The sequence below is a fragment of the Hemicordylus capensis genome, chromosome 1, assembly GCF_027244095.1.
Source record: "Hemicordylus capensis ecotype Gifberg chromosome 1, rHemCap1.1.pri, whole genome shotgun sequence".
Taxonomy (NCBI): Eukaryota; Metazoa; Chordata; class Lepidosauria; order Squamata; family Cordylidae; genus Hemicordylus; species Hemicordylus capensis.
Genome location: NC_069657.1, coordinates 279,168,538 through 279,240,361, shown reverse-complemented (window position 1 = coordinate 279,240,361; position 71,824 = coordinate 279,168,538). Strand labels below are relative to the sequence as shown.

At 44.7% G+C, this 71,824-nt stretch overlaps 1 protein-coding gene and 1 long non-coding RNA gene across 4 annotated transcripts; one reads left to right on the top strand and one right to left on the bottom strand.

The window, feature by feature from the left end:
- Positions 1-16,815: 16,815 nt before the first annotated feature.
- On the top strand, positions 16,816-48,691 carry TRIB2 (tribbles pseudokinase 2). Of its 3 annotated transcripts, XM_053285596.1 has the most exons (4): positions 16,823-16,950; positions 17,907-18,450; positions 24,275-24,567; positions 46,177-48,691. In XM_053285596.1, the coding sequence occupies exons 2-4, from the start codon at positions 18,181-18,183 to the stop codon at positions 46,643-46,645; spliced, it is 1,032 nt and encodes a 343-aa protein (XP_053141571.1). In that variant the 5' UTR covers positions 16,823-16,950; positions 17,907-18,180; the 3' UTR covers positions 46,646-48,691. The 3 variants fall into 3 exon arrangements, with proteins under 3 accessions (XP_053141572.1, XP_053141571.1, XP_053141570.1); XM_053285597.1 differs by lacking the exon at positions 17,907-18,450 and having other exon boundaries at positions 16,816-16,950; XM_053285595.1 differs by having other exon boundaries at positions 16,829-18,450.
- LOC128340474 (uncharacterized) lies at positions 38,874-41,461 on the bottom strand. The gene is made up of 3 exons (XR_008313736.1): positions 41,319-41,461; positions 39,833-40,163; positions 38,874-39,236 (listed from the first exon to the last, which is right to left on the bottom strand). It is a non-coding gene; the product is annotated as an uncharacterized LOC128340474 (long non-coding RNA).
- Positions 48,692-71,824: the final 23,133 nt, after the last annotated feature.

The window sequence follows — 71,824 nt, the reverse complement described above, 5'->3', positions numbered from 1 at the left end:
CTGGCCTCTCCCGCGTCCTCTGCCTGGTGGCAACCTAGAACAAGCCCTGCCCGCCACACGGCACTCAGACATTCTTATCTAGGAGGAGGGAGGGAGACTTTAAGAGTAAGGCCAGGAAGGGGCAAAAAAATAATTTGGAGGGGGAAAGGGGAAAAAAAACCACAATTGATTCCGAGCTGGCGGAGGGGGGGGGCTGTTTTGAAAAAGTAAGCCAATTAGGGGGGGGAAGGATGGAAGACTTTTTGATGGGGGGGAAGCCAATTGAATTGAGGGGGAGAGGGTGACCTTTTAAAATTTGGGAGTCAAGCCAATTGGGGATATGGGTCTGGGAGGTTTTTTAAAAAATTGGGGATTAAAGGGTGGACCACGGGTAGTTGGGTGGAGTAGTTGTGGTGTGGGTGGCAAGTTTTTTTTGGGGGGGGAGTGGATGGGGGGAGGGCACAGCACCTACGGGGGGGAGGGACGCAGTCAAAGCTTGGGCACCTGCAGATCAAAGGAGGAAACCCTTATTTAGTGAACTGAAACACACAGTGTGGAATGGTTCTGGGGGGTGGTTTTCAAGTAATGCTCCTGTGGGGGGAGCATCAACCTCAATGCAGCCTATTTAGTGACTTTAAATTGCACACAACCAAAACCATAACCCAGTCGCACCTGCACAGAAGTTGAACCCACCCACACTGTGACTCTGCCCGCCATGGCAAGCAAGCAGCAGCAAACACTTGATGGCAGCATGGATGGAACATCATCATCATATATGTGTATTGCCACAGTATATAGTAGCAGCAAGCATCAGATCAGAACCCATGACCCCACTCTGCCCCACCCAGAGGCCAGGAAACACTCTGGCATGGCATTGCCACAGCATGTAGTAGCAGCAAGCATCAGATCAGAACCCATGACCCCACTATGCCCCACCCAGAGGCCAGGAAACACTCTGGCATGGCATTGCCACAGCATGTAGTAGCAGCAAGCATCAGATCAGAACCCATGACCCCACTCTGCCCCACCCAGAGGCCAGGAAACACTCTGGAAGGCACCTGTTCAAAAACCAACTGCAAGACGCATGCAATGCAATGCAGCACACAGCAGCAATTTCTTCATTGAGCAAGAAGACACAAGTTACAACAGTACATCTCCTCTCCAAGGGTCCCTCCCTCCTCCCCACACCCAAATGCATTTCAAAATAGGGGTGTCCCTATTTAAAACCGCCAACTAGGGAGGGAAAGGGGGCAACAAAAGGTGCACAATTGCACACGCACTAACCCCTCTTCTTCCGGTCCTTCTCCTGCCGCTCACTGCTGGTCACGGATGCGCCGCCGCCAGCCAGCCACCCTGGGTTGAGACACAGGCAGGGCGGCCGCATGAGGCACAGGCAACTGGGGTAGGTCAACGATGGAGGGGGGCAGAAGTGAGGAGATAACACTATTTGTGTCGCTCAACTCACCCCCAAGCAGAGACAAATCAACCAAAAACTTTCAAAAGAAAAAAAAACCTGATGGCAGCCGCCAGGTGGGTAGGCTACTGTGTGCGGCTGCAGCTGTGGGAGGAGGTGGAAAGTGAAGGGGAGCAGAGAGAGAAAAGTCAAAGAGAGAGAGAAAAGAGAGGGGGGCAGGGACAAAGAGAAAGAGAGAAAAGAGAGAGAGCAGAGAAAGAGAGAGAGAGAAAAGAGGGGGCAGGGACAAAGAGAAAGAGAGGAGAGAGAGAAGAGAGGAGGAGCGCAGCGCGGCAGGGAGGGGGGATTCAGGTGTGGGGGAGGACAGCAGTAGCAGCGGTCCCAAGAGGTGGGGGGAGCCGAGGGTGTGTGGGTTGGGGGGCTAGTGTGTGGCAGGGGGCCTGGGGTAAGTAGAGGGAGTCAGGGGCAAGAAGAAGGAGAGGTGGGGGGAGCCGAGGGTGTGTGGGTTGGGGGGCTAGTGTGTGTGGCAGGGGGTCTGGGGTAAGTAGAGGGAGTCAGGGGCAAGAAGAAGGAGAGGTGGGGGGAGCAGAGGGTGTGTGGGTTTGGGGGCTAGTGTGTGGCAGGGGGCCTGGGGTAAGTAGAGGGAGTCAGGGGCAAGAAGAAGGAGAGGTGGGGGGAGCCGAGGGTGTGTGGGTTGGGGGGCTAGTGTGTGGCAGGGGGCCTGGGGTAAGTAGAGGGGGCAACAAAAAAGGAGAAACTAGAACAACTTGGGCGGGTAGCAGCAGCAATTAGGCTGGATGGGGTGGGAGGAGGAGCTGGGCTAGGGTCTTGGAGGAGGAAGGGTGGGGGGGGCAGGCAGGGGGGAGGAGGAGGAGGGGAGCAAAATATATAAAGCAAAATATTATCAAGAACACAAGCAAGTTTCAAAAAACACAATGAGAAGAAAGACTGGCTCTTTAAACCAAAACCACTGCAGAAAGAAACTCATGGGTGGGGGTGTGGGGAGGGGGAGGGGAACCAAACACTGACTCGGGGGGGCACTAATTAAACAGAGACAATGAAACAACAATTGCTGCAAATAATAGCAAATACATAAGTGGGACTCACTGCAAGCAAAAAAAAAAACCGGACTCTGTTGGGCAGCAGCAATTGGGAGAAGGCTGGATGGGGTGGGATGGGGGTGGCGTGTGTTTGGTTTGGACTTGGAGGGGCAAGTTAGGAGCAGGGGGGCCACCACACAGAACAAGGAGCAACTTAAAAAGCTGAACACACAGAACCAATATTATCAAATCAAGGCAATGGAGGAGCACACAACCAACAAGAGAACCAAAACTGATTATATGGGACAGGGACAACAAAAAACAACATCAGAATCCTCTGGGGGGCGGGGGAAGGGGACCAACTCAAAGGGCAGCAGCAGAAACAAACAAAATGCTACTACAATTTAAGCAAAACCAGCAAGCAATATATAAATGAAAAACCAATGGAATGTGAAAATCAAAAAGTTGAACAAAAACAAGGCAGGACACAAAGAGCAATAATAAATAGAAGAACTTTTAAAGCAATGAGAATGCAGTGGGTGGGAGTGGGGGAGGGTAGGCCCAAGGGATGAGAAGGGAAAGGGGGGGAGGGGGGGGAGAAAAGCAGACAGACAAAGAAACAGGGAAATTTGGGGAAAATTAAGAAGAAAGTTAAGTAAAGTAACAGTACAGACAAGAGACAGACAGAGACACACAGAGAGTCACAAGGGGCAGGTGGACAAAGGATTAGAGCACACACACAGAGAGACACAGGACACAGTCAGGGACAGGACTCACAGAGACACCAGCAGCCAGCAAAGGGCAAGTAGCAGGTCTCAGAGATGATCCCACAACTGCAGCCAAGAGAAGTTTCCAAACAAGAGGCTTGGGTTTATATAGGTTTTGAAATTCCCTCCTTTGGGAGCCCCCACCTTTGCACTCCCCCCACAGCCAACAGGGTGCCAGCTCTCAACAGTACAACAGCCAAGCAGCCTACCAGACCAAAGGACTCATTCTGGCCAATCAAAGGATCAATAGCGCAGCCAATGCAATGCCTGAAAATAGCCTCACAAAATGGATGCCAGGAGCAAAAGTTTCAGGAATGAGCCACAAAATGGAGGACACACTTCTAACTTACAAGAGACACTGAAGACACTCAATAGAAGCCTCTGGGACATCCGAACCGGTTCGGAAAATCCGAACCGGTTCGGATCTGAACCGGCCCGGATTCGGTCTGGGATCAAGCCGCCGAATCCGAACTGAACCGCACATCCCTATGAGTAACTCAGCTTCTAAAGGATCTGTTTTCCAAAGAAAAGACACAAAAAGTAGAACATTTTAAAATGTTCACAACATGGCACAGTAGGGAGGCAGGATTTGTCACTTGATGTTGCAGGCACTATCCAATAGGCGCCTGCAACACTTGTGCAGCCACTTGCCAAATAAGTCCCACTACTGCAATAGACAGGTTTGTGTGTGCGGAGGGAGAAATCACATTTTCCCAGGGAAGCAATATTGTTATTCGAATGCTAAAAAATGTGGTTTTTCCTCAGTGAATATGCTAGCTAAAGGAAAGATATTTGAATCTTTGTTTACCCAACAATTGAATAAACAAACAAACATTGACATTTATTGCACCATAGAAGCATCTCCTGAAAAGGTTCTTAGTTAAGCCGGCCCTTCTCCCAGGTGAGCACTGAAAACCGTTTTGGATTTTCCAGAGTGCAGTGAATTTTCTCTCCAGCAAGGCAAGCCATTCTAAACCTATATCAGTGTTCCACATGGAATAGATGTTGGCTCCGAAATGCACTTCAGCGCATGGCTACACTACATAAAGCCATATATTGTCTGGCATTCCACTAGCACAGCATTTACTTCTCTAGCTATTTTAATCTGCATTATATTCTGCTAGGTCACTGTTGATGTCAGCTCCTGGAGTTAAAATCCTTGAGCTGGTAGCAGGTCATTCTTGGAATCTTTGCCATTCTGGAATCTACCTGTTTTGGAAACTGGCCAGTGTCACAGCTTGGCAAGCTTCAGAGTGCAGAGTTAACTATTCTGACATGGTCTTTTTTCTGGCTTAAAAAATCCCCCAAATTAACTGTTGCATCATTCTGGCAGCAGCACATTAAATATAAGACCTCTTTCATTTTACAAAGGATGTATTTATGGCACATACATTTAAAACAAACAGTTGAATATTTGGCACTTATTCCGCACCGATATCTCCATCGCCACAGGTATTAGGAACGAAATCGCACAGTAAATAGTGGATCAGCTTTCGAACAAATAAAAATAAATAATGTTACAGTATTTACTTACAACTTACCATATCCAAGTCACATAGCCTGGGCTTGATCATCATATTTTACTGCCCCCCTGAGACATAGTTCTATAAGTAAACAGGTTTTTATGAGGGGAAAGAAGGAAGAGCACATCCACACATTCCCTTCCCTGCACAAGGCACTCTGAGACAAGACTGCAGCTAGTTTGCTCACTCTGCCCTTGTAAGGGTATGTAATATGTCAGCCATTACTATTATTAAAATTAAGCCACTGCTTCCAATTGTGCTTTGTGTATAGAATCATCAGGGCCAAGTAACAGTCAAGTGGTTAAAATGCTACACTTTATTTTATCTTAGCACAGACAATTCTAAAGGAGATTTATTTTTCTAATGATAATGTTTATTTTCAAATATATTGTGTTGCTTTCAGAGGCGCTCTTATCCCTGGACTTCCAGGCCAAAGTCCAGGGCCTCCACAGCCCCTGAATGCCCCCAAATCCTTCTTAGTTTGTCCTGGGTGGTGTGGTCACCTGGCTGAGCAGGGGAGTGGGGAGGGGCAGGCTCCAAAGGTCCAGGTTCCCCAATTACCTAGGTGCACCTTTGGTTGCTTTGCTTTATTTTAGTTGCTTTTCAGGGGACTTGCCTTTCCTTCTTGGAATGATGTAGGGACACTCAGCATGAAGTTTAGGAAGGATTGTGGCCTTATCAAGTACAGTTTGATAAGGCTACATTCCTTCCTAAGGATTACTAATTACTAAAGGAAGTAAATGTTCCTTCAGTAACTACAAGGGAGTATGAGATGGTCATTCTCAACTTGGACATGAAAATATGATAAAAACAAGATAATTGCGATTGGTATTTGAGATTTGGATCCTACAGGAGAAAACCTAGCAAACCCCACAATCAAACAGCAGCAGAGACACTGGGGCATAATATCAGTGTCTTTGGATGTCTATACATTATGTACAGAGAATGGAAAATAAACTAGACAAATGTGAACTCAACTCCTAGTACGGGAAGGTAAACATAACTTAACGGAGACTTAGCAGAGTCACTCCCAGAACTGAAATGTAGCAATGGAAGGCTATAATAACTTGTTCAAAAAATAAAACATACAACAGAAAAGGAGAGGATAGCAGTTATGTATCAAAAATGTGTACACCTGCCCTTAAATCCACGAGAATTAACACAGTAGTCACAGCAGAGCATATAGATGAACATAAATGGAAGGAAAAACAACATTGTACTTGAAGAATACAGAACACCATACAAGGAAAGGATAAGGATGATGCTTTTCTGAAACAAATTACAGATGTTTCAAAGATGCAAAAGTTAGTTATAATGGTAGATTCCATCTACCATGTTGGAAAATCAGCTCTGTTCAGCATCAAATCTCTAACAAATTCCTGACATGCCTTGCTGACAACTTCCTCTTTCAGAAGGTGGAGAAAGGAACAAGAGGATCAGGAATCCTGAACTCGATCCTATCAGCTGGGGAATGGTTGGTCAATGAGGTAAAAATAGTGGGAATTGTGGGGAAAGTGACTACATAATGATTATGGGAAGACGAAGGGAGAGTAATCAAACATGTTCCTTGGATTTCAGGAAAGCTGATTTTAATGAGCCTAGAGAAGTGCTAGGTACAATTCCATGGCTAGATAAACTAACAGGGAAAGGAGCCAAAGATGGGTGGGAATTACTATTGAAGGAGGAGTTACCAAAGGCACAGTCACAAACCATTTCAAGGAGAAAGAAAAATGGGAAACATTTAAAAAGGCTAGTGTGGCTGCGCCAAAAGATTAGTGATGCTCTGAAAAGAAAAGAAGAAGAAAAGAACAGGTGTAAGAAATGGAATGAAGTTCAGGTCACCAAGTATGAATACAGAAGAATAATCCAGACTTGCAGAGACAGCTTTAAGAAAGCAAAAACTCAGAATGAGCTAGGGCTGCCAAACGATGCTAAAAGCCACAAAAAGGGGCTTTCCCCCAGGTGTGTTCAAAGTAAGAGGAAGGAAATGGTAGGTCCTCTGCTCAGTAAGGTCCGTGGAATGTTAACCAAGATACATGTGGCCAAGATCAAGTAAAACTGCTCCATTCCTGTTTTGCATTCATCTTCTCAGAAAAGGGAACCTGTGTGCAACCCCACAAAAGCAGAGTGGATAGTCAGAACTGCCATTCAGAACTGGTCCAAAAACATCTGTCTACCTTAAACGAGTTCATATGTTCAAAGCCATATGAATTGCACCCCTGAGTGGCATGCAGTTTTGACCTCTGTATGTTTTACATCCACATTGCAAACCTGGCTGAAGCAAGAGCCTTTCTAAACCCCTTGTCCCAATACAGTTATCCTACTGGAGATGGGGGGACAGTGCCCACTTGAGGTCAGATTCTGGCTGGTTGCCTTGAAACCTGAAGGTTTATATCTCTAGGACAGTTGTTGGGTGATTGTCCCTTCTCCCTGCTGATGGCCACAAGAGCTTTTAGGAGGTTCTGATTGTCCAAAGAGCCATATTGGGTTGGCACCTGCTTTCCTTCTTCAATTCAGGTGTAATTCTGTAGTAGCTCTAATAAAGCAAAGCCTCTGGGATGGGATATATCTTTTCAAGATCTTTCTGCTCTTGCTTGCATATCCTGACTGTTCACTTTGACATTCCATATGAAAACACATTTCAGTCGACTGCTTACCTTAGCAGTATCTATGTAGTCAAGTATCAAAGTGCCTTTACTTGGGTAAGGTTGAATGTCCACCCCTCACAGGTGCTGCAGGAAAGATATTATAAGACACGCCCCCCCCAGCCCCCAGTCTTTGAGGGTTTGTCCATGTAGTGGTCAGGAAGAAGGGTCAGTGGAGCATGTTTATACTTGTTCTGCAATTGCTATAATGGAGCCCGCCAGTAATTGATTACTCCTATATACGAATATGATGAATATTTATATACCGCTTTTCCACAAAAGTTCCCAAAGCAGTTTATATAGATATAATAAATAAATAAAATGGCTCCCTGTCCCCAAAGGGCTCACAATATTGACAGCACTGCCAGGTAGACAGTCCTCCCAATTCAATATTAAGTATCTATTGTTAGATAAAGTTCCTAGGATTACTTTACTACGACGACGACGAATATATATATACCGCTCTTCAACAAAATTCTCAAAGCAGTTTACATAGAAAAATACAGAAATAAGATGGTCCCCTGTCCCCAAAGGGCTCACAATCTAAAAACTTTAGTTGTTGCTTGTTTTGTATTTATTTATTATTTCTCTATGTAAACTGCTTTGGAAACTTTTGTTGAAAAGCAGTATATAAATATTTGTTGTTGCTGTTGCTAAATTTCTTTCAGTTGCTATAAGAATGAGGAAGCAACTTGGGTACTAATGTAAACAGAAGAACTGTTTTGTGGGGTGGGGGTTGTTTTGAGTCACTTGCTTTGTATTTATGAATTTCATTGTTGGAATTTTAATTTTCATATTTGGTGCTGCACACATGATTGTTGCTTATCTCTGCTTCTGGTTTATTGACCACAATAAACTGAACTGAACTTCTAAAGCCCCTGTGTAAAAAGAAAATATATACTCTTACTCTTAATGACAGCAGGTAGTTTATCTATCACAAAATAAGATATTTGCAGGCTGCTGTTGACTATCAACACACAGTGGGAAGAGTAAGTTTGGCTTGGTGACTGACAGAATACCAACCTTGTCCACTGAAAATAACTATGCTAGATAAATCATTGGCAAAAACAGCCCCCTGCTATTTCAGCACATCACTTTCTCTCTATAGCTGCCATACAACATAAACAGACAGGATTTTGCAAAATGCTAGGCTTGCTCTTTACACCACATTTCACTGCCTCAGTACTTAAACTGCTTTGTGTGCATTTGCTTCAGTGTGCAGTTGCAAACTTTTGCACTTCTGTTCTCTGATTTTGTTCTTAGAAGCAGAGCAGTGATCAAGATTTTCATTCCTAGCAACTCTATTCTGTGCTATATGGATGTATGTGCAGTATAGGTTGTGTTGACCTGTTTAAGGTTGTTACCTTTTTTCCACGGCAGGGTCCTCTACCATTAACAGCCGCATCACTGACATAAATTCAAAGTATGTATTTTTCTCAGCATGGGGATGCAGTGATAGAAAGCTTCACCTTTTGAGTTTCCTGTCATCTAACTTTTAAATACACAGGAGCCCCACCAAGAAAAAGGGGGTTGACTCTAGACAAAATATGCACTGTTTCATCAAACAATATAAAATGGCTACTATTTTATCACCTGTTTGCTTACTGTCTTCCTCCAACCTCAGTCATAAACTCTTCAAGCACAGGGATTTTTGTCTATGCAATCCTGCTATTACCCAACCTACTTCTGTTATATTACCAATCACAGGATATCTGTCTAATCGGCTAAATAATTTTGGGCAAGTAAGCATTCTGATGTACTGTGATCAACCACTATATCCATCATCTTACTTCACCAGAGATAATCATATTTTTAATAGAATCTTAGAAGAATGTTTAAATATTCTGAGCATTTCTTTTTGAAAAGTTTTATATACATTCCCTGGAAGCTCACTGCATCTTGTTTAAAAGCATCATTTGCGCCAGATAGATTTTGGATTTTGTTCAGGTATGTTGGCAGACCTTGTCACCCGTGGAACCTTTTAATATTATTGACCCACCATGTATGTTTACTGTGTTTTCAAAGGGATTCCAACCTATACTTCCTATTTGGAAGAAAATCACTTTCGCACTTTGTAAAACCAATCAAACATTCAGTTTTCCACTCATCTAGCTGTGAATTCTATTGGTTTGCGGGACACATCCCTCCCCCAGCCCAATAAAGAAGTAATAATAGACAGCTCTTCAAAAGATGGTTCATTTTATGAATATTTTTTGTTTGATATTTACTATTTTTTCCTTCTAGAGTGTGCTAGGATTTATTTATTTATTATTTACTACATTTGACCTCATGACAAGGTCATGTGAGGGGGCTCTGCTCCAGGTGCTGACAATGAGGCAGACTTGGCTGTTGTGTACGCGGGACAGGGCCTTCTCTGTTGCTGCCCCCAGCTCCATCACAGCTTTTAGAAAGCACATGAAATCGTGGCTCTTTACCTAGGCTTTTATATGATTGTCTCTACTGCTGCTTCTTTGTATTTTGTATGGTGTATTTTGCTTGTTATGCTTGTATTTTAAATATTTTTTAATCAGATTTATGTTTTATATTTTAGCTTAATATTATAATTGTGTAATTTTTATAGTCTTGTTTTAATTTTTGTGTGAACCACCTTGGGATTGTTTTAATGAAAGGCAGTATATACATTTAACAATAAATAAATAAAATAAAATAAAATTTATTACATCTCTAGACTGCGCCATTGAAAGGCTCTGGGCGGTGTACAACAAATTTTAAAAAACATAAAAACATCCTTTAAAAATAAACTGCTTAATAAAACAATTATAAAAACAATTTAAAAACAATTCTGAGCCTTTTAAAACCAATTAAAATACTTAAAAACAATTTTAAAACCTTGGAAGGCCAGGCCAAACAAGTAAGTTTTAGGGCTCTCTTAAAGGCCAACAACGAGCCTAAATTATGGATGTCTCCTAGGAGTGCATTTCATAGGCCAGGAGCAGCTACAGAGAAGGCCCATCTCTGAGTCGCCAGCAGATGTACCGGTGGTAACTGGAGACTGACCTCTCCCGATGACCTCAACTTGCGATGGGGAACATACAGAAGAAGGCGCTCTCAAAAGTAGCCCAGACCCAAGCCCAGGAGCTTAGGGAGGGTGGCAGCAGCCCATGTGCATCTGCTGCCATGGCCCCCTGGCCCCCCTGTGTCTGATGTCGGGGGGGGGGTGACTAGCCACACCCTGCATCTGACATCAGATGCGGGGGCATGGTCTCACTCCCAAATGGGGGCCGCGTGGCCCCTTTTGGAAGGTAGATCAGCCCACGCTGCATTGGGCAGCGCAGGCTGGAGTAACTCTCCCTGCCTTAAAGGCAGGGAGAACTGTTCCGGCCGCTCTGCCAATGCAGCACGGGGTGATCTCCCTCCTAAACGGGGCCACGCGGCCCTGCATGGGGGTGGGAGATCGATTGGCCCTCCTGCATTGGCAGTGAAACCAGGAGCGGCTTTCCCTGCCTTTAAAGCAGGAAGAGTCACTTCAGCCCTGCTGTCAACGCAGCATAGGCTGATTTCAGTTCCAAACGGGGCTGCATGGTCCCATTTGGGACCGAAATAACACCTTCCGCATCTGATGTCAGATGTGGAGGGCGTCTAGGGCTGCACTCGCAGCCCCTGATTGGTGGCGGCCCGGATTCTTTGAACCTGTTCGCCCAATGATGGCTCCACCCCTGCCCAAGCTGTTCAGAGCTTTAAAGGTAATAATCAGCACTTTGTATTTTGCCCAGAAACATATCAGCAGCCAGTGCAACTGTTTTAAAACAGGCATAATATCGTCTCTCTGGGTTACCCCAGAGACAGTCTGGCTGCTGCATTTTGAACGAATGGAAGTTTCTGAACTACGTACAAAGGCAGCCCAATGTAGGGCACATTGCAATAATCGAGCCTAGAGGTTACCAGCTGATACACCGATGTTTTGAGATCTTTTCAAGGAATAGATGCAGCTGTCAAATCAACCGATGTTGATGGAAAGCGCTCCTAGCCATAGCCTCCACCTGAGATACCAGGCAGGGATGTGCACGGAACCGGGCGGGGGAGGCTCGAAGGCGGGCGGGGGGGAGGTTCTGCTTTAAGGAACACCTTAGGCGCATCTGATACTTCTGCCTACTTCCGGTAAAGGTGGCAACAGGGCAGCAGGGAGGCACGCTGCTGCCATGGTGGACTTTTAAAACTCAGAGCACTTACAGGGGGAAAGCGGAGGGAGGAGTAAGTGCACCCTCCCCCACCCTTAAAGCAGAATCCCCCCTGCCTTTGAGCCGGTGGAACCTCCCGCTGTTTGAACCAGTTCAGGGGCCCATAAAGAGCCTCTGAACTGGTTCTGTGCATATCGCTAATACCAGGGTGAGGCCTGGATCCTAGAGCACTTCCAAGCTGTGTACCTGTTCCTTCTGAGGGAGTGTAACCCTATCCAGTACAGGAAGCTCTAATTCATCCCTCAAATTCCGATTCCCCACAATGAGCACCTCCATCTTGCTTGGATTCAGCTTCAATTTGTTATTCCTCATCCAGCCCATTACTGCCCGTAGGCAGGCATTTAGGGAGTGAATGCCATTTCCTGATGATGATGATGATGATGATAAGGAGAAATAGATTTCACATTTTTACTGGCCCTTCTTTAATGGCAGCCTGACACATAATCATTAAACAGGTGACGCCTTTGTAGGCATGAGATAAATAGCAGGGAAATCTTTCACTTGCTTAACTTTAGTGTTATCAGGCTGCAGATAAAGACACAGAGGCAAGGCCATATAAAAGGAAGCAAGACCGCAGGATTCAAGGTTAACTCTTCTCCTGAAGTTTCATAGGGAAACTTTGTCCCTGCAGAATTATTTGAATCCCTGAAGGTCATGGAGCTCTACACACAGATTTGTTTTTTTAAAAAATTATAGCCTAACAATTATTACAATCTTAAGCCTATTGATTCAGGAGTAAATCCCATTGATTTCAGTTACTTACTACTTTTCAAGTAAGTACAATATGTTGATGATTAAAGTCAAATCCCACCCACTTGCTCTAGAGTAATCTTACTGAGTTTAGTAGAGCTATACTAGTCTTCATAGTCTATACTAGTACTTAATAGTTTTTATTATCCTTATGTCTTTTGTGGATGAAGAATGAAGGCTGGTTGTTCCCATGGCCACCAGGTAAGTGTACCTCCCCGCCACCATCAATTATCCTAAGATAGCACCTCCTGAACTTCCTTCAATTTCTGATTTGTTTAGACATTCAAGGGTTGAGAATGGGTTGAAAGACCATTCACATAAGTGCATATTGTGCCACTTAGTGGCTATGCCTTTATCCCAACTTACTTATTTCTACACCATTATTTGCAGTAGACCGAAGCATCCCAGACAGGGAAAAGATTAGGTCTTACTCCTGTATTTTTGACATGGACAAAACTCCAGCTTTGAAATGACCATAGGCTTTCTTGTGCCCTGCCCCACAATGTGTTGGTGGGCTTCCCCCATGTGGCTGAGCCCTGGTGAGCTTACTGGGTAGTGGGGGTGGGCATGACATTTATTTAATTTATTTATTATTTATTTATTAAAACAGTTTTATACCACCCAAAACTTAGGTCTCTGGTGAGAATAAAAACAAAAGAATAAAACAGAATAAAAACAAAGTAAAACATTTGTTAAGACAAAAATGGGGGGGGGGACATTACAGCAATTTTAAAAATTTAAAATAATTTTTAAAGCACCAGGTAAGATATTTAAAATTTTAAATATCTTTAAAATATTATTTTAAGAATTTTATTTTTAAAATAATATTTTAAAACACCAGGTAAGATATTTTAAAACACCAAGTAAATATTATTATTTTTTAAATAATATTTTAAAACAGCATTAAAACCATTAAAATAACATTAATTAAAAGCCTGGGTGAAGAGATGTGTTTTTAAAGACTTTTAAAAAGCTGTCAGAGATGGGGAGGTTCTTATTTCACTAGGGAGCGCATTCCAAAGCCTCGGGGCAGTGGTGGAGAAGGCCCATCACTAAGTGGCCACCAGACGAGCCGGTGGCAGCTGCAGATGGACCTCTCCAGCAGATCTCAGTGGGCGGTGGCGTTCATAACAAAGAAGGTGTTCTCTTAAATACCCAGGGCCCAAACTGTTTAGGGCTTTATAGGTTATAACCAGCACCTTGTATTTTGCCCGGAAACATATCGGCAGCCAGTGTAGCTCCTTCAATGCAGGAGTTATATGGTCTCTCTGAGATGATCCAGAGACCAGCCTGGCTGCCGCATTCTGGACCAACTGTAGTTTCCGGACTATGTACAAGGGCAGCCCCACATAGAGTGCATTACAGTAATCCAGTCTGGAGGTTACCAGCAGATGTACCACTGTTTTGAGGTCATCTCTCAAGTTCCGACTCCGCACAATGAGTACCTCCATCTTACCAGATTCATTCTCAGTTTGTTATCCCTCATCCAGTCCATCACCAACTCCAGGCAGGCATTTAGGGAGGTTATGCCCTCTCCCGATGATGCTGACATGGAGAAATAGATTTGGGTGTCATCAGCATACTGATAACACCCTGCACCAAATCTCCTGATGATCTCTCCCAGAGGTTTAATGTAGATGTTAAACAACACTGGGGACAATATGGAGCCCTGGGGCACACCATACAAGAGTTCAGATTTTGAAGAACAGCAGTCTCTAAGGGACACCATCTGGAACCTGTCCGAGAGGTAGGAGTGGAACCACTACAAAGCAGTGCCTCCAACTCCCAACCCCCTCAGACGCTCCAGAAGGATACTATGGTCGATAGCATCGAAAGCCGCCGAGAGGTCCAGAAGGACCAACAGAGTCACACTTCCTCTGTCAATTGCCAATTGGAGATCCTCCATCAGGCCGACCAAGGCAGTCTCCACCCCATAGCCAGCCCAAAAGCCAGTTTGAAATGGGTCAAGATAATCAGTTTCATCCAAGACTATCTGGAGCTGAGAGGCCACCACTCTCTCAATTACCTTGCCCAGCCATGGAAGTTTGGAGACAGGCCTGTAGTTGTTCAAGTACAAAGGATCCAGGGTAGGCTTCTTCAGAAGTGGTCTAATAATTTCACAGCACTATAATTTGGGCCACTGCTTGCTTATTGGGTAGTGGTGGGGAACAACAGCAGTAGTGCTCCTCTCAGTGTTGTGGATGGGCCTCATTGGGCCCCAATGAGTTTACCAGATGGCAAGCAATGGCTATAGAAGCAGGAGGCAACCACACCAGTACTCTCCCCAATGTCAGTTCAACTGGAGTTGCTAGTTTAATCCCCATTGCAATGCTCCTAACACAGCAGCCCTCTTCAGATGTTATTCATAAGGTGCTCATGGTTACAACACTGAAAGCGGGAAGGAAGTCCGAGACCGGGGCTGTCACTCACCATCACCCCAGACTTCACCACTCATGATTACAGTGGTGTTTATGTGAAAGGAGACATGCTGCAAGGCTGTCACTTGAGTGAATAATATCTGAAGAGGGCTGGAGCCATGTTACACTGGGGTCTTGAAGGGTAATTAAAATGGCATCTCAGGGTCACTCTAGTATTAAGAAGTACAGAAAAGGAGGGAAATAACTGAAAAGGTTCTCAATGGAAGTGTGTTCGTGTTGGTGGTAATGGGCCCTCAGCATTTGCTGAAGAATGCTGTATGCTGATGGCATAGTGCATGATTTGTCTCAGTAAGCAATGTGGTCCCTTGACTAGGTGAATGTGCTTTACAGTGACATTGTGCATGCAACACAACCATGGTCTATGTCCATATCCACAAACAGTTTGCCCAGGAACCAGTTTGGTCCTATTTACAATTTGGGGCTAAGGATGCTAGTTTAAGTAGGCTGTAAATTGTGCTGGAAATCTAAAATGAAGGCTTGGAGAGTTCTTACTGCATAAAAGAATGGTAATAATGCTAGGGTGAGCATGTGAACACTAGGGTTTTAAATGTTAAAAAAAGGTTTTTTTTAAAGGAACTGTAGAATACCAAAGTTCCACAGAGATCCATTCATGACATGCTGTATGCTGTGCTGCTTTAGATAATGTGATAAAGCACTTTGCAAGTATTTCCCCATGTTCAACAACAAAAAATCAAAGCAAATCTGAGCATTTGCTCAAAGCAAATGAGCATTAAAAAAAATAAATCTGTGAAATCAGGGCCATGAAAGCTTGCTGTTTCCCTCTCTCCTGCAGAGTAGTTGGTCAGTGATGCAGGGCTGGGTGATAGGCCAAGCGAGTCAGTGGAAAGGGACCCATACTTCTGCCTTCTTCCCTTTCTAACTGGCAGAACAGCTGGTCAGTGGTCACTAACGGAGCCCAAGTGTGGGGGAGCAGGCGGCAGCTGGCCAACAGAGAGAGGATGCTCTTTAACAAAATGGTATAGAGGAACTGCCACAGATTAAGCCCATGTGGCCTAGAAAAAGCCCAGTTTTTAATCTGCAGCAGCCAGCAGGGAGCTGCAAGGCCTTTGCTGACATTCTAATATCTGTCTATCTGTTGTTGCTTGGCAGGGCTACTGTGCCATTAACTGCTGCTGCATAAAGAACGTGAGCAGGTGAACACCACCACTGAGCTGCACTATTGGGAAAAGGTTCACGGGTGTGTGTGTGTGTGTCTCCTACATGACTGAGCCATTAGTGTTGGTTTATATTTGGAGGGGTGTTCTCCTGACACATCTCTGCTGCTCTGGCTGCCCCTGGAGAATTTTCCCTTTGTGTTTTGGAAAAATATATAGAAGCCCTGTATGCCCAAATAATAATTTGGCAACCGTATTTTAGCATTTTGGGGGAGGTGATTATATTTTACTGACTTTTAAGAAAATACATTTCTGTGTTCATAATAAGTTTAAGACAACAGGCAGTATACAAACCGTGACTATGTTCCATTAGGGACTGAAGTTCGTAATGACTAACTTGCTTCATTGATTTCAGTAGTGTTTCCTCATGACTAACATATTCTGGACGGACGTCCGGGGGAGGGGCAAGAGGGGGCAGCCCCTCCCCATTGAATTCAATGGGATATGCTCCCATCAGGGAGGGGGGGAGCTTGGCCCCCCCCTCCGGAAAAAGTCCTGCGGACGCCCTTGCAAAACGATTGAATTCCTAAAACAAGGGAAATGCCGCTAGGCATCCATGCAGCTCAGACTCGTGCAAACCAATACCAGAAAGAACTCAGGCCAGCCAGAAATTAGAGGTCAGCGAAACACCAGAACTGTCACTGTATTATAGTAGTAGTAGTAGTAGCAGCAGAAGCAGCAGCTCGAAACTGCTCACAAAGCTTCTATTTCACAGCTTGGGCTGCGGAAGGATATTTTACCTTGTTTACCCTGCAACCGGCTCATTGAGTGAGTGGAAAAGGACGGGGGGGGGGGAGGTGGGCTGGCAGGCGGCTCGCGTGATTGATGCTTCCTTGGCTCAATGAGGAGGCAGCTCAGCGTGGGGCGGGCCTTCTCCTCTGAGCCAGTCTGCTATGCGGCGGCGAGGACGGGGCAGTCAGCCCTTGCACTGAGGCTCGGTGTGAGTGTGGCAGAGTCGCTGCCGCCGCTCCTGACATTGAGTAGTGAGACACAGCAAGCGAGAGAGAGAATCCCAGCCACGTAAGTAGCTATTAATACATGGTAGGGAGATGATGTCTTGCTGAAAGGGATTGGCCCGGCCATCCCTTTCCTCCCCCTTCTTCTACCTCTAGGAATAAAGATCAGCGCCTGAAATCATCATCATCTTTTAAAAGTGGTTGCATTCTCTTCTCCACTCCTGTTCTTCGCATCTCTGGACTCGGGGGGACAAAGAGGAGGCCGTCACGGAGAGGGGCTCCTGCCTGCAGCATTTTCTTTTTTATTATTTTGTCGCTAATGGTTTTTGCTTGCATGTGCATTGCACTACAAGATCGGGTGAACACCGAAGGAAGGAAAGAGCAAATTAACTCTACGCAATGGAAAGCTGAGAGCATTGATCTGCTCTTGTCCTTGGTTGCACTTTTTGTCTGATCAAAAGAAAAAGAGGGGGGGAAATCACCGTTGCAGCGCGTGGATCTTTGTGCACCTCTCTTCCTGGTGGTGACGGTGCCTTTCATATTAAGAACGTCTTTTCTCTCCATCAAAACCGGAATTTGGCTGAAAATCTATGACCAAATAGCACACATTCGCCCGCCCCCCCTTTTTTTGTTTCCTTTTGGTCGGCGAAGCTTCTTAATGACCCTCTGAAGTTAAATGCTCCCTCGTTATTTTTTGTTGAATTTCTGGGTAGCCTTTGCTATCAGGAAAAAGGTTCAGACGCCATCTACAGTTAAAACGTAGGCAATTTTCTTTTCTTTTCTTGAAAGAGCAGCAGGAAAACCCACACGTCTATTACAGCACGTTACCTAACCCCATTCTTTAAATCGTGAGAGTATTTTGACGGAGTCATTAAGAAATTAAATACTGATAACGAATCTCTTTCTTCACCCCTTTTTAATTTTTCTCTGTTGGCTTAAAAATACGTACATACTGTTTCCTGAGAGGCTGCATTTCGTGAACGTGCAAAATTTTCATTTTGAATTACTTTGCTGCTCCAGGGGAAAAGATACACAACGAATCGAAGGCGCCGGGTTCGCTGGGAAGAACCCTTTCGATTGATTGCACGCTCCCCGCTCCAACCTCCCACACCGCCTCGCTTTATACTTTGGACTGTAATCCCAAATAAACCTGCCCTCTAAGCACCCTTTCAGCAGCAGCAGCACAAAGGCATTGTTGCGGCTGGCCTGTGATAAACGGCTGATCTTCAGATAACCCAAAGGGTGTGTGGGGGTGATTTGGGGGCTTCTCGGAGGGTTTGATCTCTCCTTCCCCATGAACATACAAAGGTCAACCCCAATCACAATAGCACGATATGGAAGACCTCGGAATAAAACCCAGGATTTTGAAGAGCTCTCGTCTATAAGGCCAACTGAGTCCAGCCAGAGTTTTAGCCCCAACCTAGGCTCGCCAAGCCCGCCAGAGACTCCCAACTTGTCGCATTGCGTTTCTTGCATCGGGAAATACTTACTGTTGGAACCTTTGGAAGGAGACCACATTTTTCGAGCCGTTCATCTGCACAGCGAGGAGGAGCTGGTTTGCAAGGTAACAACTTTCCTCCTCCCCCCCCCCCATAACACACACAAACACATTTTCTGTCTAGCACGTTTATTTTTAGAGGGGACTGGCGGAAGGGAGGGAGCCCTCGATTAATTTAACCCACTGGGTGAAATTAAACAAAACAAAAGCTTTGCATAATTGAACACCTCTCAGCAACTTTCCAGACAATGGCCACGTTATAACGGTGGCCTACAGCCAAAACCGGGCAGGCGGGTGGGAGAACTGTAGTGGGGGAGAGAGAGAGAGTTGTGTTTAAAGGCTAGATGGTTGCATATGCAATCTAATTTTCCTCCTCTCTACATTACACTTTCAAAAATGAGGATTCCTTTATAATTGTAGGTTGTTGTAACAGGATAACTCTGTGTGTGTGTGTGTGTGTGTGTGTGTGTGTGTGTGTGTGTGTAAAACAGTCTGTGCAATCTGGCGACTGCAGACTGGCATCTTTGTCTTAAGACCATAATCCTGTACACTCTTACTTGGGAGTGAGCCCTGTAGAACAGTGGGGGACTTTTTAACCAAGTGAATGTGTATAGGATGGGACTGCAAAGGTGATTTTTCATCCACTTGAGTCCCAAAGCCCCTTTATGTGGATGGATTGTTTGCAAACACTGCCCCCAGCATTCCAGCAAGGACCAAGAGATTCTTGCACACACGCACATTTTGTTTGCTTGTTTTTATTAGGCAAAGGGAGAAAATCATATGGCTCACACTTGGTAGATAAGTGTGTAGTTTACCCTTTTCAACCTCTGGCCTCTTCGGCTGGCAGTTGAAGGTGAGGGGTGGGAAAAGGAAGTCCACATGCTCGCTTATCAAGGGAAGCGGCTTCCATTCACTCAGAGGCAATACGGTTTCCTTTGTTCCTAAACTGCTGCAGTTACTCTTCCAGAGTGACTGGTGCGCCAGACTTCTGTTCCATCCCTTTGAACTATTTCTTCAGGAACAGTTTGTGTGATGACTGTGCGGAAAAATTGCTGCTCTTCACCACCACCTTCTAAATCCTTGCATTGTTCCCCCAAATGTTTAATTTCCGGCTTCAACAACAAAAAAATAATTGTTGCAAATGCTGGTGAGCTGTGAAACCCATAGTAGACACAGTGACATCCTTAAATAGTTGCTTATGGTTTTGCAGGCAAATAGATGTTTTTTCTCTAGATTCACATATAATAGGAAAATTAAGTTGCCACCCCCACCCCCAGCAAGTTAATCATAAAGGTTTGCTTTGCAGGGCAGTATAAATGCGCTGGCCACCTGTGAGTCGTGAATCCAGGATCTCAACAAAGATTTAGTACTCCATAGTTTATACCTGATTATGTCAGATAGTCTCTTGATCGTGTAGGGCTTCCAGTGTAAGGTGCTGGAGACTGGAATAATGGTGCATATTGCTTAAAATGCATACATTACTTTGTAAAAATAGATGCAAATCAAACTATTCATGGCACCCTGTTGTGGGAAGACCAGTTGAGAGCCAAGCAATATATTGACATGTGAAAATGCAGAAGTCTTGCAAAGCTGCTTAATTTTTAGATTGCTAGGAGTCTGCTTCCTCCTCTCCCCAAACTTTAGTCATGTATGTGGTTAGGAGATAATACCATGCAACAAAAATGTAGCGCGCATAAGAGTGAGCATCTTTCCTCCATTGTCATGAAACTGTAAAAATAAATTCCTGCTGCTTGATAGTATTAGAAGCGTCCTTCATAGCACCATCCTAAAAACTATTGGAACTTGATCTCTTGTAAAGCTGCATAGATTGAGGGCCTCAAAACATTCTGAAAACAGTTTTGTGGGTTCCTCCTCCTCAAGTGTGAGGATCAGATAACAAAGGCATGCTGATGAGTCTTCACTTAAATGGGCCCTATCTATCTATCTATCTATCTATCTATCTATCTATCTATCTATCTATCTATCTATCTATCATAGTGTATTTATATACTGCCAGATCTCTCTCTTGTATAAAAATTTAAAATAATTAAAACACTTTCACAGAATAAAAACAATCCAAAACAATTCACAGAATATAACAATTAAACAGTTTAAAATATGTTTTAATTAAAAGCTTCAGAAAACATGTGTGCCTTAAGGGTCTTCTTGAAAGCAACCAGAGATGGAGAATCTCTTATTTTGTCAGGGAGTGCATTCTAAAACCCTGGGGCAGCCACAGAGAAGGCCCAGCAGTTTATGTCATCCTAAGGCCCTAGTGTGTTTTAAGATTCCCAAGAATCCCACTGATTTCTGTTTACTTCTCATTGCTAGGTATAACTAAGTTGTGCTCTGCTTGCTGGATATTTTGTAGATGTGAGAGTGTTTGAGGTACTGTGTAAGTAGATAGATAGAGAGATGCTGAAAAAGCATGCCTGAACAATGACACTAGCAGTCCTTCCATACTTTTCAAGTCAAGTGGCCTGCTTCTCCATTAGAGGAATACACAGCTCAACAAAGAGAAACCTTTGAGAATTCAATCAAATGACCCTTTTGAAAATAGCTTGTATACATTTAAAAGTGCTTGGAAGATTGTTTTCCAAGGAGGCCTGTTGGAATGTAGAGGGGTAGGTATCTGTTCTTCACTTACTCCAACAGCTTCTGTTATAGTTGTAGATGTGATCATGTGGAAAAAGTTGAGTTACTTCCCTGGTGTAGGTTGTGCATGTCTACTCTACCCTTTCCTTTCAATAGGCCAGCTGGCCTCTTAACCCACACAAGGGAAAAAGCTCCTCGCTCATTTTCCAAATTCTTGAGGAACAGCAGGAAGGACTGTGGTGAAGCTGTCTGTGGAATGCTGAAGCTTGCACTTGTTTCTCAAACTCTTGCTAAAGTGCTTCTGAAATTTCTTAAAGATGAGGGCTGCAGTACTATGCAGGCGTAAGACCCATTCAACTTAGTGGGACTTATTTCTGAATAAACATTCAGATGGTCAGGCTGCAAAGTGCTGTCAAGCCGGGTGGCCGGCTTGAAGTCCCCCAGCTGTCCTTGGACTACAGTTACAACCCCCCCCCCTCCAGATACATCTTATTGTGACTAAGGGTGATGGGAGTTGTAGTCCATCAATATCTCAAGAACCTCAGGTTGGCTGCTCCTGTGCTATTCCATCTTGGAAAAGAATAAGGATGACCCTTGTTTCCTTCTATATTGTGTTTCAGTGATAACAAGGAAACGCTAGGTCAATTGTTCTCCTAGCTTGTAACACTTATCCTTTGCATTGTGCAATATGGTTACCCTGCGTTCTTCAGTCATAGCATTAATCTGGTTTTGTAACTTCCTGACCTTCATTATTGAAGTACAAAGACATTTGAATGGCACAGAATTTGCCCATAATGGAAACCTTTGTCTTGCATTAATGATGTTTTCTTACTGCAGTGCACCCTTTATTTTCAGTGATATTGTCCTCTTGCCCCAGATTTGTGTGACTCTTCTAAATGTCTCAAGTACTGATTCATTCATCATTGTTGGATTAGTGTGCCATTTTTTATATTAGAATTTCCCAGCATGCTTTATGGTTTCTTACAATTCATTCACAGATGGTGTGTCTGCTGTTAAAGAGACACTCGGCTATTTAAAGCAGAGTTTCACAACTTCAGCCCTCCTGCTGTCTTTAGACATCTCCCATCATTCCCTGCTACAGGGGTCAGTGGGGATGATGGGAGTTGTAGTCCGACAGCTAGAGGGCTGAAGTTGTGTAGCCCTGGTTTAAACTTGGCTTAAAAAAAAAAAAAAAGACATGTAGGAACATTTCCTAAGACTTGAGATAGACAATTGTGACTGTTTCAGGGAGAAGAGGTTTCCACCTGTCCACCAGCATATTCATTCATAGCAGCTTCCCATTAGGTACCTTGCCTTCTTTTCTTCCATGTGTGCCAAGTGATAAGACATGGGGCTTTCTAATCACCTCACCCCATCTCCTGCTCTGGGCTTTAAAAAATAGAAGCTACGTACTTCCATAGCAAAGCAACAAAAGCTTTAGCCCGGTCTTTTCGTTCATCTCTTAGGCACTTGCTGTGAGAGACAGACCAGGGCCTCTTTCCCCTCTTATCTGGACAGCAAGAGCGCCTGGGTAGAGTCTTCTTCATACACCTCCACTGCTAACTCCAAGGCTAGCCAGATGGAGCATGGAGAGCTGTGGTGCCTAAGGAGAAAACTCTGCCAAGGCCTCTTTTTCTATCCACATGAGGAAGGAAGAAGGGGTTGATGAGGCTTCTGCTTCCTGAGGTGGTAGAATGGCTCCTACCTCTTCAGATCACAGGTGGGAATCCATTTTTAAATGCTCTCCATGATTTGCTTTTAAACAAACAAAAACTACCACCACCACACCTCCCTGCAAGTAGACATGGACAGGCCTTTCTCCCTGAGGTTAAATTGGTGGCTCTGAAACTTCTAAATAAGTTGCACGTGTGCTTTTTAATGTGATGGAGCCATTTCCCCCTCTAAATGACACCCCTGCAGGCTGAAGTGCTAAATGTCTCAAGCAACACCACCTCCTGCTGCTGTAGACTAGGCCTTAAAGAGTGAGTGGCTGAGGTGCATAATCCGCTGTGGCAGAGCACTTCCCTTCTGTTGCTATGTAACAGAGGCACACTGGATAGGATGAGGTTCCAGAGCCCTTAGGCTGAAATATGAATGAAGGTGGAGCCAGTAGGTGGAGCCAGTATTGCTGGCCCACCAGCCCTTGCTCAGTTCAAAATATTATCCCTGCTTTAAAAAGAAATACATTTCAAACTATGGCCTTAGATTGTTTGGTCTGCTCGCAGTCTGAAAGTGAAATTGGCTTCTTTTTATTTGCAGAGACGGTGGGATGCAGAAATGATAACCAGTCATAAGCTCAAACGGTAGCACAACATAGATCACAGTAAAATATGTTAAGTGCCTTTTAGGAAGCATAGTGTGTTCTGCTTGTCCTGTAAGGCCTAGGCTGGAATTTCATCCAAAAGAAGGGAGTACCTCTCAGTCTTTTTAGGCTTACATTTCTTGGGCTGTTTTTATAATACCCCGACCAGCCCTTTTAAATGCATGGGGCAGGAGTGTGGGCACACAACTCTTCCCCTACTTGGCACACTGTCATCTAATTTTTGTGGGGATGATGTAGACAAAAGGTCTCTCAGCAAACAGTTACAATACTACTTCAGTGTATTTGAACCGCACGTTGGGGGCAGTTTGTACACACACACCCCTGCACGTGCTCCCTCTAACAGGGATTACCAGATGTTATTGACTACAACTCCCATAATCCCCAAGCAAAGGCTACTGCAGCTGGGGATGCTGGGAGTTGTAGTCAACAACATCTGGGAATCTCTGTTAGAGGGAACACTGGGGTGGGAGGTGATATACAGATTCACGCTCCTCTCCCATGTTGGTCAGAGTATTGTCCGAACTGGTCCCTCCTTACTTAATACAAAAGCATTGGCCATTCAATCAAATCTTAACTGATATCAACATCAGAATTTAAGTAGAGAGTGTGAACTGTTGCTTTTAATGATCTTGCTTTTAGAGAGCTGTATTGGTTTTACACCTCATGATGGTTTTATCTCTTGCATGAGATAGGAAATTAGTTCATCCCTTCCCTTAGCTAATATAAATTTCCTAGCCTAGGGGGGTGGGTGTGTGTGTGTGTGTGTGTGTGTGTGTGTGGTGGGGAATTGGCGTGTGTAAAGAAGAAAGTATTTCCAGGCTGCACAATGCAACCAGTCGTTCAATAAAAGTGCCTATTATAACTCTAATGTCTGCTATATTGTGAGCTTTCTTAGTAAATAAAGTCATGTGCCTGCAACTGTTTCTCTCTCTCTCACACACCCTCTTTTAATTGCCCATTGCATCTCTCTAGGTGTTTGATGTTGGCTGCTACCAAGAATTACTTGCGCCATGTTTTTGTCTGCCTCCTCATGACAACATCAACCAAATTACTGAAATCATTCTTGGGGAGACAAAAGCGTATGTGTTCTTTGAAAGGAGCTATGGGGACATGCATTCCTTTGTTCGAACCTGCAAGAAGTTGAAGGAGGAGGAGGCAGCCAAATTGTTCTATCAGATAGTGTCGGCTGTAGCACACTGTCATGATGGTGGACTGGTACTGCGGGATCTCAAGCTGCGGAAATTCATATTCAAGGATGAAGAAAGGTAAGGAGCTGCCTCGTCTCCCCCTCCTCGCATAAATGTATTGGGACTGTGATGTGGGTTGTTTTTTAACGATTAAGGTTTATTGTGCACTCTTATTGTTAATGCCTCCACCACATGGAAGTGGAGTGCCTGTACAGCATAGTGCAGCCTCTCTTGTTTGTAGAGAGCAGGTTTGTTCTTGGCACTGGAGTGCGTATTAGTCCTGCACACAAATATACCTTTTGAGTTGTGGAATTCTCTCCCCACCCAACCCCTTTAATGTGGTTTATGGAGAAGAGAAGGGTGCTTAATTTTGAGTCATGATGTCAGATCCATCCTACCACAGCAGCTGGCTTCTAAAAACGTATTCCTTTCTTTCCACCCAGTGAAAATGGTTCTTATGTAGGGATGTGCGCAGAACCACGGAGGCGCGGTCCGGCACTGGGGGTGTGTGTGTCTGGCTTTAAGGGCGGGGGGGGTAGTACTTACCCCTCCTGCCGCTTTTTCCCCTTCCGGCACTCCACTTCGGTGCAAAGTTTTTGGGGCGGCAGAGTTCCTCCTTGCCGCCCCTGCCCCCATCGGTGTCCGGGAAAGGGGGAAGTTGCCGCCACGCATGCGCCCATCGCAGCGCGCGCTAGCTGCTGCCACACGCATGCGCAGCACACATCACATGTTGCGTTTGCGTCTGTGACGTCCCACACGCAACATGTGGCATGTGTGGCACGTGCGGACATGGCGGTGGCGGGCACATGCGTGGCGGCAACTTCCTCTTTTTCCGGACAACGATGGGGGCAGGGGCGGCAGGGAGGAATTCTGCCGCCCACAAAACCTTGCACCGAAGTGGAGTGCCGGAAGGGGAAAAGCGGCGGGAGGGGTAAGTACTACCCCCCACCCTTAAAGCCAGACACCCACCCACCCCGCCGGCCCGGCCCAATTCCGAACCGATTTGGAGGCCTCTTACATGGCCCCGGACCGATTCTGTGCACACTCCTATTCTTATGCACAAATTCTTTTCCAAGTTACTAAATGATAGAATGATGGCTGCTGTTCTTCGTCTTAGGTGTATGCTTTTGATGGGTTTCATTCTATTGTAGGGTTTGCATGTTTGTAAGTCACTTTGAGAGTTTGCTGTTAATAGAGAAGTGACTTGTAAGTTTATAAAACAACAAGGAGGGGAGATGAGCAGAAGTAATTTTTAGCATAGATTTCCAAAAATCTGATGGTTTGTATTCTGTGTTGACCCAATGTGGCCTTAATGCTTCTGAGTCATAAATCTTGTCTACCCAAAAGTTTGGCATGGGACTTACTAATGCCTTTCAGGAACCTGCCATCGAATGGGTCAACAGGCTTCTGGCATTTGTTATGGGAGGGAATATGAAATCTCCGTGTAAAGGGAGTGCCTTCTGACTCAAGGAATCAGTGGGCCTCGAGGAAAGAAATTAAAAGGCTTGAATCATGCAGATCTGCAAAGCTTTGGCATATGTTACTGCTTCTTTTCTAAGTGGGGCTGCCACCTGGTGATGTAAATTGAACCAGTATTAGAAGATCAGTATTCTCATAGTTGTTGCATTTGGGTCCTCCATGGCTACCTCAAAATAGCCATCTGAGTGAATGATGTCCAGCTTGTTTTAGATGGGGTTGCATTTTCCTTAAAGACCAGGTTCATAGTCTGGCGGTGTTCACTGATCCAGCACTGTCACTAAAGGCTCAAGTGACTTCTGTGACTCGGAGCGCCTTTATCAGCTTCAGCTGATACGCTGGCTGTGACCTTAGGTGGACGGAGATAGCTTGGCCACAGTTACCCATTCTTAACCTATTGTTTAGATTACTGCAGTGTGTTATATGTGGGGCTGCCTTTGAAAATAGTTGGTCCAAAATAGGGCTGCAAGATTATTAACTGAGGCTGGGCATTTTGATAATATTCCTGCAGTGGCAACTGCACTGGCTCTCAGTCTGTTTCCAGGCTTGATTCAGAGTGCTGGTTTTAACCTTTAAAGCCCTAAGCAGCTTGGGGCCAGGCTACCTGAGAGAGCACCTTCTTCCCTATGTCCCTAACCAGACCTTGATCTTCTTCAGAAGCCCTGCTCCAAGTGCCCCCACCCAAATGAGGCTACTAGGGAGAGGGCCTTTTCAGTGGTGGCACCCTGTTTAGAGAATAGCCTCCCCAGTGAGACTCACCTGGCATCATCACTTTCTGTTCACTCTGGCTTTTTAAAACAGGTTTTTAAAAAATGTTTTAATATTGTATTTTGTTTCCTATTGTAATCTTTTTTGTTTTATACATTTTAGTTGTATGTTTTTTTTAATGGTGTGAGCCACCCAGAGAACAATTTATGGGATGGTTAACAGATAAAGTTGTTGTTGTTCGAGAAACTGACTTTGCTTGGACACTTGCGTTTCGGAGCTAGGACCTGGCATGAAGAGGTTCTGAACACTCACGGGTTTACACTACATTACACTGGACTTGAAGGAGCCTTTTGTAATTCTTGGTTAATGTAATGAATTAGCACATGTTAAGCTGGATTCTTAAGCATTGCTAATAATACCTGTTTAGCAAGAATGGTAGAGGTGGCAGTCAAATGGAAGGACACAGTTTGTTTTTCCTGTGTAATGTCCAATAAGAACAGCAGATGAAAATCCTGAGATGTTCAGGCTACTCAGATAAGGCAATAAGTGTTTAGGCAATTATTGTCCTTTTTATACTTGCGGCCTAAGCAGGCAAGTCAGTATCACGGAGTAGCTTTTTCTAATCTGTATGATTTGGGGTCTTGGTACTTCTAATATATTCCTTCATTATGTTCAGCAGTTACTAGGGGCATCATGTGCCTTGCTACAGACTGCAGACACAACATTGTATTGTACTAGAAAACAAAATACTGTAAACTCTTTAGGTGGCATACAAGGATCTTAAAAAAGAGAACCAGAAAATACCTTCACCACCTCGCCTCCCTAAGCGTTTTGCACAATGTCCTCTTCAAATGCTAGAATTGCATCAGTACTGTATACTGTGTTTACCCCAATAATTTATATCCACAAGCTTAAAATTGGTCAGTGAGAGGACATGTTTGGCATGTTGGTAGAATGCTGAGTGCATTATATTTCCTCATTTGACCATTAGTGGGCCAACCCTAAAATTTCTTCCATGAGCCTTTGATGGCTTCCTACCAGGAAGGCTTCAAGGGTGATCTGCTTCTTTTCTTTCCCCAGTGTATTGATTATTTTAATTGTAGACAGGCTGACTTTTTCTTTACTTTTTCCATGTACCTTTGCAATTGTGCTGAGTTGAGTTCTCCTTCTTTGCTTACAATTTTCCAAATACTTTAAGTAATAAGTTTATTGTTGTGACCACAAGTCCTAACATAGAAGCAAAAATACAACATACTGAAGTTACATCAGATAGGGTGAACTAAAACCTATGCTATACCATATATAATAAATTTATTAAAATACTGGGAAAATCACAAGTATCTGGCTGTGCACATAGTGTGGCAGAGTGAAATTGACAGTGCTGGGAGGAAGAATGATAATGCCTTTAATCACTTTGAATGAGGCTTCTCACACATGTGGTCACAGAGCAGGACCTACTATATCCTGTCTCCTTCCTATGCCCTGAAGATATTATGATGAAACCTAGTGGCACTGTAAACTGATTCAACTCAGAAGTTCCTCTTGACTATTTTTCTTTTTAAATACCAGCTAGGTAGAGGGAATATCTTGTGCTCGTCTTACCTGCCAGGCAGTAGTTCTCATTTTCAGGTGCTGTAATTGAGCCTTGTTACTGAACCTTGACTCTGGGAGGATGCCCTGCTTACAACATGCACATTCCCCAGGTCTTCAGCAAAGTCACTAGTGCTGGTGCATCCTAAAAGGTTGCATCTGTCAACAGTGGTAGCTTAGCTAGACTGCTTAGCGTTATGAATGTTGTAAGAACATGTGTGAATGTTGTAGGATTATGCATTCCTCTGGAAAGAATTAAGAAGGCATCTAGATCTCCTGCTGTTCACACAGTTAAGTGAGGGATACAAAAATGGCGAAGTGTCTTGTCCTTGCACACTCTTACAGCTACAGTGTTGGGACTCCTGGTAGGTTATTGTGTCCAAAAGGCTTGGAGGTTTGTTCTCAATCCAGACATTTTCTCTTTCTTTCCTACAATTTGATTGGTTTTGTGTGTGTCTATAAGAGATTGCTCCCCTTTGTGCTTCTACATTGCGAATTTCTCTCCTACTATCAGTGTTTTTGTATGTTTGTTGTTGGCAGTTACTGTCTACACCCCCTCACATTGTATGGTGTGGAAGCAGAGTGCTGTGGTTTTGTGTGCGGTGTATCTTGGTGTGCATGTGCTTCATTCTGACGCTGCTTGTATGCATTCATGGCTGTGATGTCATTAACTGTGGTGCTAGTACAGCCTTATTCTGGAACAAGGGCGCCCCAACCTGGGGCTGGTGTATAATTTGTTGCCCTTCTGTTCTGCTGTTCATAGTGGCTGACATACCATGCAGTCTCCTGCACATGTTTAGTGCACCATGGGCACTGCGGCATTTTCCTAATGGCAGTTGAGAAAGCAAACACTTGCGGAAATGCTGAAATTGCACAGGGGAGTTGTATGATAGCAGGTGTATGATTGCGCCATCCCCTCATACAATTTCAGTAGTTCTGTAAATGTTTGCAACTGCCATTAGGAAGATGCAGCAGTGCCCATGGTGCACTAAGCATGCATACGAGGCTGTGTAGTATGTCAGCCAGTGCTTTGATTACTTGATGTGTCCTGGGGGTTTCTGTGTGCTGCAGGGCTGCCTCTTGTATAGGTGTTTGTGATTTATGTTTGCTTTAATGTGTGTAACTAAGATTTGTAACTGTTTTGTCATATGGAGTGTCATTTGACTATCTCCTATCTATATAATACACTAAGGTCATACGTGGCAAGCCCCACCCACACAGTCCTTTATCAGTTGGAAGTAACAGAACAGAAGCACCATGGTGATTGGGCAGTGGGGATTCCATATGCAGATAAGGAAGAGGAGCAGGTAGGGGGTGAGTGAGCGAGCGAGTGGCAGGGATGGGGTGAGCAAGCATGGGCAGGGAGGGGACAAATGAGCGTGAGTGAGCGGTGGGGAGGGGGTGAGTGAGTAAGCGGCGGGGAGGGGACGAGTGAGAGTGGGTGGCTGACACTGAGCAATAAAGTAGGGGCTGTGGCGGGGGCAAGGAGAGCAACAAAGTCCTAGCACACAGATGATCTTTGCGAGTACATCTAGTAATATTAATTTTAATACTTTTGCCTTTGGCATGCTGCATTACACAAATGGAAGGAGGCAGGGAGAGTGGTCCTGAACTTGACTATGTGAATAGGACAGTGAGTCCTTCGTCCCTCCTGTGCCATGTCCCTTCTGCGCCCTTGTGGCGCTGCAGCATCAGAGTTATGCTGTAGCCATTCAAGGTGGCAACTAATTCTGTGCCAATGCAAAGGCACTAAGGTGTAATCTCATCTAACTTGTGTGTCTCTTGATAGATGATGAGATCAAACTATTTGTTTTATGTGAAATAGGGACATGAAAGGGAGGAAAATTTATTTTATGAAAGAGTTTAGAATTAAATAACACTATTGGTACAGAGCATGCACTGAGTAATAGCTTTTTCCCTATTGCAAGTATTTTTCCTGCCAGGGAGTTATTAATGCTTGAAGAGTATTTTTAAGATTTCAATTATATTGAAATATTAGCTGTCACAATATTTGATGCTGAAAGCTCATGCTTGTTAATTAGTCTTGCTAACAAGAAGGTGAGATTAAAAAAACAACAACCACCCTCTATTGTGACTTAAGGTCTCTTGTCATTCTCAGTTCTGCTGATTCTCTCTCTCTCTCTTGTATATAAGAAATTTGCCTGTAGCTGGGTGTTGAGAATGAGTGCAACTTGTCCATGTGTGTTTAAATAAGGAAACAAGAAGTACAATTCTGTACTTTAGAAAGCATTTGCTAATGTATGGTGGCGCTTGTATGGTTTATGAATATTAGGGCTGTACATGGAGGCTATTTAAGTTTGAAATGTCTGTTTATCTGGCACTAACTGTTATCTTGATTGGGATTTGCATTAAAATCAAATTGTTGTGGTGATAGGGATCTTGAGCTTGGAAGCTCAAGGCTTCCAGTTAAGGCCTGATTCATGCATTAGACCACAAAAAACAAAACTGAAAGCATCCACTGGAATGTCAGCAAAAAAAGAGACTACGTCTCAAGATGCTCCTTATATATTAGGTCCTTTTATTTCTGGTAGATGCAATATGCCCAACACGTTTCAGCAGTAAGGGGGAGTTGTAACCTTACAAGAGATCTCTGTTAAAAATTTGCAGTTTGTTAATGGATTGAAGTTAACACACAGCAAACTTCTAACAGAAAATAAAAAGGATCTCCTAGCATCTTGAGATGTGGTCTCTTATTTGGTGTGGTGTGTGTTTGTTTTTTTGGTGGGTTTTTGGGTTTTTTTGCAGATTCATACATTTCTAATAGCAAAAGAGCTAGTTACCTGTGGTTTAGCCATGTCTAGATGGAAGACCTACATGAAGTGATTGCTTCCTAGGAGCAAGACCAGGAGAGCTGGTATTGTGGTAGCAAGCATGACGTCTTCTTCTTCTTCTTCATATTATTATTATTATTATTAATAATAATAACAACAACAACATCATTTATATCCCGCTCTTCCTCCAAGGAGCCCAGAGCAGTGTACTACATACTTAGGTTTCTCCTCACAACAACCCTGTGAAGTAGGTTAGGCTGAGAGAGAAGTGACTGGCCCAGAGTCACCCAGCTAGTATTATGGGGATTTGAACTCGGGTCTCCCCGGTACTAGTCCGGCACTCTAACCACTACACCACGCTGGCTCTATAAGAAACCTTGTCCCCTTAGCTAAGCAGGGTCCACCCTGGTTGTATATGTGAGCACTGTAAGATATTCCCCTCGGGATGGAGCCACTCTGGGAAGAGCAGAAGGTTCCAGGTTCCCTCCCTGGCTTTTCCAAGATAGGGCTGAGAGAGATTCCTGCCTGCAACCTTGGAGAAGCTGCTGCCAGTCTGTGAAGACAATACTGAGCTAGATAGAGCATGGTCTGACTCAATATATGGCAATTTCCTATGTTGCGATGTTCCCATGCAAATGGAACCAGTGGATGAAAAGGGAGCATGCCATTTGCCATGCCTAACTGGGTTCTTGGATACACGATAGGGTCACAGGAAAGTTCTGTCCATGCTACTGTGGTACCCTGTGAATTGGGTTAATAAATGGGCCACGTGTGGCCTTACTGCATTCATGTATTGCATTATGTATCTTCTAGCAGTTGCTTGGATAAATCTAAGATTAGTCTCTTTTGTTCTTTTGAAAATTCAGTGAAAGGAAACTCAGTCCACAAAAATGTGACTGGCAATGCAAGCTGTTACATTCTTCCTGGTTGCCAAGTGGTGGATTTCTCATAGCAGTTACTTTTGTCTTTATCCACCTGTCACACTTTATTGCAGTCAGCTGATTTATGGTTGGCGTTAGTAACCTTTTAGCAATGCTTTGGGAAAGAGCAAAGTGATGGGGTCTTTCTAGGAATTAGGGTAGGTCTTATAGGGCCATTTTGAAATGTATTCCAAGACTGAGATATTGACTCTTTATTCCAGAAGAGTTGTTACACAGACTGTTTAACTTCTATGGTAATTTTTAGTTGCCAAATGCTTTGCAGTTCTTCTGTCATTCCTCCTCCCAGCAGCCTGTAAGGTAGGTTGCTATTGTCTCTGTTCTTGCGGCTTAGGAACTGAAGCTAGCATTGACTTGCCTAAGGTCACCCAGGGAATTTGTGACTGAACAGACACTTGATCCTGATTTGTTCCTTGATGTTAACATTAAATTGTAGCTTTCATTATTTTTAGATGCCATCCAGATGCCACAAGATTGAACATATATTGTAAATTCCTAGCTTCAGTGTTGGGTTTCTAGCCACTAGGGCATCCTGGCATCTTAAATAGTCTTATGTAGCCTAACATACCTGGGACATCTTGTAAAGTAATGGTTCTCTGACTACCTCTTGTGAGTCTCTGCACATTGGAATAAAGCTTTTTGAGCTTCTGTTGCTGTACTTGGCAGTGGCAACGCAGTTCAGAGCATATTTTATGTTCAAGCTGATCTAAATGGCCAGTAAAACTGCGCAGTGCAGCTTTCTAGAAAGTTGTACCTTTTTAGACATTGGGGGAGGGGGTCCTCATGTGTCTGAATGATCCCTCAACTGTGTGAAGGGAGAATGTATAGAAAAGTTGCATGTCAAGAAGAGAACTGTACTAGAACCCTTCCCCTTGCTGTCTTCGTGTTTGGGAGCTGAGTTCTCCCTCGCCCTGCCCAATGCTCTGAGATGATAGAGTCCCACTAGGGATGCATGACATGCATTGACTCATTGTGTGGACCAGTGCTGAGTGGAATTTAACTCCTAAATCTATGAGTTTAGGATTGCAGTGTAAGCTCGTGGTCTAGACAGCAGCTCCACTATGGCTGGCTGGTTTCCCACCATAATGGAGAACAGGAAGGCAGGGATGGAGGAGATTTTGTCATGAGCTGTGCCACCCATGCTGGTCTTGCGGTAGCAAGCATGCATCTTTCCCTTTGCTGAGCAGGGTCTGCCCTGGTTTGCATTTGAATGGGAGACTTGATGTGTGAACACTGCCACTCTGGGAAGAGCACTTGCCTGCAGAAGGTTCCAAGTTCCCTCGCTAGCATCTCCAAGATAGGACTGAGAGAGGCTCCTGCCTGCAGCCTTGGAGAAGCCACTATCAGCCTGCATAGACAGTACTGAGCTGGATGGACCAATAGTCTGACTTGGTATATGGCAGCTTCCTATGTTTATACTGATTCTGCTAATCCTTGGTTGGGACTAGAAGGATCAGCATGTTTTATGGACTTGGCCCAGTCAGTGTATCCGGCTCCAAGAAGCTCTCCATTTGGAAGACAAACTAAAGCATTCATGTCTTTGTTATGCGTCAACACATATAGGCAATGTTTTTGAAAGATCCCTTTACTTAAGGTTTGGTGTTGCAGATACCAGACTACTAAGTGGTAATCTCAATGTGTGTTTCCTGAATGGCTTTCTGGTTCCTTTCTCTTTTGCCCTGTCTTCTCCCCTCTGTCACATTTCTTTGCTTGGTCCATATTATGTCTGTGCTGGGGCCATACAATTTATCCTTGCCTCCTTAAGGAGCCACAGGCACATGCTGAGGGCCGTGATTGCAGATAGTGGAGTTGAGTAGTCCTTGTTAATGTGGAACTGAGAGCAGTTATAAGTTCAAATTTAATAAGCTTCTTAGCTCTGGAAAGTGAAAACAGATATCGGATTTCATCCCAGAAACTAATGCTCTTATGAATTATTTTTGCATTTGTTTGTGTGCTGGAAGATCCCCCCCACCCTTTTCCAGGCAGTAAACCTCACTTGTCAAATGAAAGGAAACAAAATAGTTATGCAATGTCATTTGGTGTGGTATGAAAGTTCTTACTACTTTTTCAATTAATACAGGTGAAACTCGGAAAATTAGAATATTGTGCAAAAGTCCATTAGTTTCAGTAATGCAAATTAAAAGGTGAAACTGATATATGAGACAGACGCATTACATGCAAAGCGAGATAAGTCAAGCCTTAATTTGTTATAATTGTGATGATCATGGTGTACAGCTCATGAAAACCCCAAATCCACAATCTCAGAAAATTAGAATATTACATGGAAACAATAAGACAAGGATTGAAGAATAGAACAATATTGGACCTCTGAAAAGTATACAGTGTACTGTGCTTGATTGGCCAGCAAACTCGCCTGACCTGACCCCATAGAGAATCTATGGGGCAATGCCAAGAGAAGGATGAGAGACATGAGACCAAACAATGCAGAAGAGCTGAAGGCCGCTAATGAAGCATCCTGGTCTTCCATAATACCTCATCAGTGTCACAGGCTGATAGCATCCATGCCACGCTGCATTGAGGCAGTAATTGCTGCAAAAGGGGCCCAAACCAAGTATTGAATACATATGCATGCTTATACTTTTCAGAGGTCCGATATTGTTCTATTCTACAATCCTTGTCTTCTTGGTTCCATGTAGTAATCTAATTTTCTGAGATTGGAGATTTGGGGTTTTCATGAGCTGTACGCCATGATCATCACAATTATAACAAATTAAGGCTTGACTTATCTCGCTTTGCATGTAATGCGTCTGTCTCATATATCAGTTTCACCTTTTAATTTGCATTACTGAAATTAATGGACTTTTGCACGATATTCTAATTTTCCGAGCTTCACCTGTAAACTTCGTTTTGGATTTCAGCATGTCATCAGGCTTATTCCTCTCTTTGTATATGTTCTATACATATACTTAGACCTTCTTCCTTGAATCTTGAACAGCACTTGCTTGCTTCTATGCATACCAAGTATATTTTAAATTTCCATATAGACCAGTGATTCTCAAACTTGGGTCCTCAGGTGTTATTGGACTTCAACTCCCATAATCCTCAAGCAAAGGCCACTGAGGCTGGGGATTATGGGAGTTGAAGTCCAATAACACCTGAGGACCCAAGTTCGAGAATCCCTGATATAGACTCTGCCGATCAGGATGAATTTCCGGCCAGATCAGAAATCATTTTCATGACCATAACAAGGCAAAGAGGGCAGTTGGGTGGTGGTGGGGAAGGCAGGGTTGAACCTACCTCACCCCACTCCCCCACCCCAGGTAAGCAAGAAGCTCCTCTATCGTGCGCACACACGATTCACACTGCTCCTGTCTGCTAGTCCTGGCCTCCAGGTATCCCACAATGCACCATGTGAGAGCACAGTGCATTGGCAGATTCCCTTGTGAGTCAGGTGCTCTAGGCACCTGACACTGTGTGTGCTGGGGCTGCGTGAAGCCTGAGCGCGCACACAATCCTGAACCTGGGGTTCAAGGTGTGCTCACACCTTCTAACCTTGGTTAATGGTTGGGGTTAAAAGTCAGGCTAGCAGTAGCAGAAGTGCCGGGATTGGGAGCAATCCCTGTGCTCCAAGCGAGCAGTCCCCTTCTGAAAATCCAATCTAAAAGAGAGTATCCTCACGCTATTTTGAGTGTTTCCAGTTGCACTCTTCTCCCTTCAAACCATTGACAAGGATGTGTCCCATAACTCAAGCCCCTTGTGCTACACTGGCACCACTGTGGCTCCCAATTGGCAATCTAGTGACCCCATCGGATGGAATTGCTATCTAAGAATTAGCCAAGCTATTTGCCAAGAATGCCTGAGGACAGGTGAAAATCCCGATGTAGCATTGATAGGGTGCATTTCAAGGGCTCAGCATTTTATCTCTGTTGTCTTTGAAGTACTCCTGTTAATTAGGGCAATAGTATTAAATGCACATTGCCAGTGGAGGTACTGATGCTGAGAGAAAAGGGGAGACACTCTGGCCATGGTTATTGCCTTTAAAGCCCTAAGCAGCATAGGTTCTAGTTATGTGAAGGACTACCTGCTTCCACTTGATCCTGTTAACCATATGAGGTGAACATATTACTGGAGAGGGCCCTGCTCTGAGTGGTGACTCCAGCAGAACTCAGTTGTGCACTTGAGACGGGGCCTTCTCATTGATTGTTCCTGGCTAGTAGAATACTCTGTCTTTGGAGATTTGTTCACTCCCTTCATTCTCTGCCTTCAGGGGGAAAAAAGCTGAAGACCGTCCCTTTCATCAAAGCTTTTGAGTAGCGGGGTAGAGGAGCCGTGCTGGCTGGAGTGCTGATACTGGACCACTGAGTTTGTGGTGGTGGTGTTTAAAATGTCTGTGATTAATTGTTGTTGTGGCTTTAATTTTGATTGTATACTGATCTTTATGGTATATAGTGCCATGTTTTGTGGAAGGTAGTCATATAAATATACAATGAAACAAACACAGACTAGCTTCCATTCCGTCCTAACCATATCGCCAGATCTACCAGTTTTCCCCTTAGCACAGAGTCCCACTAGCACAGGGGATCTCAACATTGGGTCTCAGAATGATGTTGAACAGTTCCCATCATCCTTTGAGGCTGGGGGTGATGAGAGTTGTAGTCCAGCATCATCTGGAGTCTCATGGTTGAGAATCCCTACACCAGCATAAGAAGTAACTTGCATAGGGAGCAAGAGGTTGCTGGTTCAAATCCCTGCTGGTATGTTTCCCAGGTTATGGGAAACACCTATATTGGGCAATGGTAAACCCCTCCTGTATTCTCCCAAAGAAAACCACAGGGCTCTGGCTGCCAGGAGTTGACACCTTTACCTTTAACATCCTGCCAGCTTTTGGTGTGCTGGTGTAACACCCCCCCCCCACACACACACAGAGCAATCCTTTAGAAGCAATTGTATCCTGCTCAGCTCTAAATCCAGGATAGGACTGCATTGTAAATCTATGTAATCCTCAAAAAAATCTTCAGGGAGAACTAATGTAAATGACTGTGGAAAAAGTCTAGGGCAATGCTAATGGTTCGTCAGAAACAGATGCTAACTCAGGAGCTCTTATTGGAGGCCCTTCTGAAAGAAGCTTAATTGATCAGGTTTTGTTACACTGCTAAAGAACCAAGTCTGAATGCACTCAAGCAATGAATGGCATATTGATAAGAAATTCAGAACAGTATTGTTTTTCATGGGCTTCCCTGGCTGTTTCTATGGGGACAAAGACGCATTTCCCGTCTGAGTGCTATTTGCTGCCCTCTGATTGCACTTCTGTGGTTTCATTCACCAGTAATGGGAAAGCATTCATAGGCAGAATAGCTTCCCCTTTTTAAATGGCAATGATTCAAGCCTTTTTTTTTAAGCATTAGACTAATGCAGGGTTCTAGCAGTGATCTGATAGATGTATAATGCCATCTTTCCAAGTGCCTATTCTATCCCTGCTTTTCAAATTGAAATGATATACTGTAATTATATTGGACAGAAGGCTTTGCGCTTATAAAGTTTTTTTTTATAAAGTAGTTCTTATCTTGCTTTGGAAGCCCATATTTATCTGACTAATTTTAGTGCAGTCATTCTTATGGTCATAGCTGGAAAACCTGACCCCTCCCCCCACCCTCTATTTATTGTTTAGGCCTAGTTGCTTGAAATATTAGGCAAGATTTCTGGTTAGCTTTGTGCTTGGCAGAGTCAAGCGTTATGTGGTAAACATAAATGGTCTCTGTCAGTTGCTACCTGCCCTGCTTCCTACGCTGGTAGGGTTGCCATATTCTGGCTTTCCAAATCCCAGTGCCTAATTTGCAAATTATGTAAATTGGCTTGAAAATAATTTTTGAGCGGAATAGTGACTGCATGTTTTGCTCCATAACTCTGCTTCTACAAGGGCTAGACCTTAGCCTTAAAAAAAAAAAAAAGCTGAAATCCAAGCAAATCTGGGTGAGATGCTTAAAATTTGCATGAAACCTGGAATTTCAGGGGGCATGGCAACTCTATATCCAGGGCATCTAGTACAAAGTTTGCAGCAGACGTCCTTGCCCATGTTCTCTGCGCTTTGCAGAGAACTCGGATAGGCAGGGGACATCTTTCTGTAAGCGACAGAGGTTGCTCCCCTTTGAGCCCTCTGATGCAAGACCCACCTGCTGGATCAGGCCAAGGCTTATCCAGTCAGGCATCCTTTCTCCCACAGTAGCCAACTGCATCTTTCCAAGTGGCTAATGGAGAGTCACAGCAGGAGAGAGGGCATGTCCTCAACTCCTGCCTGTAGGCTTCCAGCGGCATCTGGTGGGCCACTGTGTGAAACAGGATGCTGGACTAGATGGGCCATGGGCCTGATCCAACAGGGCTGTTCTTATGTTCTTATGCTTCTAGGAAGCCCACAAGCAGGAAATGAAGGCATATTCCCTCTCCTGCCATTGTTCCCCTGAAACTACTGTTTAGAGGCATAATGAATTCTTGCTGCACAGAGTACCTTAGTACGGTACATGTCTTCTGCTGGGTATTGAAGCAGCTTGACTGTGCTTCACATACAGAAGATCCCAGATTTAATCCTTGGCATCTTCAGATAATGCTGGGGAAAATCCCAGTCTGAGTGTAGGCCTTTGAATTTGTGCATGGCACAAACACTGTCTCTTTGCATCAGGTGTTATGGTACAAAACCAGCCTGAATGCACAGGGCTTGTTGTTTGGATGCTCTTCTTAATAATGAGAGAAACATTTTGATTCCTTGCTCTCTGGGTCTTCCAGTCTGTCTGTAAGTGATGCTAGGCCAATTTTAGGAGGGCTTCTTGATTTTTTTTTTTTAATGATACTTAAGTTGAAAAATTCTATACAACATGATGTGTATATGTGAAAGCTATACAGGCATTGATCATGTGTGTGCATTTGCTCTGGCTTAATCCATTCAGCAGGATAAAAACGTGTCTGCTGCTTGTTTGCTTTATCCTGTCGGAGATTATGGTGGAACAAGCAGATAAAGGCCAGCTGTTGTTCAATGGTCTGGTTTAAACAAAATCTGCTTTCCTGTGAATGTATGTCCTTGATTCTTCAGTACAGTAGAGGCTTTAATTAATTACTTTAATTAAGAAAATGAAGCCAGGTTTGGTATTCCAGTCTGTTTTGTAGGAGGAGGCAGGAATACTGCAGAGGAACAAACTTCTATTCAGAAAATCTGAAGTATGTTAAACATCCAATATCCCTGGCAGGAGAAGAAGAGTTGAGGGTGTCTCTGTCCACAATGTCAGAATTATGTCTAAGAACCAAAAATAAATAAATAAAAACCAATCAAACACACACCCAGAAGAATATCGAGGCATAGGGAATTCAGAAATCTTCCCGAAAGTAAGCCAAAGCTTGGACAGACAGCACCATGCTCTCGGAAACGTGTCTGGTCTTTTCTCTTTGGCAATAATATCACAGGTAAATAAGTGTTTAGGCAAAGTGGTAGGTGTGATTTGATTTTTCCAGGATATGGGGAGGGCATCTGTCACACGATGGGTTGTCAGGTTCCACATGCTCCGAGACAGGGCCAATCAAATTCAAGCACACGCTCTATCCCCTCAGCACCTCCCAGTTTGACCCAGTTCTGGTCCTGTCTAGCTCCGTGAACAGTTGTGCATGTGAGATCTGATCTTTACTCTTTCTTCTAAATTCTCTGTGTGCAAGGGGGGGAAAGGAATTGCTTTTCTCGGCGATCTTTCGGTAGTGTTACCTTCGAATTTTATTTTGTCTCATCTGCCCTTCCCGCCCCCGCCCCGCCTCTCCTCTCTACCACGACAATTAGTCTTGCTGATTGGTTTTTCGTTGATTTCCTATTGCTCCGTTTCCTGGCCTCATTTATTTTCGTACCTTTCGTTGGTCTCCTATCGTTCTTTTTGTCCTTGACTTCCCTCCGGCCCCTATCTCTCTCACCGCTCCTTTCCTTCTTCACGTGACGGACGGAGGGTCTTTAAGGAGTGATGGAACTCTCGCATACGGGAGACATGCTGAAAGGCTCCCTCTCAGAGGGTCCTTTGTCGGATGCCCCAGCCCTTGAACCGCGGAGTGGGCAGGCTTTGGCCAAGGGAGCTACGGCCCCGGCGTGCGAAGCAACGAAGGGAGCTTTGGCCCCAATTGCTCCCCAGAGAGGGGTAATGGCGGCGATCTCGGTAATGGTGTGATTTGATTTTTCTTCTATAAACTGCCAATAGAGACACAGAATTATTTCAAACCCCCTAAAAGATCTACTTTAAAGTTAACTCTTAACTTAAGGTTAGGTTGACTAACTTTGGTGAGCTCTTGTATTCTTGGGAGATGCTAGGCAATTAACCCAACCCTCTTGTGGATGGTATCTTCTGTGATAAGATTGACATCACCTAGCAGAAGGGGATTAACCGGTACTGAATATATGCACTAAATGTTATGGAATCCATAATTTGAGTGTACTGAGGAATGAATGTACTTCCTGAGATCCTGTAGGCAAACAATAATCAGTATCCTTCACATAATGCATGTGAAATATCACACTAATTCTACTGTAAAAAAAAAGAAAAGGTAGAGATTCATTCCTCCTTTCCTTACAAGTAGAACCGTAACTGCACTTGAATTGAAATTTTATAAGGTGAAATAAGATTCAAGAGCTAGATTAATTTTATTTATATCTATGTAAACCGCTTTGGAAACTCTTGTTGAAAAGTGGTATATAACTATTCATCATATTCGTATCTATCCTGTGTTGGTTGTCCCTAGGTAAGCAATAACTGACAGCAGTTTAATGGCTTGGGACTGTGCACAGGAATAGCTTATAGCTGCATATTCCTGTTTTAACATACCTCCTAGGGCCAGTTTGAATGATAATTTAATGCTTGGAAGAGGAAGGCGAACATGTACATCTTTTAATTGTGGGGGGTGGCAGGGGGAGTTCAGACTCCCCCCCCCCCCCAAGATTAGATGAGGGCATGCCACATGGGAGGGAGATAGGCACTAGGCCTTTTTTGGAGGTGTGTGGCAATATCCCTCAGAATTTGCTTTTTTGCACATATTCTCCATACTTAACACTATCTCATCAGTGATACACCAGTCAGTTTCTCTCTGCTTTCTTGTGATATAAAAGACCAGTCCATAAGGAAGAAACGTACAATCATTAAAATCTGTTTGCCATGCTAAGCCCACAACTGAGGCAAACTGCCATTTGTGGTTTTTAGTACCCCCACAGGAGTATGGACAGGCCTTAGGATGCAGAGGAATTGATCAGTCTGTGACAAGAACTTCCTCTGCATGTGCACTGAGGGGAGACCCAGGGGCGGATTAAGCTTTTTGCTGCCCATAGGCAAAAAGGCTTTAGCCGCCCTTTTACCTTAAAACAACGACGACACCACTACATGGTGGCAGTAGCAGCAGGCGAGGGGAAGTTTCCCATTTTACCCTCTAAAGAACTCCGCTGCTGCCGGTGGGATTGGGCATGACGGTGGCTGCTTCAGGGATGGGGGGGGCGAGGAGGGAGAGTTCCCCCTTTAACCTCTGAAAACACCGCTGCGCAGTAGTGGGAGGGGGGGCGGGGAACTCCTTTCAGCTTCCCTCCTCCCAAGTGACTGCACGGGCCTCTCAGCTGTGCAGCCCATTGTCTGCCTTCCTCCACATGCAGTCACTTGGGAGGAGGGGAGCTGGAAGGAGCTCGCCACCTCTCCATCCTGCCACACAGCGGCGTTTTCAGAGGTAAGTGGGGGAACTCTCCCCTCCTTGTCCCCCCTCCTTCCCTGCAGCTGCCGCCGTGCCCCATCCCGCCACCAGCAGTGGCATTCTTTAGAGGGCAAAAGGGGAAACTTTCCCTCGCCCCCCCCCCTTCCTGTAGCTGCTGCTGCAGTAAAAGGGGACTTTCTCCTCACTCCCACCCCACCCTCACTGCAGCTGCCGTTGCCCCCAGAGATGGGTGGCAAAATTTGAGGAGCCATAAAATTTGCCAATCAAATTTTGCTGCCATAGGCAAATGCCTGCTCTGCCTCTCCATTAATCTGGGGAGACCTCAACAGTAGGAGAAGTGCTGCTACCTTCTATACTGTGAGGTAAGAACCTGTTACTGTGAACTGCGTATTTATGACCTCCTTATTCAAGGCTATCTGCCAAAAGGACTTTCACCTTTGCTAATAAATGTCTCTTGAAGTTAGGAAGGTTTGATGTGTGGCTGGAGGTCTTAAAGAGCAGGCTTCTGTGTAATAAAATAAATCCCATGTTGTTTTTCTTATTGCTGCTAAGCACACAGAACTCTTCTTTCTTTTGGTTCTGTAATGCTGCTGAAATTGGATTTTTCAAGTTACCTGTGTACTAGATGCAGCACTTAGTATACTGTTGGGCCTGCTTAAATGTAATAGCAGTATTATGTGGATACAACTAGGTATGGGCAGAGAAATTTCATGAATAAAATCGAACACCCTCGGCTTGGATTGGATTTCAGCAGCATTTTCTGAACTCTGTCCAAATTCTACCTGAAACTGGACCCTACCAAAACCTTCGGGACCCAGGACATTGCAGAGAGCCCACCAAAACCTTTAGAACATTGCAGAGGGCCCAATAATCTCTCCTAATAAGTATATTATTATTTCTAATGAAAAGTTCTCAAAGTGGTTTACATAGAAAAAGAATAAGATGATGATTTCCTGTCTCAAAGGGCTCACCGTTTCAAAGAAGCACAAGGTAGACACCAGCAATAACCACTGGAGGGATGCTGTGCTGAGATTAGATAGGAACAGTTGCTCTTCCCCTGCTAATCATAAAGAGAACTGCCACTTTGAAAGTTGTCTCTTTACCCAGTTAGCTGGACTTAAGTAGCACTGAATCCCTTGTATACTTAGGCCTATAAGACTAATTGACTTCCAAGGCAAGTCTTTGAGGTCATTCATGCAATCAAAAACTCCATTCTACCCAGATTGGGGAGCTGTGTGTACTCCCAATTTTCGGTTGTGTGGAAGCAAGACAGGAGGAAAACCTGGGTGGCTTTTCCTCTTACCTTGTTTCCACATAACCAAAATGTGAGAGTACACACGGCTCCCAAATCTGGGTAGAAGGTGGTTTTTTATTTTGTGGATGATCTCTATGTCTAATCCACTGTTGCACAAGTTAGAAAGTTCTAATGAGTGGCTGTGAACTGAAGTTACTGGGTGTACCTGTGATTTGTATGCCTTGGAGCTATTTGTAACTGGTTGGCACTGGCAATAAGAGCCTCCAAAGATTTCAGTCTGTGTGATGCAGACTGGGTCATTGTCCCTCATGGATGACCACCAGGGGAACATCTGATTCTTTTTGAAGGTGTCTAAACAAGATTTAGATGTTATAATTGGTGGATTAGATGATCATGGTGTCTGAACTGTTCTGGATGTGATCAAACTTCTTCTTAAGAATTAGGTTCACAGCTTGGAAGTGCTTCTGGACTTTGCCTTTGTCCTGAATGTCCAGGTGGCTGAAGTGGCCAGGAGAGCTTTTTATTAGCTCAGGTTAGTATGCCAGTTGTGTTCTCTCCTGGTCAAGACGGATCTGTTCACTTCCTTTCATGCTTTGGTAACTTCAAGGTTATATCACTGCAGTGCTCTCCATGTGATACTGCTTTCAGAACCTGCAATTGGTCCAGAATGTGACGGTGACCTTTTTAAAGTGGTGCTGGCTGCATAGCATGCATCATTCTGGTGTCCTGACAACTTCACCGGCAGCTTTTTGGCTTCCAGGCCAAATTTAAAGTTCCAATCTTGATCTTTATAGCCCTAATTAGTCTCAAAAGATATATCTTAAGGATCACCCTTTCCTATACAAACTCATTCAGTTGCTCAGATTATCTTCAACATTACAGTTGCGCCTTGGACTGTAGAGGAGATGATTACAAGAGATAGTCTTCTCATTAGTGACATCAATACTTTGCAACTCCCTCCTTGGAAAAAAGTTGATGGCTTCTCTTTTGGGTTCCGTTCTTTATTGTAGAACATCTGCAAGGAAGAGAAGCAGAAGGATTTTGCTTGTCTTTGTTCTTGTTTGATCTTTTAATAGTTTTAAAATGTTTTGCTTTGGGGATCTCACTTAGCTGGAAAGGTGACACCTGAATATAATTTGTATTGGTTTCTAAATAAATTTCTTGAACTTAAAGACTGGGTGTAAGGGATGTTGGAGGATATCATAAAATGCAGATGCTGGGGTTTCCTCCTTTCCCACCCCAGGGTACTGAAGGAGAGACTTGTTTTGAGTTCGATTTGTAGGTTACTTTGATCTTTGAAGTGTAACATTTGATTGTCATGAACCTTGTGCCCTTCTTTCAAATAAAGATAGTGTAGGTGTAATTAAAAAAATTGGCTTACCTTCTGTAAATCTGTGTGTTACCTTGATTCAAGTAATTAGTTTCAGTATCCATCTTTTGAAAAGAACATTGGTAGGACCCTTCAAAATAGTTGTTGAGGACTGAAGAAAATCTCAAGTGTTTGCTCAAATACTTTAAACAAAACACAAATGTCTGCCTAGGAATTTGAACTTATTTTCATCCTTCTCATATCCATTCCCTTCTGGTCCCTCTTATGAACTTGGACTAGGCACAACCCATAGAGCTGCAAGAAATCCAGCTGGATGTAGTTTACCTTTCCTAAAACCTGTGTGATTGTTGGGGATCTGCAAATTTTGACTTGCCTCAGTAGTCCTACCCCAACCCTAAAACCCAGCTTGGGAAAGAATACAGGTGACCCTCATTATCCATGGTCTTGGCACCCATGGTTTCATGTATCTGCAGTTGGGTCACAGTGATCCAGTTTCTTTATTCACAGGGCGAGAATAGGGTTATTTTCACCTATCTGCGGTTCTTGAGTGGTAGGAAATGACTTCTGGTGTCATTTCCTGCCACCATTTTGTAGCGCTGAGCCATTTAGTGGCTCTTTTCTGCAAACCAAATGAACAGAAACTCTAAAAAACAACAACACCCAACTACTAAGTTCTGAGGACTTGGAAGTGTTGGAGGCATTGCTGGAGAGAGAGTAAGGTACTGTGTTTATTTATGCTCCTCCTCCCCCCACTTTTTCTTGTGATTTTTCAGCACACTTCAGTGTGTTTCGGAACCTCACCCTCCCGCCCTTGCCGGGGACACCCCCCCACCCAGGTTTAAGGTCTCTTTATTCCCGGCTTTGTTATCCGTGGAAATTGGAAGAACAGAACCTTCACAAATAAAGAGGGCCTCCTTTATTGTGCCTGACATACTGAGTTTTGGAGGCATGTGGAAGAAGCAAGACTTGTCAAGGATGAGCCCCCTATCCATCACTCATTTTATGCTGATGAGGTACCACCAGATTAAAAGATATAGTAAATGGTGGCCTGACAGGAGCATGATCCCCAGTGATGGTCTCACAATCTATTGATATAATAATTGTTTATGTTCACATTAAAAAATATCTTGTACATCTATTGTGCATCTGTGGCTTGGTTCTGTTGCTAGTTGCTGCTGAAGGTTGCCAGCTGCTGCCAAATATTCTGTTGTGTATCTTTTCTCAACCTGTGTCTGTGTCAGAAAGTGACCTCGGCATATGAAAAGGTGACTTCTGAAATGGCAGATACACATCCTATTCTCTGAGTGTGCCTTTGACTAGCCAGCTTCTGGCATTTGTCAGACACCTTAGCTGATTCTCTGCTTATTGTTTCGTGCATCTCTGGCCTGCTTCCTATCATGTGTCTTTAAATGGGTGGGTGGGGGGGAAGAGTTGTTAACCAGGAATGTTCCTCTTAACTGCAGTTGTGGATGAGGGCAATGTGAGACTTTCCTTCCCCTTGCACTGCAGAGAACTGGAGTGAGAAGGGTTCTTTTATTTTGTGCTGAACTTTGAAGATGATCAGAAGCAGTGGGTTTGACCATCTTCTGACCATTCTCCAAACCAATGTGAAGTAGAGAATGATCTCTCCCAAGCCCTCTTGAACTTGGGGTATGGGGAGGGGAAGGTTCAGATCACTTTTCTTGGAATGTGGTGAGAGATTCTCACTGCTTCAGAGTGTTCTGCGGCCCTGTGTGAATAGAGAGCTGACAGCTCCACCCACATCCTAATTGTACCAAGTTGGAGAACAACTGAACAGGGCTGTTGCCTCTCGAATGGAACAAGAACTCAAAAGGACTTTTTTGCATGTCTGTGGCTTACCCCAATTTGGCAACTATATGGTTATTTGGCAATGAGTCTAATAGTTGCTGCTTTCTTCTTGCCCTACAGGACTCGAGTGAAATTGGAGAGCCTTGAAGATGCTTACATTCTACGGGGAAATGACGACTCTCTTTCTGATAAGCATGGATGCCCAGCCTACGTGAGCCCAGAGATCTTGAACACAAATGGCAGCTACTCTGGCAAGGCAGCGGACGTGTGGAGTCTAGGTGTCATGCTTTACACAATGCTAGTTGGACGCTATCCTTTTCATGACATTGAGCCTAGTTCTCTCTTCAGCAAGATCCGCCGCGGGCAGTTCAGCATTCCAGAGACTTTATCCCCCAAGGCAAAATGCCTTATACGTAGCATCCTGCGCCGGGAGCCCTCAGAAAGGCTGACTTCGCAGGAAATTCTGGACCATCCTTGGTTTTCTACAGATTTTAATGTGTGTAATTCAGGATATGGTGCTAAGGAAGTAACAGATCAGCTGGTGCCTGATGTCAATATGGAAGAGGACTCGGATCCGTTCTTTAACTGAACATTAGAACTACTGGCCAGAAGGTGCATGGTCCAGAAAGGACAACATGAAGGGAGTTCTTCCTGATCATGCAGAATTATCTGTGTCTCAGCCTGGTTTGATAGCAAAAAGACAACCCAGAGTTCTCTTTGGAGAAGGAATGTCCAAGAAATGAGCTAACACAACAGATGTAGCATGGTGGAGATGATGATTAGGTGGATGGAATTACTGCTATCAAGTTAGATTGACATAGAAGGAGGTGGCAGCATGGAGCAACTGTAGCTTCTCATCTTTATGGAGCCAAGGACACTGCACACCCATGTTCCAGTGCAGCCACTAATCCACTCCTGATTCAGTTTCATTAAAATACTTATGGTTCCCAGTGAACAGAAACTTTTGCCTCAACTTGCATCTTGGCATCGCACTGTTAGATATTTAACTTCAGCCATTATTCAGGGAAGGTACAATTAGCTATTTGATTCCCCCCCCCCGTATCACTTTTTAAAATCCGATGTTTAATAGCTTCAGTGAGATTTCTTTTCGGGAGGGAGGGAAGCGCACAAAGGAAGACATGAGAGGGTGCTAAACCAAGTTTTAGTTCATGTTTCGTGAAGGCTAACGTTTTGCATTAACAGTTCTTCTAAATAAACTACTTTAATTCTTGTTAAGAGAAATGAGATTTGAAATGTTTTGTTCCCTTAAGAGGGAAGGGACTGTCCCTTACCAAGCTGTTCTAGTTTTTGGTCAAATGGTTTTGTTGAAGGCAGCAGCTAGACATTAGACTTCCAGCTGTGATTGAATACTTTAATGGCAAGATAATTCTTTTTTAGGTTTTTTTCTTTTAAAGTGGGGGTTAAAATGCTGGCTTCCACTTTACCATACTGAACATAAATCTGACTGCATTGGGTGAGAATCTCCCTGTGGAATCCTTTTAAAAAGGAAAAGGGACCTAATCCTGTATCCACTTTTTCCTCTGGCTGTTGTGAATATGAACAGGGGAACTCTTTATTATTGAAGAAAAAATGTGGCATTTTCCCTCCCTCCTGCCCTTCCCCATCACCACAGTTTCTTAGAATGGCAATGTCTTTGGGGTTTTTTTCAATTTTTTTTTTTTTTAAAGAATGCTGTTCTAATATTCTTGTTGGATCTGCCTTGGATATACTATAAAAGGGTATGAATAAGCTGAACATTACTTAGGATACAAATCTGTCTCAAAGTACACAGTAATATGCACCTTTTTGTATTGTCAAGACTTATTTATTGATGAAACTGTCACAGTTGTGATGAATTAAGCCAGTACTTCAATTACGGGTTGACTTGGGGTGACATGTTACATGTTGTAGTTAACACTTTTATTTTTCTCTTCAGGTATTCCTGTCCCTGAATGACATACTTTTATTATGATGATTATTATTTTAGCTCCCCACCACCACCACCACCTCCTCCACCTTCCTTAGAGAGCTTTCATTTTGACTTAGACTGGCAAATGATTTTTATTACTGCTTTTATATTGCTGTATGATATTGGGGGAAAACAAAACAAACAACTCTCTTGGCATAAATATTTGTGTTTCCAGTACCTCAGTTGTTCTGATGTTACTGCCTGTATGCGTTTTTGTGAAGTGGTCTTGTTTTTTGGGTAGGTACATGTGGACTCTGTAGTATGTAAATGTTACTTGAATTTTGTGCTTAATTATAGTATGTGGCATGTGCGTACAGCTACTTGGCATTTGACGTATGGATGCTATTTGCCTGCCCTGCAGGAAGGTTTCGATCCCACTCTCAAGATGATGGTTCACAGTTCCTTATCAAGAGACAAAGCTGCAGCTGACCTGCCTTGGTTCTATTTTGGTATCTGAGAATATAAAGGAGTAATGTTTTTACACTCTGAAGATGGTGCTGTGTTGAGGGACTTCATTTTTTTAATGTTTATTTTATAAACTTGTAGGAGGAAAGATTGGTGATGTGCATGGTGGGATTTTATTGCCTCTGGTGCTTTGTCTTGTATTTGGTTTAATGTTTTTGTCCTAATCTCTTCAATAAACAAAATTGTGCATATTTAACTAAATTCAGTTTGTGAAGGCTTTTTAAAATTGTTCCTAATTGCTGCAATAACATTGTACTTTGTTTACAGTGGATAGTATCCTGATCTCTTGTATAGAAGGCCTCTGTGACCTCAAGCTCCCCCCATTCACAGAAGAAGGGCTGCACTCATGCAAGGGGCCTTTCCATGATCACAACATGAATAGAAGGAGATGGTGGCTACAGAGCATCTTTGTTCAGAAGATTAGGATACAACCCTATATTTATATTGCATCTTCTTTCCCTCCGGATTTTTTTCCCAGGGTATGGGGAGGGCATCCGTCACATGATGGGTTGTCAGGCTCCGCATGCTCCGAGACAGGGCCAATCAAATTTAAGCACGTCCTCCATCCCCTCAGTATCTCCTTATGTGACCCAGTTCTGGTCCTGTCTAGCTCCGTGAACAGTTGTGCTTTTGTGAGATCCAAACTTTCTATACTTTTTCACCTATTTTTTCTGTGTGCAAGGGGGGGAAAGGAGTTTGCATGTTTTCTCGGTTGCTTGTACTTTCTTTTTCGCTTCAGGTTCCCTCTGTTTGTTTTGCCTCAAGTCCCCTTCCACCACCACCACCACATTCCATCGTTTGCCTCCTACTGGTCTTTTTCCTCACCTTCTCCTTACCTTTGCTAACGCTACGGAAGGAGTGTTTTTGTCGGGAGGAGAAATTGAACTTGCGCACACGGGCGACATGTTGAAGGGCTCCCTTTCCGAAGGACCCTTGTCTGATGTCCCATTGCTTACCCCACGGAGTGGAAGGTCGGCATTTACAGGAGCTTCGGCCCCGGTTAGCGCGGCAATTACGGGAGCTCCGGCCCTGGTTGCACCCCAGGAAGGGGAATTAGCGGCTAGCTCGGAGAGAACTGGAGGGACTAGCTCAGAGAGAGCTGGAGCCGCAGCGCTACGGCAGGGAGAAGGGGCGGGAAAGCCGCTTCCTACAACGTCTCCTAAACCGTTCGCAAAAGTTCAAAAGAAATCAAAGCATTTGAAGGGGAAGGACGGCACGAAGCCAAAGAAAAAGAAGAAACATGCCGCTAGTACTACCCCACTGAGCGAGCGCTTACAAATGCGAGCGGTAAGGGCTCAACAGCCAGATAAACCGCTTAACGAATTTCCCGCCGAAAACGGGTCCGCCATTTTAGGAGCAACCGGGCGCCCTGAAGCGGCAAACCCGCAGCCTAGCTCCGTTCCATAGTTGAGCGCTTTAAGTACCATGCCCATGGGGCTGTTGGCTAATCCTTTGACTACTACTACTAGTCTCATGGGGGACTTGCAGACTTCTGATCGCATTATGGCGCGTACGCACTTCAGTATCGGAAATGAAATGGCAAGTATCAGGGGCCCTAATGGTGAGCAACTCTCCATTAAGGAGTTGCAATGGCTGGGAAATTTTGTAAAGAACCAGTGCATGGCCTTGGTCTCCCCCTTGCTGGGACAAGTTACTGCGCCTATGGGTTCTGGGGTGACTGTGGAAGGTTCTGCTATCGATCCTACAACGGTAGCTGCAAAGGTGGCTCCTAGTCGTAGACCCCGACGGCCATCCTTTTTGTCTTCTCCAGACTCCAGTCCGTCTAGACGCCATATCCCCGTGGGGGAACGTGTTTGGTTTGCTAGACGTTATAAGAAGCGTCACTTTAGGAGGGGCCAGGGTGAGTCGTCGTCTTCCGATGAAGACTTACCCAGATCTAAAAGAATGTGTATTAGTGAGAATACCAGTGCTTCAGTTCCTAATGTGAATGCTAACACTCGTGCGCTGGCTGAGAATGTTTTCCAGGAGACACGTACTGGCCATACGCATACAAATCTAATCCCTCAGGCATCCCCGATTGACCCAAAGTCCATTTCTTCGGGTACTGAAAGGGAGGAGGGAGAGCTCTCTGATGAGCAGGCACCTTCTGAGAAGCCCAATACAGCCAGACTTTATTCAACAGCAGAATTTGAGATACTGCTGGCAAAGGCTAAGAGAGCTATCAAAGACGTCTCTAAGGAGTCTGGTGGTCAACCAGTTTCTGGTTTGGATCAGGAGGTGTTCCCATCAACATCTTCAGCACCCGCCACCGTACCTTTCCCCTCCTTGTTCAAAGAGGTTATGATGGCAGAATGGGGTACCCCTGTGTCAGCTAAGCCCATTTTCCTAAAAAATTGTATACATTACCGCCTGATATTATGTCCATGTTAGCTATTCCAATTGTAGATGCACCTGTGATGCAATTGGTGTCTGTATCCTTAGTGAATAGAGAGGGTGAGGAGTTCCTAAAATCCCCAGAGGAGAAGAAAACTGACCACCTGCTGTGTAAGGCCCACGACACATCGTCAACGGTGATAAGAGCAGCCTCCACGAACTCCATCTTCGCCAGAGCAACGATCCTGTGGACCAAGGAATTGGCAAAGCTAGTACCTCCGGAAAACCTAAAATTACGACAAGGTTTGAACAAGATAGCCAGGGCGTCCGCTCTTATGGCGGACTCTAGTTTAGACTGTCTTCAACATGCATCCAGAGCTATGGCAGCTAACGTGGCTGTGAGGAGGGGTCTCTGGTTAAGACATTGGAGAGTTGATGCTAAGTCAAAAGCGTCCCTAGCGGCCACTCCATTCAGGGGCACTAAACTGTTTGGGGAGTCTCTAGAACCGGTACTGGTGGAGACCCAAGATAAGAAAAAGGCTGTGCCAGGGGGACGAGGGGACACTAGGAGATCCTTTCGAGGGGGTGGAAACAGTTTTCAAAACTCCTTTCGTCCCTACTGATCATTTAACTGATTTAATCCCTCAGGCTTTCGAGAAGGATTCAGGGACCGTGAGTTCCGAAGCGCTCAGTACAGATCAAAGTGGCAACAATCCTGGAACTTCAGGAACAGAGGTACTGGGAAGGGCAGAGCAGGGGGTTTCCCTTCCAACCAGCCTAAACATGCCCGTAAACAATGACTCTCTCCAGGTGGGAGGAAGGCTGAGAGCCTTTGCCCGGGCCTGGGGCAATTCCACCACAGACCGTTGGATAAACCAAACGATTTCTCAGGGATACTCCATAGATTTTTGGGCAACCCCCCCCCCCGACTTTTTCTTCGAAACGCCAGTGTCCAATTGCGAATCAAAGAGAAAGTTGATGGAAGTTGCCATACAGCACCTTTTGGAGATTCGAGCCATAGAGATGATCCCTGTGTCAGTGGAACCAGTGGTAGTTTTTTCTCGTTTGTTCCTAGTCCCCCCAAAAGGCGATTCCTGGCAAGCGGTCCTGGTTCTGAAGCACTTGAATTGCTTCGTGACAAAAAGACACTTCCATATGGAGTTGTTCAGGACCATCAAGGCCTCTGTCCTCCCTGGGGACTGGTTGGCATCGCTCGACTTGTCCGAGGCCTATTTGCATGTTCCCATTCAGACCCATTCTCGCCAGTATCTGAGATTCGCTTACGGCCAGAAGTTTTATCAGTACAGGGCCCTCCCATTCGACCTTTCTTCGGCCCCCCGGGTTTTCACAAAATTGATGGTGGCAGTCATTGCTCGTATCAGACAGGAGAGCATTAATTCCTACCTGTACCTCGACGATGTTTTGATTCAATCGAGCTCGGCCCCCCCAGGCGAAGAAGGACATGAAACGCGCGGTGCAGTTGATGGAGGAGCACGGTTTCGTCATAAACAGGGTAAAAAGTCACCTTGTCCCATCCCAGGTCTTAGTTCATCTGGGGGTGCTGTTCAGCACAAATACGGCTACAGTAAGCCTTCCAAGGGAACGGTTGGTGAAGATGAATTCTGCAATTGCGCCTTACCTACACAGAAAGAGGGCTACTCTATCCCATCTAGCACATATACTGGGACTGATGGTCACCTGTCTGGACTGCGTGCTGTGGGCAAGATGACCACTGCAGTGGCTATTGCTCCCATACCAGGAGGCTATCATGGAGAAATGAGCTTTGTGGGTCAAAATTTCCCGGACGGTGAAGCGATCCTTTCTATGGTGGCTTTCAACAGCTGCAGAGAAGGGGGTCTCCAGCAACCCCCGATAAAATTGTAGTAACCACGAATGCGAGCCTCTTCGGCTGGGGGGCACACTGCTGCAATCATCATGCCCAGGGCAGAGGGGAACAGAGCGATTTGGTACACAACATAAATTGGATGGAGTTGAAAGCAGTCAGATTAGTGTTGATGAGTTTCCAAGACATCTTAGAGAACCAGCATGTGCTGGTACGTACAGAATGTCATGGCAAAGGCACATATAAACCATCAAGGGGGAACTCGGTCGAGATCGCTGATGCAAGAGTCAGATCTATGCTTTCAATGGGTGGAACAAAACCTGAAGTCAATTTCAGCAAAGCACCTCTCGGGAGTCAAAAATTTACAGGCAGACTGGTTGAGTTGACAATCTCTGAACCAAGCAGAGTGGTCTCTTCATCTGGAGGTTTTCGAAATGATAGTACAGAGGTGGGGCATGCCATTGTTGGACCTGTTTGCCTCCCATCTCAATCGCAAAGTTCCGAGGTTTTACTCAAGGCATCAGTGTCACCAGGCGGAACAGATAGACACGTTGGTGTCCAGGTGGCCACTTGGTCTCCTATATGCCTTTCCTCCTCTTCCAATTCTGGGAGCAGCTATCAGGAGGGTAAGGCTTGAGAAGGTGGAGCTGATAATGGTAGCTCCCTATTGGCCATGGAGACCGTGGTTTTCAGAGTTATTGAGCCTTTCGATCAGTGCTCCGTGGCCTCTTCCGTGCAGATCAGACCTGTTGATGCAGGGGCCCGTTTGCTACTCGGATCCGGAGTGGTTACACTTACACGCTTGGAGGCTGAGCGGAAAATTTTAGATGGGAAAGGTTACTCCCAGAAGGTACAGGACACTATCATAGCATCCAGATGTCCTTCCACGGCACGCATTTACCAGGTGACGTGGTCTGCCTTCTGTTCCTGGGCTAAGTCCTGTAACATAGTTCTTTTAGAGGCTGGTGTTCCAGAAGTTCTTAATTTCCTCCAGCGGGGTATCGATAAAGGTCTGTGCCCCAGTACTCTGCGACGTCAAACGTCGGGATTGTCCTCAGTATTAGACATTTCTATTAAGGGGTCCTGGGGCCTTCATTCCAACAATCCTTAAAAGGAGCAGAAAATTTGGGACCACCCCCAATACATCGTTTCCCTTCCTGGGATTTGAATAAGGTGTTGAGTGCTCTAACAAAGGCTCCGTTTGAGTCCCTTCGTTCAGTATCATTAAGGTTTCTGTCCTTTAAGGTTCTTTTTCTTGTTGCGATTACTTCAGCCAGGAGGGTGTCGGAATTGGCGGCCCTCTCAGTTAGGGATGAACTTTGTATTTTCCAAAAGGACTCAGTGGTCATGAAAGTGGACCCCACTTTCTTACCAAAAGTAAATTCGTTATTCCATAGAAATCAGACTATTTTTTTGCCGTCCTTTTGTCCGGATCCTCAGCATCCAAAAGAAAAGGTATGGCATACCTTGGATGTTCGTAGGGCCCTGCACATTTACATAAGCGCACTAAAGATTGGCGTAAGTCCGACTCCCTGTTCGTTTCTTTCCAACCTTCGGGGTTGGATCTAAAAGCCTCCAAGGTTTCCTTGGCCAGATGGATTAAGGCTGCAATCTCCTTGGTGTATGAGTCCCTGAGTTTGGTTGCTCCTCAAGGAATCACAGCTCATTCGACCAGAAGTGCTGCCACGTCAGCTGCCTTCTCTGCTAGGGTTCCTCTTGAGGAAATCTGCAAAGTGGCCACTTGGTCTTCTGTGTCACCCTTTATAAAGCATTACAAAATTCCATCGTTTTATGAACCACAGGCTGCTGTGGGTCGTACTGTACTTCAAAGGGTGGTATAGACATCCGCTGCCCACCCGGTTACGGGGCTTGGGTACATCCCATCATGTGACGGATGCCCTCCCCATACCCTGGAAAAAGAAACATTGGTAGACTTACCGTGAAGGGTTCTTTTTCTGGTATGGGGAGGGCATCCGGCCCTCCCGCGGATGTGGGAGATGGACTTCTGGGTGGTGGGGCAACTCCTAGGGTAATCAGATTACCTTTCCCTGTTTGCTAGTTGTACTTCTCTACCTGTACCTTCTTGTTTGGACCAAGTGATGTGTCTTCCTCAGCTGTATCTCTTCTACACACTACACGACCAGAACTGGGTCACATAAGGAGATACTGAGGGGATAGAGGATGTCCTTAAATTTGATTGGCCCTGTCTCGGAGCATGTGGAGCCTGACAACCCATCATGTGACGGATGCCCTCCCCATACCAGAAAAAGAACCCTTCACAGTAAGTCTACCAATGTTTCTATCCTTACAACAATCCTGTGAAGTAGGTTGGTTGTAATTAAAAGGTTCTGTAGCAGATTAAAGCCTTTGTCTCAGAGCAAGTTCACGTGAGGGAAATAAATGCTGAATCATCCCTGCTGAGCTGCCTGGCTAGGCTTCTCCTAAAACTCTTCTGTATGATTGGTAGGTTCAAAATGCTGCCACCACTACCCCTTTTATCGACAGAGCTTGAACCTCCCTGGACTTGGAGTGGAATCCCAGGGGAAACTCCTTATTTTGCTATCAGATAAGTACAAAAACCTTTCACATGCAAACCTACACGTGGTGAGAAAACTGATAGCTGCTGACCGTTTGAGGATGTGTTTGCACCAGAGAAACACCCTTTGGCCCTGCCTTTTTCCTGAGTTAATAACCAACTCTGAGAGGCTTGTAAAAAGAAAAGAACTTTTAAAACTGCCAGTTTTTTATTCAGTTACTATGGAGTGCTTCCATCTGAGGCTTTCTCAGCTTTTAGGTACCATTAAGAAGACTTATTTGGGTTACAAAAATAGGTTGCCTTAATGCATGCTTAAATATGTATATGTCTTTTGCAACACCCTAGGTAGGATGGGCGTAGGCTAGTGTTTCTTATTTTAATTGTGTTACAGGTAAACAATAATAGAACAGTATCAGTAATATGCAAAAGCACGCACACCAAAGAAATATTACTTCCCTGATGCAAAGTCTGACTAAACAAACTTTCCCCTAAAGCCCAGGATTCCTTTCCTAGAACTCTCCAAACTCCAGATGAGAATTCAAGCTTCCTGCCCTCCTGTCTTTCAAGGATCTCCAGAGTTATTCTCCTGCAGCCAGATTCCATGGCTGCATGTCCTCCTGAGCACCTGCAGCCTAGTTCCTCTTCTCAACAAAGAACTCCCTTCCTCCTGGCAACAGCTCTCTAAGTCCTACCCACCTGGTGTGTTGATTGGCTGAGCCCTGGAGTTCACCAGCCTGTTAGTCAAGACAGGGTTCACTTCCAGTTAACTCTTTAGGGGGAGGGGAGGCTGATCACTACAGGTTCTATCAGACATACAGAGTGGCTTGAAGAGTGGCCAGTCAGGAACAGAGTACCTCCTATAAATAGGACCTGGGGTGGAGGAAGAAAAATGGTTGGTATTTAGCAGTTAGTCTTCTGGGGGAGCTTTGGCAGGGATGTCTGAGGAGAAAAGGCTTGAAAGAATTGCCAGCTGTGTTTATCAGGCGCCTTTGGGGTCTGTTCCAATGTTACCAGTCCATAAATGTACTCTCTTAAGAGAGAGACTGGGAATAGGAGATTCTCTGTAGTCCTGTTCAGATTGATTTAAAAGCTACTGCTCTAGTTTCAAAAGCAGGGCCATAAGTTCTGCCCCAGCCCATCATGCATCCCTGTTGCTCACAGTTACAGTGTTATTCATCTGAAGAATACCACCAATATTTATATACCACTTTTGAACAAAGGTTTCCAAAGTGGTTTACATAGAAATAAATAAAATGGCTCCCTGTCCCCAAAGGGCTCACAATCTAAGAAAGGAGCATAAGATGGACACCAGCAACAGCCACTGGAGGGATCGATAGATAGGGCCAATTTCTTCCCCTCTGCTCAATAAAGAGAATCACCACTTCAAAAAGGGGCCTCTGCTCAGTTGCTTTTACAACTGTCTGTGACTTGAAGAACCCCAAACCCGCATTTCTCAGGTGACACTTGACATTAAAAAAAAGAAAGTCATATACCACATAGAGGTACATTATATCTGTGACAATTTGACAGACTCACTTTCTGTCAGAGTGCTTCATTCTCTCTGCTGGTTTCTGGCATAATTATTATAGTCTCAACTGTTGTTGTCTCACGGTTTCATATCGTTCCTCAGAATGGCAGCCTCAAATTTCATTAATATGTAAACTTGGAAAGAAATTAGTTTTATAAATGCAGCCAGAGTTTAAATTACTTGAAACTCTTTCCAATTCAACTCCTACAATAAATGTGCTTTGTTTGTCAAACCAGACTGTGAATCCTTCCTTTCTGAAAAAGCAGCTTGGGTGAGAGGAGTTACATTCCACCCCCCCCCGCCCGACTCCTCTTACTTCAGTCCACCTCCTTCTTGGGAGCCTGTGTGAGCAGCTTCTGTTCTGTTTGGGTGGAAATAGACGTGTGCATATTTCCTTCGCACTGCCAATAATTATATAAAAATGTGGCTGACTAATAGTTGCTCATTTGCAGTGAATTATATTAAACAGTGAGGCCTTCTTCATGCTGGCGTGAAGAAAACCTTTTGGCAAAAGGTGGCAATTTCCTAATAGATTGTAAATGCCTTGTCCTTGTGGCTTCAGGCCTGAACTTTCCTACCTGACACGAAGACTTTTCACAATGCAGTTAGGTATGATATCACAATGTTGAACATTTCTGGTTTTCTTCCAGGATTGCTAGTGCTTGTCAGGAATGCTTGAATGGATGATTGGACACTAAACCATTTGTCAGCATTCATGTCTGCTATGGTATATGGAATGGAAGTTTTGAGAACAAGAGTCAATGTATTGCTGCTGTTTCTACCCCACCATGTTCTAAGGGGGGTTGAGATAGTCAACAAAGTTTAAAACAACCTGATATAACCACTGATTCTAAATGTAAATACAATGATTGCATGCTTGCCTAATTCTGACCACTGAAAGCCAAAGCATGAAGGAAGGTCTTGAAGTGTTCACAATCCTGCAAAGGGTCTAGGCAACAGAGCCTTCACAACTTTAGCAGCATGGGGCCACTGCTTTGCACCCATGTTCCATCTAACAGGGATTCCCAGATTTATTTGATTGTTTGTTTTTACATTTTATATCCCAATCTTCCTCCAAAGAGCCCAGAGCGGTGTAAGAGCGGTGTACTACATACTTAAGTTTCTCCTCACAACAATCCTGTGAAGTAGGTTAGGATGCGAGATAAGTGACTGGCTGAGAGTCACCCAACTAGTTTCATGGCTGAATGGGGATTTGAACTCGGGTCTCCCCAGTCTTAGACCAGCACTCTAACCACTACACCACGCTGGCTCCAAAGCTGCAATGGCTTTTGCTTGAGGATTATGGGAGTTGTAGTCAACAACATCAGGGAATCCCTGTTAGAGGGAACACTGCTTTGCACTGAGGTTCTGTGCTGTTGCAGTGGGTGGATACAGACAACTAATTTATCCTGAAGGGAATCTTTTAGCACTTGGTAAAGCTTTGTTGCACAACTTTGGCTCTCCAAAGATCCCCATTACTAACCCCACCCACATGTAGGGTGCTGAACCTGGGGACATACTCTTAGGTGTGGAGGTAGTGGCCCTGCATTCAGTACTACCCTCCTCAAATTCTGAATCTGAAGAGTGAGTTGGTGCTGAGGGAATGGCTACATATGAGACTTACATAGGTTACATAAGAAGCTGCCTGCCTTACGTAGAGTCAGAACACTGGTTCATCTGGCTCAATGCAGTCTACACTGACTGGGAGCCACTCTCCAGGGTTTCAGATGGGTATTTCCCAGGCCTTCTTGGAGATTGAACCTGGGACCTTCTGTAAGCAAAGCAGGCATTCTTCCACTGAGTTAAGGTCCTTCCATTTCCCCACTCTTCCCAAGTAGATCATACCTGGTAGAGATGTGCAAAACGTTTCGGGTACAGAATGATCTGAACCTGAAACTGCCTGTTTTGGGTGATTCGTTGCCATCTTATTTATTTGTTTTTTCTCTGTGTAAACCGCCCCGAGCCATTTTTGGAAGGGCAGTTCAGAAATCTAATAATAATAATAATAATAATAATAGAAAAATGGAGAAATAAGCCCCTGCATGGTCAATATTTGCACACTATAAGTGGAAAATCAGACATCACCAAGACCTGGCAATGGCTTAAGAATGGCAACTTGAAGAAAGAAACTGAGGGTTTAATACTGGCTGCACAAGAACAGGCACTAAGAACAAATGCATTAAGAGCAAAAGTCGAAAAATCCACCACAAACAGCAAGTGCCGCCTTTGTAAAGAAGCAGATGAAACTGTGGACCACCTAATCAGCTGTTGTAAAAAGATCGCACAGACTGACTACAAACAAAGGCATGACAAAGTAGCAGGGATGATACACTGGAACATCTGCAAAAAATACAAGCTACCTGTAGCCAAACATTGGTGGGACCATCAAATTGAAAAAGTGGTAGAAAATGAAGATGTAAAAATATTATGGGACTTCCGACTACAAACAGACAAACATCTGCCACACAATACACCAGATATCACTGTAGTCGAGAAGAAAGAAAAACAAGTCAAAATAATCGACATAGCAATACCAGGGGATAGCAGAATAGAAGAAAAAGAAATAGAAAAAATCACCAAATACAAAGATCTACAAATTGAAATTGAAAGGCTGTGGCAGAAAAAGACCAAAATAATCCCAGTGGTAATTGGTGCCCTGGGTGGAGTTCCAAAAGACCTTGAAGAGCACCTCAACACCATAGGGGCCACAGAAATCACCATCAGCCAATTACAAAAAGCAGCTTTACTGGGAACAGCCTATATTCTGCGATGATATCTATAACAACTGACAATAAAATTCTGGCATCCCAGGTCCTTGGGAAGGACTCGATGTCTGGATAAAACAAACCAGTCTATAACACCTGTCTGACTGTGTAAACAAGAAATAATAATAATAATAATGAGATTTTCAATACAAACCATGAATCCACTCTCATATGCTACCAGAGAATCTACACTCAGAACACCTCAGCAACAACAGAACCCTGTACCCCATGGGTTAGCAAACCATGAGGGTGACTGGCACCCTCTGTTCACTACACCGCCACTCGCTCTGGGCCACCCCAGCGCCCCCCAAGTGCACTTATGGGGCTGCTGAAACCTCCATGATTCCATATGGAGTAAAACCGTAAAGAGATGTGTACACTTTGAAAAATCACCAAAAATCAGCCCTCTGCCCAAATCTTTTGAAACAATTCTGGTAGCTTCCTTGCCCCCCTTGGGCACTACTACCAATCCCACACCGCTCTAGGCCACCCCTCCCCCCCCCCGAAGTGAAGCGATACGCCTCCATTATACCTTATGGGGGAAAACCTTAAAGACACGTAAACTTCAACAATTCACCAAAAACCAGCCCTTTGCCCAATCCCTCTGCAATTTAGGTGGTAGCCTCCACCCATTAGGCACTATCACCCCACTCTTCCGCCCCAGATCCCACTTTATGCCCCAAATCTTCCCCAATGACACATAAACTTCAACAATTCACCAAAAACCAACCCTTTGCCCAATCCCCTCTGCAATTTGGGTGGTAGCCCCCACTACCACTCCACCCCACTCTTTTGGCCCTGGGACCCGCTTTCTTGATCAGAATAGATTCTGATCCAAATCAAATCTGGAGTGATTCAGATGGGACAGATTTGGACCCAAAAATGAATTGGGGGTGTTTCGATTTGGATCTGAACTGAAACACCGAAAATCCAAATTGCACACCCCTAATACCTGGTTTCAGAACGACTGAAGAGAGCTCTAGTGGCGATTCTAGTGGCGATTCATGAAGCATTCATGAAAATGGCCATATGGATCTTCAGGGACAAGCATTTCCACAGAAGTGTTCCTTCTTTTAATCATGGATTGTGATAGTTTTTATATGAGTTTGTGTGGGGGGGGTAGTAACTCAAGCATTTTAGCCTATTACCATTGGCTGTGCATGTGAACTGTGAAGTCCCCAGTTCAACACCTCTCTGACATGTACTTGCTACTTTGTCTCAGGTAAGCCATTATTTTTTCACACTCAGCACCTCCCATCTACAAGAAGGAGACAATTCTTGCAGAGCTGTAAGGATTACTGACGGAAGGCAGATTGAGCACTCAAGAAAACTGCTGCACAAATCCTAGATGGGTAACTAAAGCTTGCCCTAAAAGTTTGAGAGTCCAAAGTTCAGTGTGGAGCACTGTAGCAACCCTGTGAGGTAGGCCTCTTATAATATACCTATTGTTAAAGACTGGGGTAAGGAGATACTGATGCTGGGAGTGATGACAACTTGTCCAAGACTACCTGTGATTGTGCTTTGAACTGAACCCCTAGCTTGCTGGCCAGCATAATAAAAAAAGATACTTTTTATTTTAGTTTATTTAAACTAAAATAAAGACTGAGGCCAATTGGCTTAAACATGTCTAATGTTCTGTTGGATTGCGGGCAAGGTATAAACCTTGCAACTCCCAGTGTGTTATGGGGTCTCCATTTTGGACCCAAGTACACCCTCCCGCTTCTCTTTTTGCACCCCTACAGAGGTGCGGGACATGTCTGAGAGGAATTAGTCCAGGAATAAATTAGTGCTATTTTGCAAATGCTAAGACTAGCTTAAGAAGCCAGCAGGAAGGAATACGCACAAGTAGTGCATTTCCTGATACCTTCCCAGGTTCCGTCCATTGTCCCAAAGTGTCCAGCGCACACTTAGCCACAGGGGTCCGCAAAACTCTGGAATCCCCCCCCTTAGGAGACTCCTGGCTTGTCCATGGAATCCTCATCTCTCATATTGCTCCTGTCTGGCACCGTTTGAAATTAGTTTGTTCTTTCAAGTATCCACATCACCTTCCTATCAAAAGTGTCAATGGACCACCATTAGCCCAAGAAGTCAGAGATGGTTCCCTTTTCAACAAGTTAAATTCAACTGTTCCAACTCCAAAAATCCAGAATAAAGCTACCTTGTGCAGGTCCAAGTATCTGGTCTGCCAGATCTCTTTCGCAACACAACTTGCCTAGCCCAGCTGTAGACCAGAGGGCATCCCTTCCTTTCACAGCTCTTGGATTTCTTCACATGTTTCTCCTGTCCCCATTTATACTGTGCATGAGTGTGTGCATGCACAAATATGGAATGTATTACTGATGCACATCAGAAGTCTATTTTGCCTCCAATCCAACAGAACATTAGACAGGTTTAAGCCCATTGGCCTCAGTCTCTAACAGGGTTGCTGCCAAGACAGGGTTTTATTTCCTTGGCCAATTGCCAAAACAGAAGGGTGCAAAGTCATTAAATATATCTATATCTGAGACATTCTCTGTACTGGTTGAGGCAAACTATAAAAGAAGGGGATTTCCAACACCGGGGGGGGGGGGATATTTATTTGTCATGGCCCATTGTCATTCTTCCAAGTCTATACCTTTCAAATCTAGCTCTAGAGATTTCTAGCCCAAATGCCAGTCACAGAAGTCTAGGCACAACTTAAGCCTGGATCTTCCTCTCAAGGGAAAAGGTATGTTTTTATACCCTTGGACTTGATCTTTCCACAACCCACTGGTAGGCAGCTGTCTAAAATTCTTTTCAGATCATTAGAACCAAACCCCCTCTAATAGGTGCTCAGTTCAGTTTTCCCGAAGGACAGTTTCTTCCTAGTCACCTTACCCAAAAATCTTTGAAAGAACCAGAGGACTTCCAGTCCTCTTTGATATCAGCCATCTATACAGTTTGTTTTGTTTTGTTTGTTTGTTTAATACATTTATATACCGCCCAAAACACAAGTTCTCAGCCTTTATTTTATTTATTTTTATGTTTATATCCCATTCTTCGGCATGGTCTTTGTCTTTTACACAGATGGGCTATGTGCTTGCACAGAGACTTCGTCGGAACCTAACAAGCTCAATTCTCCTGCTTTGAGCGGGTACCCTGCCCCCAGCCGCTCTATGTGTTTCAGTAGACGTCATGGAATCCGCAGCTTGGCAATGAGTAGGAATATTTCTCTATCCTCGTGTTGTTTTTCTCCCTGCCCTTTCCTTTTACTTCTTATTTTTCACATAGTAGCAGGTTTTGCCTTGGCATTTTGTTTTTTAATGGGTTTCCACCATCTTTGGGGCTCCGATCCCACCTTGGTACCAGACATTATGGGAAGCAAGGTGGATTCCCCTACTATTTAAATGGCCTTGGTGCCAGACTCTCTGGTGCCTCCCGAGTTGGACTGCGAGAGCAAACCTAGTTCTCTGAGTACGGAGGCTGTTTCCCTGGAGTCGTCCCATCTGGACATCCAATCGGACTCTAAGCCCGCTTCTCCGTCGGAGGATCTTAAGCAATACTCCATGTATGTGCCCTGCATGGCCTCTGCCTTGGGCGTGAGCCTTGATACCCCACAGAAATGGGAATTGGACCCCTTGTTCAGCCTTATTGATGTGGAGGCCAAGGTACTGGCCACTTTGCCCCTTAACTCGGCATTGTTGGGGGTCATGTGGGGGCATTGGAAAAAGCCAGCAACTTTCTCTCAACCCAACAGGCGCTTGGAGAACTTTTACAGAGTGCAGCTGCAGGATGATACAAATTTCCTAAAGAATCATCCCACCCCTAATTCTATTGTCGTAGAAATGTGTCTACGGAAGACCAGAGGTCACAGCCAGCCGACTCTCTGGTACCCCAGTCACTCTCTTAGTATCTCTCTCTCTTTGGTACCCCAAATCACTCTCTTTGGTACCCCAAGCTCCTGAAATCCAGGCTGTTCAGTCTAAATCCTTCCAATTTTCTCATATGGCACTGACCTAGAAAGTGCTACCAATGCTACCGAAGTGGAGGCTCTGCCCACAAAGCCAATTTTGCACACTGTCCTGCACAGGTCACTTGAAATAGATGCCAAAAAAAGGGGGGGGCAGACTCTTTGCTAAGGTTTGCAAGTCTGCTGTCCACTCCATTACTGATTCACCATTTGATAAGAATGAAGCAGATGAACTACTTCTTGACCATGTTTTAGTAATAGTAATAGTAATAATAATAATAAATAAATAAATAAATAAACTTTATTTGTTAGCTGCCCCATAACAAATCATTCTCTCATTCTAGATAGACTCAGAGCCTGCTTCTCCACATTGTCAAGTTTTATTATTTATTTTGTTTTTGTTTTGTTTTGTTTTGTTTATATACCACCCTTCCAAAACTGGCTCAGGGCGGTTTACATCAAAACAAAAACAATTAAAATAAATTAACAAAATCAAAACTAAATCAACTAAAAAATTAAAATCATAATTAAAAATAAAATCAAGTTAAACTTATTGGCCATAAAGTGTGGATGCTGACTGATTCTGGTCCTCTGTACACTATCATTTCCCACCGAATTTACAAGAAACTCCTCACTACATCAGATCTGCACTTGCAGCCTTCAGACATCCACCCATGGGAATATGGAGGTTCCCCTATTGCTGTAAATTGATACTTCACTGGGGTCCTGAAATACAAAGGACATACCGCAGAAGGGAAAGTGTACATGTAACAAAAAGGAGACTCATTATTGGGCTGGATGCATCAGAAAGATCTACAGATAGTAGATCGAAATAGCACAGAATCTGTATTACAGATGATACGGATGTAATAGATCTATATCATAGTATACAGATACATGTATCTGTATACATGTACACATGATGTTATACATCAGAAGATGATGTTATACATCAACTGTACACAATTTGTATTACATCAGATGATGTAATACATGAAGGACAACAAGTATTTGCAAAAAATGAACAAACCCCAAGTCTATATTTACATCCAGAGGCTATTCTCATGACCAGCAAAAACATGGCTTGAGGTCTGAAGGCGGGGTTAGCACTACCGTGTGAAACCTCGGCAAGCTCTCAAACAGGGCTCTGTCAAAAGAGGGTCACCCAGTTCCCAGCCCCTCCTCTGAAACCAGGTTTAGCAAGCAGAGGAGGTTGCCTACCCCCTCCCAGTACTCGTGTGAAGCCACGGAATGCTGCAGAAGGCTGCCTATATGGAGCTACCATAGAGCCTGCGTAGGAGAGTGGGCTGCAAAGCAAGCAGTTTAACACTTGGCAAAAGCCTGTCCAGCAACAGCTCTGAGCACTCAATCAAATCTCCTTAAAGTGGCGGGCACCTTGCAAATGAGCCCAAGGGAAAATATGAACATAGGAAGCTGCCTTCCACTGAGTCAGACCATTGGTCCATCCAGCTTAGTACTGTCTACACAGACTGGCAGTGGCTTCTTGAGGCTCTCAGGCAGGATTTCCGCTCAGCCCGACCTGGAGATGCCAGGCAGGGAGCTCAAATCCTTCTTCCTATAGCAGCCCTATCCCCTAAGGGGAATAGTTGCACAGACACATAGGTCATATTATTCATTCATTTTACATTTTACTAGCTGACCCTGCACAGAGCATCTGTGCAGTCTTGCACTGAACCTCTCGCGTCCCACCCCCACAACGCTCTCGCTCGCTCTCGCCGCACCCCCCACAACGCTCTAACTCACTCTCGCTGCACCCCCCCAACGCTCTCACTTGCTCTCGCTGCCTCCCACAGTGCTCTCGCTCGCTCTTGCTGCCCCCCACAACACTCTCACATGCTCTCGCTGCCCCCACAATGCTCTCACTCACTTTTGCTGCCCCGCAACTCTCTCGCCTGCTCTCGCCGTCCCCCGCAACTCTCTCGCCACCCCCGCTCTCCCCCCTGCAAGTCTCTTGCCCCTGCTCTCTCCCTGCAAGTCTCCCCCCACAAGTCTCTCGCCTGTGCTCTCTGTCCTCTGTTTTTCTATCTCTGTCTCGCAGTCCTTGCTTTCCCCGCCACTGCCAGGGACTGTCGCCTGCTCGCCTGACAGCCTCCAAGCTCCCTGCTTCCTGCTGCTTCACAGTGCAGTTTAGCCAACCGTCTGCCGCCCGCAGCCCCCAGAGCCAACGGTCCAGCTCCCAAAGCTGCCCCCAGCCTCCGAGCTCCCTGCTGCTTCACAGCGCCCCCGAGCCAACTGTCAAACTGCTTTGCAGCCGCCCCGCAAAACTCCCTGCTGCTCCGGAATGCTCTCCCCCTGTCAGCCAATCACCTCCTTTCTACCACGTCCCCACTCATGGCCCGTCTTGAAGAATTAATAATATAGAATATCCCGCTCTTCCTCCAAGGAGCCCAGAGCAGTGTGCTACATACTCAAGTTCCTCCTCACAACAACCATGTGAAGTAGGTCAAGCTGAGAGTGAAGTGACTGGCCCAGAGTCACCCAGCAAGTATCATGGCTGAATGGGGATTTTTGTGCTCCTTCCTGTCCCCTGCAAGTCACTGGACAAGAGCAGGAGTGTCCCTGCCCTTGCCTGCAGCATGGTGTAGTGGTTAGAGTGCTGGACTAGGACCGGGGCGACCCGTGTTCCAATCCCCATTCAGCCATGAGACTTGCTGGGTGACTTTGGGCCAGTCCCTTCTCTCTCAGCCTAATCTACTTCAAAGGGTTGTTGTGAGGAGCAACTTAAGTATGTAGTACACCGCTCTGGGCTCCTCCGGTTCCTCCTTCCATCTGCTGCCTCAGAGGAGATGCTTCCTCACCCACCCACCCCACCGACCACCAAGGCAAAGGCACCTTTCCAGGTAGAAACTGCACAGGTGATGGAGCTGCTGCTCTCCCCTTCCAGGTGCCAGTGAGGGGGTGGAGGGAGTACTGCTGCTGTAGCTGCTGCTGCTGGGAGCCAGTTCAAAAGGAATCAGGCTAGAGAAGCAATCAGCAAAGGCGCTGAAGGATCAGCCCAGGAATCAAGTCCCTGCCCCGCTCAGAATCCAGGGAAAGGCAGGGCAGGGAGCAGCAGCAGTCTTGCCCGCGCTCTCCTCCTTCCCAAGCAGATGGTGGCTGCTCCGGGTGGGTCTGACAAGGTCTCCAACAGGCAGGGAGCAGGTGGGACAGCCAGCTGACCTTCCTGCAGGCAGGGGAGCCCCTTCCTGAAGCACGCATCCCACCTCCAGAAGCTCCCAGTGGTTCGGCCCGCTGTTGTGCTCACTTCCAGACTGGGCTGGTAGACCACAGCGGTGGCAGTCCAGGTGCCCAATTTGCCTGGGTGTGACACTGCACCCACCCACTCACCCTCTGCACCATTATCAAAATGCAGAGAGTAGCAATGCCAATGAGGGTGGGCGACACTTTGCCACTCACTCTCCCACCCTGCTGGCACTGCAAGAGTGGCAAGTGGCAGCATCAGGGCAGGTGGGTGATGGGGACACCCTCCCCCACATGCCCACCCTCCTACGCCCACTCGCCTGGTAACACGAATGGCCTCTGTGAATGCACAGATGCCCAAAATGGGTTGCAGATTGACTGTCCTGTTATTTGGGAGGCTATCAATGGGTGGTAGTGGCGGATTGATGGGAAGGCAGAGTCGCCACTTGACTATGGCGGCAGTGGGGGTGGGGCAAGGGGAGTTCTCCCTTTTACCTTCTACACACACTATACAGTGGGGAGGGAGGGTGCCACAGAGGCCACAGCCACAGCTGTGGGGAGGGTGAGCAGGTGAGTGGAAGCTTCCCCCTTCTGCCTTCCCAAACTACTCTGCTGTACGGTGTGTGGAATGTCCCTTGTGCCTGGGCTACTTATGGGGGCATCTGGCAACTGTTCTCACCGGCATCTGGCAATTGCTCCAGGGGGCATCTGCTGTGTCCCTCCTGGATCTGGGGAGTGCGTTGGGGGTGTGTGACTCTTCCTTTGGGGCTGGTTGGCAGCTGCTCTCTTCTCTCCCCTTTTGGGCATCGGGACGGAGTTCAGTTCCTTTGACAGTGCTGCAGTTGCCAGGAAAGGGTTAACTGAGGCTACCAATCAGAGAGCTACAAAGCAGGACTGCAGCTTGGAGCCCTCTGAGTGGTCTCCTTGGGCCATGTGATCCCCTCTAACCACTCAGGGGGCTGGAGGACCAACATTGCAAGCTGTGGCTGACTGCTTGAAGAGAACCCTGTAAAAGTTGATCATCAGTCTCTCATGTTCACTGCCGAGGCTTCACCAAATGCACGTATGTTTGCTGTGAGGCTTGAAATAGGGTTAAAGTTGTTTGCATGGGGTCACCCTGTTTTCTGCTTGTGTGAATAGCTTCCCAATGTAACAACATATTCTGCTAAATTGAAAACACATCATAAATTAAATGACTTTTATGATGTCTACAGCATATCCGTATGCTGATATGATTGCTGATTTCTCTCGTGTTTTTTCTGATACTTCTGGCACTGCCAAACATTTCGTACATAAAATTCAGATGAAGGAAAATGCAATACCTTTACAGCACATAGTGAGGAACATACCCATAGCATTGCACTAACCACGTAAAGAGGGGCTCTTAATACTACAGCATGCTGACATCATAGAGCCTGTTGATTCATCAGAATGGGTCTCTCCCATTGTTCTTGTGCAGGAAATCAAATGGTACACTTTGAATGTCATAGATTTAAGAGATGTGAATTCCATCATGCTAGTGGATTGTTTCATCCATTACCCAAAATCAATGAAATACTGCTTACTCTGAAAGAGGCCTCAGTGTTCACAACTTTGGACTTGTCTTCGTCCTGCCATCAAATTCCTCTTCTCAAAGGTTATTTCAAATACACAGTCTTCATTACCCCAGAGTGTATCTTTCAGTCCAAAAGACTGCTTTTGAATTAGCCATTGCAGCTTTGGTATTTCAACCAATGCATGCAATTTTGGGGACAATGGATGGCATCACTTACTTTCAAGATGACATTTTTGTGTATGGCAAAACCATTGAGGAACATGATGCTAAACTGACAAAAGTCTTACGTAAACTCCAACATGGACTTACTATCCCTGCAGAGAAACGTCAGTTTTGCACACACTCTGATGTACTTGGGACACACAATATCTGAGTGGCATACATCCCAAAACAGACTTGATGAAAGCTATTTCAGAAGCACCAGAACCCCATGAGGTGAGGAGAACTGGTCTTGTGGTAACAAGCATGGCTTGTCCCCTAGCTAAGCAGGGCCCACCCTGGTTGCATATGAATGGGAGACTGCATATGTGAGCACTGTAAGATAGTCCCCTTAGGGGATGGAGCTGCTCTGGGAACAGCCTCAAGGTTTCATGTTCCCTCCCTGGCTACTCCAAGATAGGGCTGAGAGAGATTACTGTCTGCAACCTTGGAGAAGCTGCCAGCCTGTGAAGAAAATACTGAGCTAGATAGACCAATGGTCTGACTCAGTATATGGCAACTTCCTATGTTCCTATGTTCACTTCGTTCAGTTTTAGTACTCTGTGAGTATTCTAAATGTGTTAGACAATTTGTCTCAGAAGTTGCTCCATTGCTTCTTCTTTTTTAAAAAAGAATGTAGCATTTAATTGTGATACATCCTGCAAGACTAGTTTCCATATTGTCAAACTGGCCAATGCTGAAAGCCCTGCTCTCACTCCTTTTGACCCCAACAGGCACACTATTGTAACTGCTTATGCTTCTGGATATGGTTTGGGTGTTGTCTTGACCCAGGGAAAAGGAGACAGGGAAGTTTCAGTTGCCTTTGCTCCCAAAGTGCTTACTGCTTCAGCGAAAATGTATTCTGTCATTGAAAAAGAGGTTCTAGCATGTTTCTGGGCAATTCACTTTACTGCCCCTTTATGCTCAGACCATAAACCTCTCTCTGTTTTATTTACTACTTGAGGATCCAATCGAGCAACCCAAAGACTAGCCAAATCCTGACATGGATTTTGATTTCCAGGTGGAATGTCTTCCAGGACTTTGGAAGACAAGTGAAGATGGTTTATTTTGACTTTCACTTTTAGGTCAAGAGAAGATCCCAGAAGACGAGGATGGAGGAGGAGTAATTGCGCACATTGCTTCATCCGCTCATGGAGTGATCATGTCTTCTGAATTGAAAATGGCCCTCAGTGCTGATTAAGTGCTTACTAAAGTTAAAGCTTACGTAACTAATGGATGGCCACATACAGAAACATCCTCAACCATACATTTACTTAATGAGTGAACTGTCCCTTCTCAATCAGCTGGTGCTGAGGACTGATCGTTTGATGGTGCCAACCTCTTAACAAGCAAAAGTGATCAATATTGCCTACAAAAGTCACCTGGGCATGAGCTTGATCAAAAGGTGAATCAGAGAAAAAATTTGGTGGCCAGGTATGGCAAACACATTGAAAATGTAATCCGGCATTGTTTGGCTTGTGCTGTATGTGACAAATTGCAGAAGACTTTTACCACCCCCCTTGACTCCAGTAGAGTATCCCAATGGTCTCTGGGCGGAAACATGCTCTGGGTATAATGGGGCCTTTTGATAACCAACTCACAAAACAAAACGTTCTTATAGTGATGGTGGATTACTATTCCAGATGGCAAGAAGTTTCATTTGCTGACAACATTGCTACAAACAAAATGATCCAGTTCATGGTGGCAGTTTTTGCAAGGTAAGGTCTTCCAAAGAACTAGTGACTTACAATGGGATGCAGCTTACCTCATCTGAAATGGAGCAATACTTGCATAACCATAGGATAAATCACAAGACTATTTCGTTATACCATCCTTAAGGAAACAGCTTAGTGGAAAGAATGAAAAGATTATTGAAAAAAGTTTACAACTGGCTACTATGTGACAACAACCCTGGGAGGAGGCAATCCATGAAACTACTGTATATTTGCTTATCAAACTACTCCTCATTCTATTACAGGAAAATCTCCTTTTGAACTCCTGAGAGGATGCAAAGCTACCACCAAATATACCCAATGGCAACAACTGATAGGGCTTTCTGTGCCATCTCACCCTGAGGATGCAGAGATTTATGACTGGGTAAGGGAGAAGCAATGAATATATAAACTATGTTGTTCAGAAACAGGGTGTGAAGCAGTGAACATTTCAGGTGGGGGACTTTGTTCGAGTATGGCTGCCATACCCGAGAGAAAGAGATGTTCCTGATATTTTGGACCAAAACAAATAACCGAAATCAGAGGATAGTCTGTCATATTCTGTCAATAAATAAATAATATTGAAGGATGGAAAGAAAGGAACAGTTCGAGACTTTCCAGCATGCATACTATGATACCAGAGGGAAAGGAGTCTGATCTCAAGAGAGGAAATGATCTAGAAACATAGATCTTGTCCCAGTTTTGACCTCACCTCACAGATGAGGCTTATGAAAGTGATGGGCAATCTTCGGTGCCAGAAGAACAAACAGCTCCTTTGCCAGAGGATCCAAGACTTAGAGAGAAACGTGCATGACAGGAGATAACCTAAAAGACTTCAAGACTTTGTCACTAAATTTTAAATCCGTTCACATTTTGGTTGTTATAAAGGGGAGGGATGTATCATATTCTGTCCAGTAATCTTTTGTATTTAGTTGTTTGGACATTTGTCGCAGTGGGGGAGAGAGTGGGGGAGAGGAGTCAGAAAGGAAAAGGGAGGAGAAGGAGAACATGGAGTTGTTGCTCAATAAACTTTTAGTTAATCTGCGTAAGTTATCTTATTTATTTATTATTTCTCTGTGTAAACCACCCTGAGCCATTTTTGGAAGGGCGGTATAGAAATTGAATTAATAATAATAATAATAATAATAATACTAAATAAGTTTTATTTGTGTGTATGAGGGAAGCAGCTATAAAACAGCACTAGGATCATGATGCATCCAACTACCCACTTGGAAGTTTAATTTCTAGAGATGCTGGTGAGGGAGCTGAATCCTGAAGTATGACAACACTTGCAACTCACATGAAAAAAAAATTGCATGAGTCATCCTCAAGAGTCAAGACCTGGGCCCAAACAGGGACAGTGATTTTCTAAGGGCAGATTCTCAAAAACAGGGATAATTGGAGCCTATGGGGCTATTGAAAGTAGTGATGTGGCTGTTGAACTATGGGGCTTGTTACTTGTATGAAGCAGCTGCACCAGCTTGGTGCTTCAGACTGATTCTAACCATGCCAGAAAAAGCACATGACAGAACACACATTCTGCTTATATTCTCAGCAGCAACCACATTATGAATGTGTGAGTCTAATTTATTCTGCTTCTTAAGTCATGCACAACACACCAAGATGGGCTAGAAAACTGAGTGCTCGTGGCAGGAAATGAGAGAGTGATGCCCTTCCCAATTTCATTAGTGAATAAGCCAATTAACATTTTAATTTTAACATTAAAGTATCAAA

What these genes read in the sequence shown, in the direction of transcription:
- TRIB2 (XM_053285596.1), top strand. Translation starts at nt 18,181, where the DNA reads ATGAACATACAAAGGTCAACCCCAATCACAATAGCACGATATGGAAGA. An exon ending in AGGAGGAGCTGGTTTGCAAG is followed by an intron (nt 18,451 to 24,274) that starts GTAACAACTTTC and finishes GCATCTCTCTAG; the next exon opens with GTGTTTGATGTTGGCTGCTA. An exon ending in ATATTCAAGGATGAAGAAAG is followed by an intron (nt 24,568 to 46,176) that starts GTAAGGAGCTGC and finishes CTTGCCCTACAG; the next exon opens with GACTCGAGTGAAATTGGAGA.